We start from the raw sequence: 72,089 nt of genomic DNA on the forward strand, positions 1-72,089 counted from the left end.
ATGGCCACTCTAGTCCAGTTTGCACTACTGCATACTCTCCTAGCTGGCCTCCCTGCTTTGCTCTGGACCCACAGCCATGCTCCATACAGTGGCAGAGTAAGCTGACCCGGGATAGCACCTTCTGCTTGACACCCTCCAATGCACTTGAACCCACAGACAGCCCTCAGTACATCCTCTCAAGGCCTTGTATGATGGGCTGTGGCCTCAGTCTCACCTCTCTGGTACAGCACTTCCTCAGTCACCAAACTGGGACCACCACCTCATTATGACAAGTCCCATCACCCCACGCACATCTGCCCTCACTGTCCCCTTTTCCCAGGATGCTGTCCCCAGATCTCCACATGAGGCCTGCTTCTTATCATTCATGTCTTGGTGCAAATGTCACCATCTCAGAAAGGACTCTCCCACCACCCAGATCTATACTGGCCTCCCCCCAAAATTGTCACGCTTTATCCCATAACTCTGTTATATTCTCCTTATGTATGTGTCACTACTAAAGCAATTGTATGTGTTTTTGTTTATTTATTGCCTTTCACCTCCTCTCTGCTCCCCCCAAGACGAAACTCCTTGATAGCAGGAACTTTCTTTCCCTCATTCTCCCCAACATGTAGAACAGTGCCTGGCACACAGTCGGTGCTTAATAAATGAGTGGAAGCAGGGCCTCCCTTCACAGGTTTCAAATCTGCAGAGGGAATAGTTTCCATCCTCCAGGAGCTTTGAGTATTTAAGGGCTGGAGGACACAGCAGCAGAAGGAGGACATGTGATTAAGTATTATCTGAGTCGTTCAAAGGAAAAGAGGGTCGCCGAGTAGGCTGAGTCCTAAAGGAAAATGGGATTTCCAGAGGCAAAGTTAAGGACACTCCAAGGGCATTCCCACATGTGGAAGATGGAGGTGGGAACAGCTGCACACAGGAGTCTGCCCTTGGCTTGACTTTCAGAGTTTGCATAAAGTCACCAAATGCCTGGGTGATTAAATCTCTACTGGAGTAGCAGGGAGCCACAGAAAGCTCTAGAGCAATGTACCTGAGAGCTATTTTGGAGAAAGTCACTCGGGATGGCAGGGAGAAGCATCGGTCTGATGCAATACTGATGCTCCTGTGAGGACTGGGAGAAAGGAAAACGCAGGGAACACTCAGAGGGAAGAATCGCTAGGGTTTTGGGGGCAGTTTGGATCTTTGTGGCAAAGGGGAAATAAATAGCCAACTAATTACATAATTCTATTGATTCGCAATAGAATCAATTGGAATTGATCAATAGATCAGGCAGCTGCAGAAATCAATAGGCTAGGGAAAGCTAATAGAGAGATCAATAGAATTAGGTAAATGGTTGGAGTTTTTGGTAAAGAAGAGGGCCCATGAAAGGTGACAGCATCTGGGTTGCAGAGTAGAGAGGGATCTCTGTGGGAGGGACTGGTTTGGGAGGGTCTCTGATAAAATGGTTTTGCAGACTGTTGCATATGGGGTGCTGGTGGGGTGTCCAGGTGATGCTCCAGGGCAGCCTTAGGATCCATAGGGCTGGGAAAAGAGATGTACAAGTCACTCCTTCCACAGGGAGAGATTCTTAAACTTTTGGGGTCAAAGACCCTGTGGATATGAGAAAAGATGGGACCCAGTCCCTAGAAAAATGCACAGATCCATATACTCTGGAAAAACTTGCATTCAAGTTCAACTCAGTTGTCAAATGAGTGTTTTTTGTTTGTTTATCTTTTGTGTGCCCTAGAGACTGGCTTTTGTGTATGGAAAGGATTATTCTGAAAAGATTTCAGTCTTTATTTTTATTTTATTTATTTATTTTAAATAAATTTATTTATTTATTTTTGGCTGCATTGAGTCTTCTTTGCTGCACACGGGCTTTCTCTACTTGCGGCGAGCGGGGGCTACTCTTCGTTGTGGTGCACGGGCTTCTCACTCTGGTGGCTTCTCTTGTTGTGGAGCACAGGCTCTAGGGCGTGTGGGCTTCAGTAGTTGTGGCACACGGGCTCAGTAGTTGTGGCTCTCAGGCTCTAGAGTGCAGGTTCAATAGTTGTGGTGCACGGGCTTAGTTGCTCCGTGGCATGTGGTATCTTGCCGGACCGGGGATCGAACCCGTGTCCCCTGCATTGGCAGGCGGATTCTCAACCACTTCGTCACCAGGGAAGCCCGATTTTTGTTTTTAAAATCTCATTTTAAATTTGTTCAAGTTTCAAATTTTGAAAACCCTTCTTTTTGCTCATCTTAAATTCAGTTTATAAATATCTTTTTACTATTTATAAATCTACCAAAGTTTAAACAACTAATTTTAAAATCACTTTATTTATATTTTAAGCTTCATTTATACTTGCAATATGTTTGGTTTCTTTAAGTTATTGCAATTGTCAAATATAACAAACCTTCCAAGATATTTACGTCATTTTTATAAATGTAACAAATTAAACCTTAAAATGATAGATTTTAAGTACTCTTAAGTGTTCCAATATGATTTACGAACTGAATAAAATTTCAGTTTTAGGGACTTCCCTGGTGGCACAGTGGATGAACTCTGCACTCCCAATGCAAGGAGCCCGGGTTTGATCCCTGGTCAGGGAACTAGATCCCACATGCCTACCGCAACTAAGAGTTTGAATGCCACAACTAAGGAGCCCACGTGCTGCAACTAAGGAGCCCACCTGCTGGAACTGAGACAAGGTGCAACCAAAATAAGTAAATAAATGTTATTTAAAAAATTATTTTTAAAAAAATTCAATTTAAACTCACAAGTCTAAATCAATTATGCAATTACCTACTTTAAATTAAAATCTCTGGGTTAACCTATTGAAAATACTAATATGCTAAATTGTATGTAACACTTCAAGATATTAAAAGAACAGATAGGTACAGATTATTTCTAAATTTATCACAGAAATGTTGCTATTCTAGGTTTGATTTACTTTGCAGCTCTTCTTAATTCTGAACCTCCCCCAGGGTTAATTTTGTTTACCCATCAAGGGAAAAAAATCCATGTCATTCCAGTCCTGAGCTTTTTTTCATAGTCATTATCTTACGGGCTCCAACAATCTAGAAGGAGTAATCCCAGGAATCTGTATCTCCACCCACATTGCTACATTTTAAGATTACATTCTTTAAAAAATCAGATTTGATTTCCTGAACTTCAGTTTTTGTGTTCTCAGGATACTTAAATACCTTTTCTGTTTAACCGCAAAGAAGACCTTGAACTTGATGGAATTCTTTCTTCTTTCACGTGGTCCACTCTGGTGGCACCCCACAGCTCACAGGTAGTACCAGAATGTCGGATGGGATCCCTCAAGGCTCTGCCGAGTCCACAACAACCTTGGGCCACGCCCGTGACAGCAGCAAGGCTGTAAGAGGCCCGCGCACCCCAACTTATGACCCCCAAGTGGGGTTGACATTGAATTTAGAGAAAGAAGAGAGGAGAACTTGTTCAAAGGGGATGAATGAGTCGTGGGGGGCAGGGGTCAACCAGCACAAATTGAGCCAGAACAGTGCAATGTCATAGAAGCCACAGTCTCAAGAAGGGAGCATTTATCAGAAATGTCAATACAACTAGAAAGGTTGAGATGGATGAGGACTTAAGAACAGAAATCGCTTGGATTATCAGAGCTTGGTTTCCAAAACTGACCATTAGCTGAAGTTTCTCTGGTCCCAGGCACAAAGGTCAGCAGCCTTGCAGGAGGATGTTTGGATATATTAGAATGCTTAGGTCCCACATACTATATTATAGTCCAAGAGGCAGCCTGAATGTTTCCACACAGGCTCCATATTGTCATATCAGGCATTTCAAATTTCTTTCAAACTCCCTTCATCTGTTACCCTGGGTTCTGGAAGAAGAAATTGATCGTTTGACCTTCCTTCAGGTCACTTTCCTATGTCTCTCTTCTTTTAAAAAATAAATGTATTTATTTATTTACTTATTTTTGGCTGCATTGGGTCTTCGTTGCTGCGCGTGGGCTTTCTCTAGTTGCGGCGAGCGGGGGCTACTCTTCATTGTGGTGTGCGGGCTTCTCATTGTGGTGGCTTCTCTTGTTGTGGAGCGCGGGCTCTAGGCACGCGGGCTTCAGTAGTTGCAGCACGCGAGCTCAGCAGTTGTGACTCGCGGGCTCTCGAGTGCAAGCTCAGTAGTTGTGGCGCACGGGCTTTGTTGCTCCGTGGCATGTGGGATCTTCCTGGACCAGGGATGGAACCCATGTCCCCTGCATTGGCAGGCAGATTCTTAACCACTGCACCACCAGGGAAGTCCCTCCTATGTCTCTTGAAGTGAGCAATTAATTAATCTTTACACTATGAGCCTCCTAAACAGGAGTAGAGACCAGTGCCACATAGTAGATGGAAGAGAGAATTAGGGAATAAACTGCAGAGTGGCAGTCTCCATTCATTTTGAAGAAAACAGATACACTCTAGCTTGGGATTTCTCAACCTTGGCACTAATCACATTTGTGGCTGGATCATTCTTCGTGGGGGGCTGTGCAGTGCAAGCTGTTTAGCAGCAAACCTAGACTCTACCCACTCCGTGCCAGTAGCATCCCCTCTTCCAGCTGTGTTTAGCGGGGGAGCTGGCATGAGCGGGGCTGTTGAACGCTGAGGTGGGAGCCGGGTAGAGTAGATTTAGAGAGGCTGAAGGCTAGGCTACATCTTGGCTTACCCTGTGTAATGCCTAATATCTTCCTCGTTCTCAGGTGGCAGCAGTTTCCAGCTCTTTCCAATTGCATCCTTCCCTTTACGAAGACAGCTGTGGTTTCCTTAAGTCCTGGGTGAACAGAGCTGGTCTCAGGGTCGGTGGAGGAGGTTGGGGTGTCAGGGGACCCCATGCTTGGTGGATAGTGATGAAGGAGGTCACAGTGATCCATCAAGCAGGAAGTAGAGCAAAGGGGAGAGTCCCTGTGCCTAGAATAACAGTGGTGTTCTTGTCTGTCACTGAGCTCCTCACTGGGGGACACCTGTTCAAGAGCTTGTGTCCCATTGGAGCAGTAGTTAATCTGGGTCTGAATTCTGATTGGACCGGAAACTAACTTTGTAACTTTGGGCCAACTATGGAAGCCTCTCTGAGCCCAAGCTCTTCATCTGTAAGATGGAGATTAAATGACTGAACTGCTTAGGTTATGAAAATTAAATGATGAGGCTTGTGGTTTGTCACAAAGTTTAGAGATGAAAAGCAATAGGTTTTGGTATCCTGGGTTCCAGTGCTTTGCCATTACTAGCTGTGTGATTTTAGGTACTCTGCAAAATGTGGATGGGATCAAGTTTATAAGTCGATGATGAAGATTAAATGAGATAAATCCAAACCCTGGGCCATCACATGTTACTCCACTCTTGGCAAATATGGTGATTTCAGGAGCCTCGGGGATATTCTATTTACTCAGCAGATGCTCATTCCCCACCTCCCCCAGGCAATGTGTGGGAAGGGCCTTGCCTGAGTTGGAGTCTTGGGGATGCCCCTGGCATTGCCTCCAGAATTACATGACCTCCTTTCCCCACCCCATCCTAAAGCTTTTGGAGATTTAGGATAGGAGGGGAGGGTAGTCCTCCTTAGGGTGTTCAAGGCCACCTCATCCTTAGGGAAGCACTCACAAGACCCTATTAACGCAGGAGAGAACCACCTAGCTCCCCATACACAGCTCTCTTTTTGCAAGATGCAGGGCAGTCTGGAGAGGGAGGGGGAGCTCTCAGCAAGATTGGGAAGAGGCATATGCAAGTTGTGGCCTGAATAACTTCAAAGAAAATTTAATGACAAAGAAAAATGCTCACAACATAATAAAGGGAAAAATAAGAAAATCAAAGCTTCTGTAGAGCGTGATAACTGTTCTACTAACATCTCCAAAGCATCTCATTTCCACGCCAGTGGTGCCCAAGTAACCTTTGTTTGCAAGGTCCCCTAATCCAGTGCCATGTTTAAGTTACATATCAGCTCAGATTCTCCCAGTAGGCAGAGGGCAGCTTGAGAATAGGAAGCCTCACTGAATCTGAAGTTCTGAAATTGTCTTGCCTTCAAGTACATAAATCTCAGTAAAAGCTGGCTTTGGTTCAAAGTAGAGGATTTATACTAATATACCATCTGGTGCAGGGTGGGATGGGTAAGCCAAGGGCCATCACCTTGCCCCTCCTTCCTGACTGAAGTTTCCTCCAGATCTGCTCTTCTCCACAGTTGCCAAGCGCTTTTCTGTGTTTCAACAATTCAATCCACGTAGCCTCTACAGGGCCTCATAAAGAATTCCTGTTTCAGGTAGGAAGATGACCCCTGTGCTAGGTTCAGAAAATCCTTGACCTTCCCTGGCTTGGCCCCAAATTGCAGTTACCCTGGACAAGTCACTAAAGTTTTGAACATCAGGTTGCCACAACATAATAAAGGGAAAAATAAGAAAATCAAAGCTTCTGTAGAGCGAGGTAACTGTTCTACTAACATCACTGTAGGCCATCTCATTTCCATGCCAATGGGGCCCAAGTAACCACATTTACATTTGTTTAATGAGGAAGGTCTCAAAGATCTTAAAGATCACAACTCTAACGTTCTCTGAGTTTTAAAATTTAGCCCCCACCCCTCCCTTGGTAGCCTGTTGAAGGATTCTGGTTTTGTCATCACAGTGGCATTTTTTGTTAGATTAGCTTTGATTGCATGTAAGCTTCTCTTTGCATGAATATTTTAGGGCAGGGCAAGCTCTAGCCATTTCGCCTGTAGCCCTACTACTCCCTTTCATCCTCCAGTGGCCACTCCTACATTGACCTGCTTGGAATGGAGCCATTTGAATATCATTTGTTTCGATAAAATTCATCAGATTCCTATTGGGTATCAGGAATTTACTAGACCCAGTGAACAAGATAAACCCTCCCTCATGGAACTTATGGTCTATAGACAATGGAGAAAGTAAAAAATATACAACAATGTTATGTGGTGATGAGCATGAAAAAAGGAAAACAAGACAAAATAATGGGTTAAATAGCCCCCAAGTGGTCAGGGAAGCTTTCTCCGAGGAGATAATATTTGAGCAGAGATCTGAGTGAAGCAAGGAAGCAAGTTGTACAATACCCGCGCCACGCAGGAAGAGGGATCAGCAAGGTCAGTGGCCCTGGGATAGGAACATATCCAAGTTTATAGAACAGCAGGAGGGCTGATGTGGCTGGAGTGAAGGAAATGAGGTTAGACCAGCCACATGTGGAAGGCCTGGGAAGACTTTTTTATTTATTTTTTAACATCTTTATTGGAGTATAATTGCTTTACAATGGTGTGTCAGTTTCTGCTTTATAACAAAGTGAATCAGTTATACATATACATATGTCCTGGTATCTCTTCCCTCTTGCATCTCCCTCCCTCCCACCCTCCCTATCCCACCCCTCCAGGCGGTCACAAAGCATGAAGCTGATCTCCCTATGCTATGCGGCTGCTTCCATCTAGCTATCGATTTTACATTTGGTAGTGTATATATGTCCATGCCACTCTCTCACTTTGTCACAGCTTACCCTTCCCCTTCCTTGTATCCTCAAGTCCATTCTCTAGTAGGTCTGCATCTTAATTCCGGTCTTGCCCCTAGGTTCTTTTGACCATTTTTTTTTTTTTTTTTAGATTCCATATATATATGTGTTAGCATACAGTATTTGTTTTTCTCTTTCTGACTTACTTCACTCTGTATGACAGACTCTAGGTCCATCCACCTCACTACAAATAACTGAGTTTCTTTCCTTTTTATGGCTGAGTAATATTCCATTGCATATATGTGCCACATCTTCTTCATCCATTCATCCGATGATGGACACTTAGGTTGCTTCCATGTCCTGGCTATTGTAAATAGAGCTGCAATGAACATTTTGGTACATGACTCCTTTTGAATTATGGTTTTCTCAGGGTATATGCCCAGTAGTGGGATTGCTGGGTCATATGGTAGTTCTATTTTTAGTTTTTTAAGGAACCTCCATACTGTTCTCCAGAGTGGCTGTATCAATTTACATTCCCACCAACAGTGCAAAAGGGTTCCCTTTTCTCCACACCCTCTCCAACATTTATTGTTTGTAGATTTTTTTCATGATGGCCATTCTGACCAGTGTGAGATGATATCTCATTGTAGTTTTGATTTGCATTTCTCTAATGATTAATGATGTTGAGCATTATTTCATGTGTTTGTTGGCAATCTGTATATCTTCTTTGGAGAAATGTCTATTTACGTCTTCTGCCCATTTTTGGATTGGGTTTTTTGTTTTTTTGATATTCAGCTACATGAACCGCTTATAAATTTTGGAAATTAATCCTTTGTCAGTTGCTTCATTTGCAAGTATTTTCTCCCATTCTGAGGGTTGTCTTTTCCTCTTGTTTATGGTTTCCTTTGCTGTGCGAAAGCTTTGAAGTTTCATTAGGTCACATTTGTTTATTTTTGTTTTTATTTCCATTTCTCTAGGAGGTGGGTCAAAAGGATCTTGCTGTGATTTATATCATAGAGTGTTCTGCCTATGTTATCCTCTAAGAGTTATATAGTGTCTGGCCTTACATTTAGGTCTTTAATCCGTTTTGAGTTTATTTTTGTGTATGGTGTTAGGGAGTGTTCTAATTTCATTCTTTCACATGTAGCTGTCCAGTATTCCCAACACAACTTATTGAAGAGGCTGTCTTTTCTCCACTGTGTATTCTCGCCTTCTTCATCAAAGATAAGGTGACCATATGTGTGTGGGTTTATCTCTGGGCTTTCTATCCTGTTCCATTGATCTATATTTCTGTTTTTGTGCCAGTACCATACTGTCTTGATTACTGTAGCTTTGTAGTATAGTATGAAGTCAGGGAGCCTGATTCCTCCAGCTCCATTTTTCTTTCTCAAGATTGCCTTGGCTATTCAGGGTGTTTTGTGTTTCCATACAAATTGTGAAATTTTTTGTTCTAGTTCTGTGAAAAGTGCCAGTGGTAGTTTGATAGGGATTGCATTGAATCTGTAGATTGCTTTGGCTAATAGAGTCATTTTCACAGTGTTGATTCTTCCAATCCAAGAATATGGTATATCTCTCCATCTATTTGTATCATCTTTCATTTCTTTCATCAGTGTCTTATAATTTTCTGCATACAGGTCTTTTGTCTCCTTAGGTAGGTTTATTCCTAGGTATTTTATTCTTTTCTTGCAATGGTAAAATGGGAGTGTTTCCTTAATTTCTCTTTCAGATTTTTCATCATTAGTGTATAGGAATGCAAGAGATTTCTGTGCATTAATTTTGTATCCTGCTACTTTACCAAATTCATTGATTAGCTCTAGTAGTTTTCTGGTAGCATCTTTAGGATTCTCTATGTATAGTATCATGTCATCTGCAAACAGTGACAGTTTTACTTCTTCTTTTCCAATTTGGATTCCTTTTTCATCTCTGATTGCTGTGGCTAAAACTTCCAAAACTATGTTGAATAATAGTGGTGAGAGTGGTTAACCTTGTCTTGTTCCTGACCTTAGTGGAAATGGTTTCAGTTTTTCACCGTTGAGGACGATGTTGGCTGTGGGTTTGTCATATATGGCCTTTATTATGTTGAGGTAAGTTCCCTCTATGCCTACTTTCTGGAGAGTTTTTATCATAAATGGGTGTTGAATTTTGTCAAAAGCTTCCTCTGCATGTATTGAGACGATCATATAGTTTTTCTCCTTCAATTTGTTAATATGGTGTATCACATTGATTGATTTGCATATAATGAAGAGATTTGCATATAATGAAGATTGATTTGCATATAATGAATTTGATTGATTTGCATATAATGAAGAATCCTTACATTCCTGTGGTAAACCCCACTTGATCATAATGTATGATCCATTTAATGTGCTGTTGGATTCTGTTTGCTAGTATTTTGTTGAGGATTTTTGCATCTATATTCAACAGTGATATTGGCCTGTAGTTTTCTTTCTTTCTGGGAAGACTTTAGATTTTGTTGTAAGTGGGACGGGGAGACATGGGAAGGCTCAAGTAGGAAAGGACACGATATAGTTCATGTCAAAGATTTCTTTGGCCGCTGTATTGGAGAATAGACTGTAGAGGGATTGGAGCAGACCCATAAAGCCCATTAAGACACTAGAAATAATCCAGTGAGAGAAGAAGATGGGCAGGCTAGCATGGTAACAGAGGGGTGAGAAGTGATTGCCTTGGAGGTTTTTTGTTTGTTTGTTTGTTTTTTAATTTATTGATCTGTATGAGTTCTTTACATATTTTGGATATTATCCCCCTTATTGGACATGTCATTTGCAAATATCTTCTCCCATTCAGTGGATTGCCTTTTCATTTTATTGATGGTTTCCTTGCTGTGCAAAAAGCTTTTTAGTTTGATGTAGTCCAATTTGTTTATTTTTGCTTTTGTTGCCCTTGCCTGAGGAGACAGATCCAAAAAGATACAGCTAAGACCAGTGTCAAAGAGCTTACTGCCTATGTTGTCTTCTAAAGTTCTTATGGTTTCAGGTTTTGATATTTAAGTCTTTAATCCATTTTGAGTTTCTTTTTATATATGGTGTAAGAAGGTGGTCTAATTTCATTCTTTACATGTGGCTGTCTAGTTTTCCCAGCATCATTTATTGAAGAGACTGTTTTTTTCCCCATTGTATATTCTTGGCTCCTTTGTCATAGATTAATTGACCATATAAGTGTAGGTTTATTTCTGGGCTCTCTATTCTGGTCTATTGATCTATGTGTCTAATTTTGTGCCAGTACTATGCTGTTTTGATTACTGTATCTTTGTAGTATAGTTTGGAATCAGGGAGTGTAATGGTCCCAGCTTTGTTATTCTTTTTCAAGATTGCTTTTGCTATTTGGGGTCTTTTGTGTTTACATACAAATTTTAGAATTATTTGATCTAGTTTTCTGGAAAATGCCATGGGTATTTTTACAGAGATTACTTTGAATCTGTAGATTATTTTGGGTAGTATAAACATTTTAACATGAGTATGGAATATCTTTCCATCTATTTGTGTTGTCTTCAATTTCTTTCATCAGTGTCTTACAGTTTTAAGAGTACAGGCCTTTTACTCTTTGGTTAAATTTATTCCTAGGTATTTTATTTTTTTAATGCAATTGTAACTGCTATTGTTTTATTAATTTCTCTTTCTGATAGTTTATTATCTGTGTATAGAAATGCAACGTATTTCTGTATATTAATTTTTATTTTATTTTAGAGTATAGTTGATTAACAATGTTGTGTTAGTTTCAGATGTACAGCAAGGTGTGTATATTAATTTTGTATCCTACAACTTTACTGAATTCACTTATTAGGTCTAATAGTTTTTTGGTGGAGTCTTTAGGGTTTTCTATATATAGTATCATATCATCTGCCAATAGTGATAGTTTTGCTTCTTCCCTTCCAATTTGAATGCCTTTTATTTATTTTTCTTGTTTGATTGCTGTAGCTAGGACTTCCAATACTATGTTGCATAAAAGTGGTGAGCTGGGCATCCTTGTATTGTTCCTGATCTCAGAGGAAAAGCTTCCAGCTTTTCACCATTGAGTATGATGTTACCTGTGGGTTTGTCATAAATGGCCTTTATTATGTTGAGGTGTGTTCCCTCTATACTCACTTTATTGAAAGTTTTTATCATCAGTGGATGCTGAACTTTGTCAAATGCTTTTTCTGCATATATTGAGATGATATGATTTTTATCCTTTGTTTTGTTAATGTGATGCATCATGTTGATTTGTGAATATTGAATCATCCTTACACCCCTGGAATAAATCCCATGTGTTCATGGTGTATAATCCTTTTAATGTGTTGTTGAATTCAGTTTGCTAGCATTTTGTTGAGGATTTTTGCATCTATTTTTATCAGGGATATTGGTATGCAATTTTCTTTCTTTTTTTTTTTTGTGGTGTCTTTGTCTAATTTTGGTATCAGGGTAATGCTGGCCTCATAGAATGAGTTTGGAAACATTCCTTCCTCTTCAGTTTTTAAAAATAATTTGGGAAGGATAGGTATTATGTCTTTTTAAATTTTATGGTGTAAAGTTTTTGATCTGAGCAATTGAGTGACCCATTACTGAGATGAGTAAGACTGGAGGAGTCAGGAGTGCAGCTTAGGTCAGGTCAAGTTCGAAAGCCTGGCGAGATATGCCTATAATGGGAACTGTTGAGAGTCAGTTGGAAATTCATGTCTGAAGGTCAGGTAGGTCCAGCGGGGAGATAATGTATTTGGGAGTTGTCAGTATAGAGATGGTATTTAAAGGCATTTAATGACAAGGGCATGACCTGTGACCTAACGGTGGTCCTGACCAGCATTTTTAAAAAAAGAAAATAGATAATAAAAAATTTCAGTTTGTTGTACATAGTAAGGTTGGTCATTGTTTTGTGAAATATTTTATTTCAGTTGTGTTTGCGTACATGCACAAACTGGGTCAGGATATAAAATGTATTTCTTACTGTGAGTCATGGTCAAAAGTTTGAAGGTTATTGATCTAAGGGCTGAGTGGAAGAGAACTGAGGACTGATCCCTGGGACACTTTGACATGTAAAGGTCAGGAAAGGACTCCAACAAGCGACTCATGAGAAGGAATGACTGGTCATGATGTAGGAGGAACATTAAGAAAGAAGCTAAGCAATCAAACATTCGAGTCAGAGACAGGGTTCATGTGCCTCAAAAATGCTATCATAAGGTTAAGATGACCAAGCACTGAACATGGGATTAACATGGGATTAACAACATGGAAGGTGATGGTGATCTTGATAAAGCTCTTTTAGTGGCATACCGGGGGCCAAAGCCTCGCTAGAATGGGTTCAAGAGAGAATGGGTTGGAGGAAAGAAGTAAAGACAGAATGTGGATGACTCAAGGAATTTTGCTAAAAGAGGAGCAAGAGAAATGATATGGTAGCTAAGAGGGGGTTGTGAGGTCAAGGAGGAGGATGGTTTCAAAAGATGGCAGAAAACCCAGCAAGTTGTATGCCAATGGGAAAGATTCCCACGTGTGTGCCAATGGGAAAAATCCCCGCTGAGGAAAGAACTAAATGAGGCAGGTGGGGCTCGGGGCACTTTCAGGAAAGTTGTCCTGGAGCAGGTGACAGGGGAGAGGATCTAGTAAAGGGTTGTCTGGGATAGGAGCCAGGAGAGCTCAGCCATGGACAAAGAAGGAATGCAGAATATATGGGTACAAAATTCAGGGACATGCGTTCATTTGATGCAGGCATGGGAAGGTCTGTTCTGAGGGCCTCCATTTTCTCATCAAGATTAAAAACATGGGCTTCCCTGGTGGTGCAGTGGTTGAGAGTCCGCCTGCCGATGCAGGGGACGCGGGTTCGTGCCCCGGTCCGGGAGGATCCCACGTGCCGCGGAGCGGCTGGGGCCGTGAGCCATGGCCGCTGGGCCTGTGCGTCCGGACCCTGTGCTCCTCAGAAGAGGCCACAACGGTGAGAGGCCCGCGTACGGCAAGAAAAAAAAAAAAAAAAAAGATTAAAAACAGTATCATCAGCTGAGGGTGAGGTAGGGTATTAGGGATCCCTGCTCCCTTGCTCAGCAGAAAATGAGAAAGCCCTCCGGTGGTCTGCAGCCTGTCCCTGGAACGCTGCCCACCTTCCTCCCCCGACCTGTGGCTGAATGCTTGGATGTCCATGTGGTGGCTTTAGCTCTGGTCTCACTTGGGGCTTAGTATCTGCTTTCCTATCAAAATCTCTCCCTAAGGCCCTGAATCTGCCGCTTATGCTCATCCGTGGTAAATAGTGAGGTCACCAAAAAGGGTGATTGTGGTTACAAACAGAATGAAGCCAGATCTGTGGAATGAGCCTGGCATGCAGGAGGTTTGTGGACCTCCAACACAGGCCCTAGTCCTGCCTCACTTTTTCGTATGAATTGGGAAAAGGTGCCCTCAATCTGGTGGCACACAGCCCCAGGCAAAAAACAAAAACAAACAAACAAAACCCCTCTGTGTGTAGGAAAATAAAAAAACTGGAAGGAAATGTACCCAAACTGTCATAGTGACTATTCATTGATAGTAACGTCCCTCCTTTTTTTGAAATTTCACAATTTTCACGCAACCGTAGATTCCTTTTGTAATAGAAATCTTCAATAAATGTGTGTGTGTTTTTTCTTCTTTTTTTCTGAATATGAGGAGTGATTCAGGTTTTCAAACTGCAACTTGGAAATCCCAGGCGTTTCACAGAGCTCCCTCCCAAATGCTCCCCTGTCTCCCCTACCCCCCAGGTTATTAGGGCTGAAGGGAGATTGGGAGGAGGAAAGAGCATGGGAGGCTGGGGGATCAGATCATTGCAATTCTGCTTTTATCTCTTTTATCTATTTGCACAGAAAAAAAAAATCACTGGAATGGATGATTTCTAAGGTTTGTTCCAAATTAAACATTCTGTGCTTCTGTGTTAGCTGTAAATTGTGGAGGTGATTGCAGTACTGCAATTTTATCTGAACAAAGGTTTCCATGAAGTTATACACAGGATGGTGCCTTAAATTCCTGGGAGAGAGGAAAGTGCTTTGACAGGTTCCCTGTGAGAGGACTGAGTAGGTACCACAGTGCATGGATCAGAAGGGGTTACTTTGGAAGTTTCTGGAAAGAATTGAAATTTGGCCGGATTACCATTAAGGGCTGGGACTACGTGACTTGTGCAGTGACCCCAAATTAGAAGAGGCTCACTTCCTGAAACAAGATGAGACTAGATTTTGTTTGCTCCACTGTGGCTGCCCACAGCTTTTTTCTGAGTTACATTCAAGGGTCCCACCTCCAGCAGATCAGAAAGGATGAAATAACAGCCAACGGTAGCAGTTAAAAATGGCAAACCTCCTTGCCCTTTCTCAGGGGTTATAAAGCCTCTAGCAAGGGAGGGAAAAGATCTCAATTTTACTGAGTTCCTATAAGGACAAAGAGGCCTTATTGTTCCTGGTAACTAGCGGCTGTTCCCAGGATAAAATCCTCTGGGATCGCCCAGTGCAAACATGGACACATCACAGGGGCAAGGAGCCCCTCCTCACCTTCTGCATTCTGTGATGGGAGAGAGCCAGGGGCAACCACATCGTCATTAGTAGTGGGAAGGCACTGGTGTTTTGGAGAGTCGGGGCAGGACTGTGATGTCTGTGATCAGGTGGGCACTTGGGGGCCTTCCTTCCTGAGATGAGCCAGGTTCTGATAAAAGGGGAACTGGCACAGAGACAGGCCATGACATTGATGGCATAGGACTGTCCTCTCATTTATTCATTCCACAAATGTCAATTTAGTTCTACTCTGAGCCAGGCACCCCTCCAGGTTTGGGGGACACAGCAATGAGTAAGAGAAAAATATCTGCCCTCATGCAGTGTATATTCTATTGTCATTAAGAACTAAGTTCTAGAAAGAGCTTAACAGTGAGAGGTAGTGAGAGGTACCTCAGGCAGAGGTAGTGAGCTAGCCAGCAGCTAGTTTGCTGCATTTGGCCTGAGATGTATTTTGTTTGGCTCCTCCAGTTGAGTTTTTGGAGGGTTTTGCTTTTTTTAAAATTTGAACCAACCTCAAAAATTCTAAAATTTTAGCTAAAGGTCTTAATTTCTGGTTTCTGAGACGTGAGAGACATAGCAACACTGGTCCTCACTCCCAACAGCAACAGTCAGCTGAAGCTGAGTAGTGGCTGCTGCTTTTAGGAGGAAAGAAGTGGGTCAGTTCATTATTCTGAGACCTTCTGTTACATCTGAGCTTTTTCACCGAAGACTCACCTGGCCGTGGCATTGGCTATCGGCCAGAGTTTGGGTTCGGGGAGTTGTTGCACTTCTATGGAAACTATACCCTGAGCCCCACTTTCTCATGTCTGCTTTGATTTTATTATTCAACAAATATTCACTGAGAGCCAGATCCTATTCTAGGCACCAGGGACACAAAGACTAGTAAGGCACAGTGTTTGCCCGTCCCTGGGAGAGCTTTCCGGAGGAGGTGACAAGGGGAGAGAAGAGATGAGGCTGGAGGTGTAGGCAGAGCCATGGATGTTCTGCTACAGCCGACTTTGGGCTCTATCTTACAAGCTAGCCGTTCTCCAAATTATGTGCATACCAGAATCACCTGTATGACTGTTGAGCCACATCTCCTGACTTTCCCATGAGAAAATCTGGGGTGGGGCTGAGAAGCTGCATTGCCGAAAAGGTCCCAGTGCTGTGGATGCTGCTAGTCTGGGAACCACACTTTAGGAACTACTGTTTAAATGGCGAGGAGCTATTGTGAGTTCCCTGGTCTCTCCTGCCAGCTGGCCTGACTCTTGCTTTAACACCTTGGAAATTATGAAACGTCCTTGGCTGTTGGAGCTGTGTCTGGTCCTGCTGTTAGACTGCTGCCCTGTGATTTAAATTCAGGTTAGCCCAGTGCATGGAGCAGCCTTTCTCTTTAGAAACCACTGGCTCAGAGATTTGTGCTGCCAGAAAACCAGGTACGGATAGGCCTCCTTGCTATAGTTTTGGAGCCGGACAGAGGCCAACACTGAGCTGGGTTGAGGCAAAGAAAAAAAAAGAAAAGAAGAGAAAAGGAAGAAGGAGAAGGGGAAGGAGAAGGAGAAGGAGGAGGAGAAGGAGAGGAAGAAGGGAAAGAGAAAGAAAGAAAGGAAGGAAGGAAGAAAGGGAGGGAGGGAGGAAGGAAAGAAGGAAGGAAGAAGGAAAGTAAGTCTAGGGGTAGAGAAAGAACATGTTAATTTCACAGAAAGCCTCCAAGCTAGAATCTTACCAGGTGGAAGACGATGCAGGTATCAGTAAACTTTTGGGGTCCTGGAGAGAATGGAAATGTCTGCACTTGAACATGAGCGTGAGTGCCTCCTCGAGTTTTGTACTTTAACTGCTTCATGCTTCCCCCTGTGCCAGGCCCTGGACAGAAGCATAAGCTTTGGAGTTAGGCAAACTGGATTTTTCTTCTCTAGTGCATAAACAATTAATAATTGAGGCACTGTGAGTATGAAATGAGATAATACATGAGGACTAGATTTGGGGCTTGGAAGAAAGAGGCTCCCCACCCAGAACTAAAGATAAGAGGCACAATGGAGTCCTATTGTGTGCCAAGCTTTGTATTTGGCACTGTACATGCATCATTTAAGTTAGTCTTCATGACAATCCACTGCTGTAAGCTCTATGAGCGCAGGGATTAGGCCTTCATATAGAGCCTGACACATAGTAGGTGCTCCATAAAGGCTTCTTGACTGACTGCTGTGGGAAGGTCCCAGTCTCTCTGTTGGCCAGAGAGGAGTGTCAGAGGAGACCTCAAATTCCAGAGGAAAATAAAATTCAGAATAATTTGTCCCCCTAGGAGAGGTGGGAGGAGAAATTGGTTATGATAAATTAAATAACAGTGAAACAAAAGAGGGTAGCAGGGAATTTTAAGGGAACATTTACAACTTAAAAAATGGATTCAAGGCAAAAAAAAAAAAAAAGGAAAGAAAGCTCAAGGTACTGAGGCCTGACTCACTAAATTGATAATTATATATTGTACCTACTATGTGTTCAGAATGTGTGTATAGTGTGGTAAGAAGGGTTTGAGAGCAAGAGAGGCCAGGGTTTGAGATCTGGACTTTGCTTCTATTTGTAACAGACTTTTAACAAGAAATAAATGGACTAATAGCTTTTCCCTGAGTCCCTACTATGTATTGGGCACTATGATAATACTTGATATTCATTAATTTACTAAACAACTTATAAAATATGCAAAGTTCTGCAAACTTAGGACCTGTTAGTTATTACTCAAGCAAAGCATCCAAATCTCTTAGAAGTATTAATACTAACAATCATTACTGTGGTTGATATCCTGTGTGTCAGACATGCAAGGCACTTTACATTCACCAGTTTCATAAGGTGTGAGTCTGTTACATCTGTGACTATAACTCTCTAGGGCTTATTTGTTACTAGGCACCAGCACAGTATCTGACTATTGCAAGCACTTAATAAGTGGTGCAATTACCAATTCTGCAAGGCTTCTTGATTAATTTCACATCTTATTTGAATCTTATTGAACATCATTTTATTCGAATACTCAAAACCACCTTTGGAGTGGGTTGAGTAGACATTATCTTCTTGTTGAGAGATGGAGTGACATTGCCCCAAATCTGAGAACTCAGGGATGGAGGCCTCAGGTCCAGCACCAATTTCTTTAAAAAGCATTTACTTTAAAAATCTCTGGTTACAAAAGGAAAATACGGTCTTGGAAACTATAGAAGGAAAGTCTTGTGCATCTAGTTTGCTTTTACCTGATGAATGCCATAGGTTTTTTTGTTTGTTTGTTTGTTTATTTATTTATTTATTTTTGGCTGCATTGGGCCCTCATTGCTGCGTGCAGGCTTTCTCTAGTTGTGGCGAGCAGGGGCTACTCTTCGTTGCAGTGCGCAGGCTTCTCATTGTGGTGGCTTCTCTTGTTGCGGAGCATGGACTCAAGGCACATGGGCTTCAGTAGTTGTGGCACGCAGGCTCAGTAGTTGTGGCACGAAGGCTCGGTACTTGTTGTTTCTGGGCTCTAGAGCACAGGCTCAGTAGTTGTGGTGTACGGGTTTAGTTGCTCCGTGGCATGTGGGATCTTCCCAGACCAGGGCTCAAACCCGTGTCCCCTGCATTGGCAGGAGGATTCTTACCCACTGTGCCACCAGGGAAGTCCCGCCATAGGTTTTTAACTAGTGTTCTTTTCCCCTTCTAGTTGGTGGCTAGGAAACTAAGAGCCAAAGTTGCCTTCGCTCCAGCGAGTATAGATCTGCATTTTGTGTTAAGTTGAAGCCCATGAGATTGGGGAAGATCTTTGATTTACAAAAATGGCAATTTCATATGGTTCCACTTAATACATAGCACCTGCCTTTTTCCTGCCTCAATCTTACTTCCCCACATTTCTCTTTGCGCCTTCTTTCCCCCTTATTTCTGAATCAATTTTCTGTTATCTATTTGTAGGTTTCCTTAAATCCTTTTTGGAGCAGTATACAAAGAGATAGAAAATAAACTCACTTATTCCCACTATCAGAGATAGCTACTCTGAACATTTTTATGCATTGCTTTCCAGAATTTTTCTCTGCATATTTATACACATATTTAAGCAAAGTTGAGAACAGCCTACAGTTATGTCAGTCTGTCTTCTGTGCCTTTAACCATTCCCCATTTAAACCTGATTCTTTGAAGTCTAATGCTTTCTCACAACTATGTAGACATTTCCTGAATTCTGGCTGCATCGGAGGGGTTAGATACCCTGCCAGTGGGCCTGGCTGAACAATTCTAAAATTATCAACACTGTCACAGGCCCTGAAGAAGCTCCTAATGGATACAGAAGTTCTAAGTGGTTTTGTTCAGGTGTTATTTTTGGAGCCACTTTTTCAGGCTTTTATGGTACAATCCACTTTAGACCTTTTTCTCGCAACGGCTGCGGCCAGGACAGCGCCAAGCTGCTTGTGCACTGCCCTCTGGGGTTGGTGCCCGAGCAGACAGGCTCAGAATGCAGCTGCCATCTCTCCAGGCCCAGTTTGGACAGCTGCGAGTCAAACAGGCATATTTGCCACCCCCTTCTTTTCTTGTTTCAGTCACTGGCAGCTTCCTAATGTTGGGGAATTTGGGATGAACAGGGCACGGCCAGGGGTTAGTTCTCCTATCAGTCTAAGTGCCTTGGTTTTCCCAGGCCTGGTGACTCAGAGGGCAGGGCACTGAGCCAAGGAAGAGAAATGAGAGTCTGGCTCCTGGGTACCCATCTCTCGTGGCACAGCTGTCTCCCGGGCAAGAGTGTCACTGTCGTCTCTCAGGAGCCTCTTTCTGCCACTTTCAAGAAAACCAGCCCCACTGAGTGGATTAGGAAACCAGCAGGAAGAAGCACCTGGAGGCCCAGAAGACAAGCCATATACATGACTGTTGGAAAGGGCACTGGGCCAAGGTCTGAACACCTGAGAACACATTCTGGCATCAGGATGAAAAGTGAATTGGCAGTCCATAAGCCTGCTTTGTTTGACCTGCCCAATTTTGTTATTATTATCTTTTTTATTTTTAGTGGTAAATTTCACATGAAAAACTGGCCTCTCCAGGAAAGTCCAGAGATCTGGCAGTACCAGTGCCAGTGTCTCATGCAGCATCTGGAGCCGAGCCCCAGCCTGGGCGTTCCCTGTCCAGACTAGCACAGAACACACCTGTCTTATCCCTGCCTGGGGCCTGCCCCTGAGGGAGTGACTCCTGTCCCACTGTGTGCTCAGGCACTTTATCTGTGTCCTTAACAACTAAGCAGCGGGACTGATGATGACCTCTAAAAACAGCAGTACCGTTTAAAGATAAGATATCTTACCCCTGGTGTGTCTTCCTCCTCCAAAGGCAGGGACATTGGGGTGGGAGGGGTTTGCTGGAAAGCAGGGACATTTGGGGAGGCTGCTGGATTTCTAGGAAATAAATCTTTCAAGAAGGAAACAGTGGGAGAGGACACTACTTATGGGTAAAAGAGTCTGAAAGCCTTTCTCTGTTAGCTGGTAAAGTGTGAGGTAGGTAACAGGGTGGGTGAAAGCAGGATGCATTTCAGAAGGAAGAGATAGGACAGCATCATTTCGGCACAGGCCAGGCTTCCCCTTAACATAACCTCAGGTTGGGTTGTTATATGCACGAGAATAGGTGCCCAAAGGGCTAGAGTTTGTGTTATTATATTTTTTTATGCATTTCAGCAGCTTTTCAGGTAAAGCCAAGGGCATGTAACTGATAGAAATGTTCCAAATGCACTTCCAATCCTTGTCAATGCACAAGTACACGTTTGGTAGAGATTATTGGGGATGTAGAGGGACGCCCCTGTTTTCTACCTATTGAACATAACAATATTTGTGTACGTGTATATGAGGTTGAAACAGTCCAACTATCATACATTTGTGTAACTCTTTACAGTTACAAAGCCCTTTCCTTATGTTATCTTACTAAATTTTCATCATCTATGAGGTAGGTAAGGCAGGTCTAAATGTTGCCCCCATTTAACAGGTAAGAAAGCAGAGGTTCAGATTAGATGACTTGTCCATGTCAATGAGTGACAGAATAAATGGATGGATGATGGATAAAAATGAAACTTTTATTTCTAATTTCAAAATTAGTATATATGGATATATATATCCATAAGAATAAATTATTAAATCCTCAGATGATCTCTACTAAAGCTGGTATATGTCTTCCAATCTTTTTCTCTCCGTAGCTATTCTCTGCTTTTTCAGTAGTACCCCAATGGCTCACAGTTGGCTGGATATAAGGATTTCGTTATGTATGTAAATACAGCGTCTAGACTATATTATAGCATTATAATAGATGTCGATGTGAAAAAGGTTGTGAAGTTTGAAATCATTATACATTCATTTAAATGGTTTCCAATTATTTGTCACCATAAGCATTGTCTTTAGGAACATCTAAATACATAATGCTTTGGGGAAAGGTCATGAGGCCTAGGAGCTAAAGCAGAGTAGGAGACCATTTTTTTTTAATTAATTAATTTATTTATTTATTTATTTATTTTTGGCCGTGCCACACAGCTTGCGGGTCCAGGGATTGAACCCATGCTCCCTGCAGTGGAAGTATGGAGTCCTAACCACTGGACCACCAAGGGATACCTAGAAGATCATTTTTAAAATTTTATTTATTTATTTATTTATTTATTTATTTATTTATTTTTGGCTGTGTTGGGTCTTCGTTGCTGTGCACAGGCTTTCTCTAGTTGCGGCAAGCAGGGGCTATTTTTACGGTGCGCAGCCTTCTCATTGCGGTGGCTTCTCTTGTTGCGGAGCACAGGCTCTAGATGCACGGGCTTCAGTAGTTGTGGCACATGGGCTCAGTAGTTGTGGCTCGTGGGCTCTAGAGTACAGGCTCAGTAGTTGTGGTGCACGGGCTTAGTTGCTCCGCAGCATGCGGGATCTTCCCAGAGCAGGGCTCAAACCCATGTCCCCTGCATTGGTAGGCAGATTCTTAACCACTGCGCCATCAGGGAAGTCCCGAAGACCATTTTTAAGCCCTACTGTCACCCTGTCAGCATTGTCTCCTAAGATAATACATATGCTCCCCTTTTTTTTTCCATAGCTCCACCCACATTGGGTTCTATACCTTTCATTTTCTGAAGGGTGTAGTTACACATGATGGGAATATGAGATGCCCTAAAGGCCTGTTAGGAGATCTTTCTGTGTGTGTGGGTGAGGTGCTGGGGAATCACTCACATCTCTTCCTTTGGCATCTCCAGCCAGGCCTCTTGGTCCCAGAATCAACGGAGAATAGAAGAGAGATGAAAGCCTCCTGGATGGCGTTCAGGCTAAAGTTCAAATGTGATCAAAAATTATATATTCTAAACTCTTTTTTTTGGCCATGCCACGTGGCTTGTGGGATATTAGTTCCCCAACCAGGGATTGAGCCCGGGCACTGGCATTGAAAGCATGGAGTCCTAACTACTGGACCAGGGAATTCCCTATTCTAAACTTTAAATCCTCTTCGTTAAAAAATGTTTAAGTCAAAAGTGAAATATTTAGGGAGAAATTTGGACCCCAATTATAATCCCTCAGCCCAGGAAAAAGCTATCTCTTTGGAGGTCTACTGTTGAAAAAAGAAGCCATACAATAATCTGTGAAGGAAATAAAAATAGGGTGACAATGGTTGTGTTCCAAGGAAATGCTCATAGAAACAGAGAAGGTCTCTGAGACCTGAATGATAAGGTGGAGTGTCCTTGTGAAAATCTGGAAGTGTTCCCAGCAAAGGGGATGGCAAGAGCAAAGGCCCTGGGGTAGGAATGAGTGATGGAAGCAGAAAGAAAGCCAGAATGTCAGGAAAGCCACCTCTTTCTCCATCTCCACACTGGTCTCCTGGCCACCACTCAGGCTGTGAGGCTAAGAGTGTGTGTGTGTGTGTGTGTGTGTGTGTGTGTGTGTGTATACACATACATACTTGTCCAGATTGGCACCAACTTGTTAGACTTATTCCTGATATGGTATGTCCTTTGAAAATGAGAGTTTAGTCCCCAGAGTTAGCAGAAGGAAATAAATCATAAAGATCAGATCAGAAATAAATGAAAAAGAAATGAAGAAAACGATAGCAAAGATCAATAAAACTAAAAGCTGGTTCTTTGAGAAGATAAACAAAATTGATAAACCATTAGCCAGACTCATCAAGAAAAAAAGGGAGAAGACTCAAATCAATAGGATTGGAAATGAAAATGGAGAAGTAACAACTGACACTGCAGAAATACAAAGGATCATGAGAGATTACTACAAGCAACTCTATGCCAATAAAATGGACAACCTGGAAGAAATGGACAAATTCTTAGAAATGCACAACCTTCTGAGACTGAACCAGGAAGAAATAGAAAATATGAGCAGACCAATCACAAGCACTGAAATCTTCCAACAAACAAAAGCCCAAGACCAGATGGCTTCACCGGCGAATTCTATCAAACATTTAGAGAAGAGCTAACACCTATCCTTCTCAAACTCTTCCAAAATATAGCAGAGGGAGGAACACTCCCAAACTCATTCTACGAGGCCACCATCACCCTGATACCAAAACCAGACAAAGATGTCACAAGAAAGGAAAACTACAGGCCAATATCACTGATGAACATAGATGCAAAAATCCTAAACAACCTACTAGCAAACAGATCCAACAGCACATTAAAAGGATCATACACCATGATCAAGTGGGGTGTATCCCAGGAATGCAAGGATTCTTCAATATACGCAAATCAATCAATGTGATACACCATATTAACAAATTGAAGGAGAAAAAACATATGATCATCTCAATAGATGCAGAGAAAGCTTTCGACAAAATTCAACACCCATTTATGATAAAAACTCTCCAGAAAGTAGGCATAGAGGGAACTTTCCTCAACATAATAAAGGCCATATATGACAAACCCACAGCCAACATCGTCCTTAATGGTGAAAAACTGAAACCATTTCCACTAAGGTCAGGAACAAGACAAAGTTACCCACTCTCACCACTATTATTCAACATAGTTTTGGAAGTTTTAGCCACAGCAATCAGAGATGAAAAAGGAATCCAAATTGGAAAAGAAGAAGTAAAACTGTCACTGTTTGCAGATGACATGATACTATACATAGAGAATCCTAAAGATGCTACCAGAAAACTACTAGAGCTAATCAATGAATTTGGTAAAGTAGCAGGTTACAAAATTAATGCACAGAAATCTCTTGCATTCATATACATTAATGATGAAAAATCTGAAAGAGAAATTAAGGAAACACTCCCATTTTACCATTGCAAGAAAAGAATAAAATACCTAGGAATAAACCTACCTAAGGAGACAAAAGACCTGTATGCAGAAAATTATAAGACACTGATGAAAGAAATGAAAGATGATAAAATAGATGGAGAGATATACCATGTTCTTGGATTGGAAGAATCAACATTGTGAAAATGACTCTACTAGCCAAAGCAATCTACAGATTCAATGCAATCCCTATCAAACTACCAATGGCACTTTTCGCAGAACTAGAACAAAATATTTCACAAGTGGTATGGAAACACAAAACACCCCGAATAGCCAAAGCGATCTTGAGAAAGAAAAATGGAGCTGGAGGAATCAGGCTCCCTGACTTCATACTATACTACAAAGCTACAGTAATCAAGACAGTATGGTACTGGCACAACAGAAATATAGATCAATGGAACAGGATAGAAAGCCCAGAGATAAACCCACACACATATGGCCATCTTATCTTTGATAAAGAAGGCAAGAATATACAATGGAGAAAAGACACCCTCTTCAATAAGTGGTGTTGGGAATACTGGACAGCTACATGTGAAAGAATGAAATTAGAACACTCCCTAACACCATACACAAAAATAAACTCAAAATGGATTAAAGACCTAAATGTAAGGCCAGACACTATATAACTCTTAGAGGAAAACATAGGCATAATACTCTGACATAAATCACAGCAAGATCCTTTTTGACCCACCTCCTAAAGAAATGGAAATAAAAACAAAAATAAACAAATGGGACCTAATGAAACATCAAAGCTTTTGCACAGCAAAGGAAACCATAAACAAGACGAAAAGACAACCCTCAGAATGGGAGAAAATATTTGCAAATGAAGCAACTGACAAAGGATTAATCTCCAAAATTTATACGGGGCTCATGCAGCTGAATATCAAAAAGCAAACAACCCAATCCAAAAATGGGCAGAAGACGTAAATAGACATTTCTCCAAAGAAGATATACAGATTGCCAACAAACACATGAAATAATGCTCAACATCATTAATCATTAGAGAAATGCAAATCAAAACTACAATGAGGTATCACCTCACATCAGTCAGAATGGCCATCATCAAAAAATCTACAAACAATAAATGCTGGAGAGGGTGTGGAGAAAAGGGAACCCTCTTGCACTGTTGGTGGGAATGTAAATTGATACAGCCACTGTGGAGAACAGTATGGAGGTTCCTCAAAAAACTAAAAATAGAACTACCATATGACCCAGCAATCCCACTACTGGGCATACACCCTGAGAAAACCATAATTAAGAAAGAGTCATGTACGACAATATTCATTGCAGCTCTATTTACAATAGCCAGGACATGGAAGCAACCTAAGTGTCCATCGACAGATGAATGCATAAAGAAGATGTGGCACATATATACAATGGAATATTACTCAGCCATAAAAAGGAACAAAACTGAGTTATTTGTAATGAGGTGGATGGACCTAGAGTCTGTCATACAGAGTGAAGTAAGTCAGAAAGCGAAAAACAAATAGCGTATGCTAACACATATATATGGAATCTAAAAAAAAAAAAAAAAAGGTCATGAAGAACCTAGGGGCAAGACAGGAATAAAGACACAGACCTACTAGAGAATGGCCTTGAGGACACAGGGAGGGGGAAGGGTAAATTGGGACAAAATGAGAGAGTGGCATGGACATATATACAGTACCAAATGTAAAATAGATAGCTAGTGGGAAGCAGCCGCATAGCACAGGGAGATCAGCTTGGTGCTTTGTGACCACCTTGATGGGTGGGATAAGGAGGGTGGGAGGGAGGGAGATGCAAGAGGGAAGAGATATGGGGATATATGTATATGTATAACTGATTCACTTTGTTATAAAGCAGGAACTAACACACCATTGTAAAGCAATTACATTCTAATAAAGATGTTAAAAAATAAATAAAATAAAATAAAATGGGAGTTTAGTGCCAGTGGCCTCAACTATTTATTTATTTTTTGGCCTCTGCTATTTAGAACCCAGCCCAGTAAGTATCAATATGTAAGGGAAAGTTTTCTGATTATCCTAAGTAAATGTTGTTAAGTCTAGGTAGCAAAAGATGAATATGAATAGAACTTTCAGGCTTACTCACTCTTGCTTGACACACGGTTTCACTGACTGTTAGTGGAACAGATAAATAGATGTGGTGACCCGTTTTCTTATTCCACAACAGGTTAGAAATAGCAATGTAATAATGTTGGATGACGATGATGATAAAGTAGCGAGGTTACTGCTACATGTAGTTATAGTGCTAACTCAGAAAGTGCCTGTGAATGGCCTAATTGCCAACACCATGCTGCAAAGGAAGAAGCAGAAAAACTACCAAAAAAGTATATATAGGGACTTCCCTGGTGGCAGGCACAGTGTTTACGAATCCACCTGCCAATGCAGGGGACATGGGTTCGAGCCCTGGTTCGGGAAGATCCCACATGCCGCGGAGCAACTAAGCCCGTGCGCCACATCTACTCAGCCTATGCTCTAGAGCCTGCAAGCCACAACTACTGAACCCATGTGCCACAACTAAGGAAGCCCACGTGCCTAGAGCCTGTGCTCCTCAACAAGAGAAGCTGCCGCAACTAGAGAAAGCCCATGCACAGCAAGGAAGACCAAACGCAGCCAAAAATAAAAAGATAAGTAAATAAATAAATTTATAAAAAAAATTTTAAAAAGTATATATATGTGTGCGTATATATATATATACACATACATACAGATATATACACACAGATACACATATGCACACAGGAAAAATTTTAAAGCGCAGTAGCAGTCTGGACCTATTTAGGATATAAAAACAGCTCTGAAGTGCTTAAGGAGTTATGGAATTGTCATTGGATTCCGTAAAATGATCATAAGTCAATAAGCCATGAGGAGGTTGTTATATTCAGTTTGCTCCCGGCAGGAAAGTCTGTGTGTTCTGTTTTAAAAGTTTATCACATAATTGGTGTTAGAGGAGGTAATAGAGAGGATGTGACCGCCATTTGACCCACGAGCTGGACCCAGGCAATTGGAGGCTCCTCACTCCCTCCCCTGTCCTTGGAATGTACATTCTGCCAACTGTTCCCACGGTGGGAACTGTTCCAAGGACACAGCCTTGGGAGAGTAAAGTGTTGTTGAGACCATCTGGGTGGTATATGGGATGAGTCCATTTAAGGCATCCATATAAACTTTTAAGATTCTGGAAGGTGGCTGCAGAAATCTACTTGTCCTGCAGCTGCCCAAGACAAGCCTCATATGTGAGTTCCCTAGCTTATTAAACCTGCCACCTATCAATCTGAAGGTGGCTGCCTCTTTGGTCTCTCCCTGCTCTCTGTGTATGGGGCTAATTGACGAACCAACAATTGGTTAAGCATCCTGGACAGAGCAAGCCACATAAAAGTCCTAGCTCTGCTGATGACTAAACATTTATGTGACATAGCCAGTAAGTGGCTCAAACTTACTGGTTTTAAAAGGATTGGGCTTCCCTGGTGGCGCAGTGGTTGGGAGTCCGCCTGCCGATGCAGGGTGTGCGGGTTCGTGCCCCAGTCCGGGAGGATCCCACATGCCGCGGAGCGGCTGGGTCCATGAGCCATGGCTGCTGGGCCTGCGCGTCCGGAGCCTGTGCTCCGCGATGGGAGAGGCCACAGCGGTGAGAGGCCCAGGTACCGCAAAAAAAAAAAAAAAAAAAAAAAGGATTCAACTCAGTGACATAACTCAGAATGTACCCTCTTCCCTGCTTTCCTCCCTAACACCAATGAAATTTTTAATTGTGACATATTCATAGAAAAAGATACACAGGATTAGTATAACTCAAGACTTTATCACAAAACAAACAGCTACAACCAAGAAGATTGTCAACACCTCAGAAATCCCCTAATGTTCCTTCCTTCTTACTTCCTCCTTCCCACCAAAGTGAACTTTACCTGACTTCTTTTTTTGGCAGTGCTGCGCAGCTTGTGGGATCTTAGTTCCCTGACCAGGGATCAAACCCATGCCCCCTGCAGTGGAAGGACCAAGTCCTAACCACTGGACCGCCAGGGAATTCCCAGTCTTTGCTTCTTTTCTTCAGAGTTTTACCACTTAACGCATGCATTACTGAACACTAAGATTTAGTATTGGCTGGTTTGGGACTTTTCTATAAGTAGAATCAAACAGTATGAACCTTTAGTTCTTTTTTTTTTTTTTTTTAATTATTTATTTATTTATTTATGGCTGCGTTGGGTCTTCGTTGCGGCGCGCAGGCTTTCTCTAGTTGCAGTAAGCGGGGGCTACTCTTCGTTGTGGTGCGCGGGCTTCTCATTGCAGTGGCTTCTCTTGTTGTGGGGCACGGGCTCTAGGCATGCAAGCTTCAGTAGTTGTGGCACGTGGGCTCAGTAGTTGTGGCTCGCGGGCTCTAGAGCTCAGGCTCAGTAGTTGTGGCACATGAGCTTAGTTGCTCCGCGGCATGTGGGATCTTCCCGGACCAGGGCTCGAACCCGTGTCCCCTGCATTCTTAACCAGTGCGCCACCAGGGAAGTCCCAAACCTTTAGTTCTTTAACTGAACATTATGTTTGTGAGATGAGACTTATCCGTTTAGTTCCATGGAACAATAAATAAATTGTTCATTTTCATTGAGGCATATTATTTGACAACAAAAAATGTCAATTTCCTAATAGTATTTCGTTGTAGGAGTGTTTCACAGTTAATATTCCATTCTATGAATGGAAATGGACATCCAAGCCATTTTGTGGGCTATTTTGTGTATGCATTTCGGTGAACATAGGTGCACCTTTCTCTTGGGCAGAGGCCTGGGAGTGGACATATATACACTGGGTTTAAATCTCACCGTGGTTCAATTTGCATTCCCCTCAATTGTGATAAATAAACCTTTAATGTGTTTATTAACTATCTTCATTTGTGAAGTCCCTGTTGTAGTCTTGACCATTTTTCTCTTTTTTTTTTGGCTGCGCCACGCGGCCTACAGGATCTTAGTTCCCTGACCAGGGAGCGAACCTGCGCCCCCTGCAGTGGACGCATGGAGTCCTAACCACTGGGATGCCAGGGAATTCCTGATCATTTTTCAATTGGATTCTTTTTTCTTGATATACAGGCATTCTTTACATATTTTGGAATAAGCTTTTAGTCAGTTATATGTGTTCCAAATCTTTCCCTTGATTCTGGTTGGCCTTTTCACTCTCTCAAATTATCTTTTTCTTTATGGTTAACGCATCCTGTATTCTACTGAAGACGTCTTTTCCTACCTTGAGTTCATGACTGCCTATTTTGTCTTCTAGAAGTCCTATTGTTTTGCCTTTTACCTCTAGATAAATTCCTGTGTGGCGGAGGCAGGGTGTGGGTGTATAGGTGGAGAGTATTTCACTTGTTCCCATTTGGATATCCATTTATTGCAGATTTCCTTTACCCTACTGCTCTGCAATGATATTGTTGTAAGGCAAGTATCCATATGTGTTTCTGGGTTCTCTGTCTTCTTTCATCCCTTTCATCACACAAGTCCTCTGGGCAACCAAATATCCGTATAGTATAAGGAAAATGAGGTAAGAAAGTAGCAAAAAACTTTGCTGATTCTGTGATTGAAATTGGTTAACTGGGTTAAGATCTTAATTCTGCCACCTACTAGTCCTGTAACATTAGGGTAAGTTGTTTGACTTCTCTGGGGCCCCGTTTCCCGGCCTTTATATCTAGCTCGTCATATTATAAGGATTAATGACTTTGTATATGTAAAATGTTTACAACAGTAATTGCACACAGTAAGCACTCAATAAAGGACCTTAAAAGTCCTCATCATAAGAAAAAAATCTTGTAACTATGTATGGGGATGGATGTTAGCCAGACTTACTGTAGTGATCATTTCACTTTTTATGCAAATAGTGAATCATTGTGTTGCACACCTGAGACTAATATAATGTTATATGTCAGTTATACCTCAATTTAAAAAGTAAAAAAGCTACTAATACACACCACATTAGGCTGAATGAGTCAAGTCTTTCACAAGAGAGCACATAGTCTACAACTCCCTTTTTTTGGAGTTTGAGAACAGGAAAAACTAATCTCTGGTGGAAAACAGTTGTAAGTGTCATGTCTTTTGGGGAGGGAGAGTTTAGATTTATTGATTGGGAAGAGGTATGAGGAGATTTCTTAGGATGGTAGAAATACTCTATATCTTGATAGGAGTTTGAGTTTCACAAGCATACGTATTTGTCAAAATGTACAATTCACATTCATTTACGTAAATTTTACCGAGAAAATAAACCAGAAAGAAATACTGAACTCTGGTTAATAATATGCATGCTGAAGAATTTATCGCTGAAGTAAACTGATGAAAAATTAAGCCAGAATAGTGAACTAATAGAAGAATTGATAGATGGACAGATATGTAATGAAAGCAAGTAGTATAGTAAAATATTTATTACTAAATCTAGGTAGTATGTATATAGGTGTTCAGTGTAAAAATATTTCCACTTTTCTGCAGTTTAAAAATGCTTATGGGGAATTTCCTCTTGGTCCAGTAGTTAGGACTCTATGTTTCCCCTGCAGGGGACATGGGTTTGATCCCTGGTCGGGGAACTGAGATCCTACAAACCGTGTGGTGCAACCAAAAATATAAAAAATTAAAAAAAAATTAAAATGTTTATAATAAAAGCATAGGTAAATGGAACACATGTATAGGTAATGTAAATTACCCTACATATGTAAAATATTATAAATAAATGTAAAATACTTGGCTGTGGCCAAAAAAAAAAAAAAAGTCATGATCTCTAATCTGCAGTTTAAAAACCCATTTAATGCCCTAACCTGATGTATAAAATCAAATTTATTCCACTTACTACCAATATTTATACATTTTTACAGTAAAAATATCAACAAGTTTGATTACAGGATGCTGCCCAGGTCCCATTAGAGTATCTGCATCTTTCTAAAAATGTAAATTCCTAAATTCTGAAATACATCTGGCCCCAGAGACTCAGTAAGGGATGTGGACACATATTAGCTCAGAGTGTTGTAGCTTTGGGCAAGACACTATGTGATCTCTAGGTGGGCCTCAGATCCACCTTCATAATATCGTGGCATTCAGTCAATTCTACTTTATAGGACAACAGCAGGCAAACAAGGTTATGCTGAAGGAAAGTAGTTTATAAGCTTACGGGTAAACATGGGCTGTACTTTAAAATGCTAAATGGTGATAGTATCAGATTTGGAACGAAGATAGGAAAATATGTTCCGCTAAAGGGACAGATTCTAGAGTTATATGCACATACGCCACCCACCCTTTCTCTTCACTGTACAAAGTAATACGAAACCCGACAATCCCAAACTAGAATCAAACAGATATCATCCCTGATCTATAAATGAAATCCCTTCCCATTAAAAAAAAAAAAAAAAAGCCTCCTGATTGAAACAGCATTTTGCCTTTTCAACTGGAACATAAAAGGGAGACCTGAGACCTTCTCCAAGTTTTTGAAATTCCCGTCTGTCAGCTCCTTGTTGGGAGTGATATGAAGGCAATGTGAACACAGTTAGATCCATACCCCATATAAAGCCCACAGTTACTGGGGGAGGCTCAGCAGGATGAATGTCCAATTAAGGCCTGCCCTAATTGGGAAGGGAATTAAGCCCCGCCCCACGCCTGCCCCAGATGAATCTGCAGCCTGCCTAGGGCTGGAGGCGGAGCTGAGCCCAGTGAGCACCTGCCAGCGCCTATCACTGATGGACTCTGCTTCAGAAGTCACTCCCTGGAAAGGTGCTGCTCGCTCACTTGTCTCCAAGGGCCGGCTTTTAAGACCAGCGCCCACTGGCAAAATCATTATCCCTCTAATAAGAACAGGCTGACCTGATTTGATTTCTAGTGCCCACTCTCCAAGCAATATGTCTCAGCCCTTGGACTGATGTGACCAGCATTTGAGTCTGTGGAGAATGACCTCAGAGTCCCAAGGTTCCAGATAAGTCTAATCAAAGCTTCCCGCTCATCTCCCAACACGAGAGGTTCCCAGTGAAACTTTTAACAGTTAACGTGTACTGAGGACTCTTCCTGTGCCAAGTACTGTTCTATGTGCTAGAAATATTTTAGCTCATTTTCACAGAGAGGGTTCATTATTTCCATTTTACAGACAAGCAAATGAAGGCAGGGAAAAAGCAAGGGGCAGAACAGGAAACTGGTCTCAGGCAGTTTGACCCCAGAGTTAGTATGTGTAACCACTGACTTCTCAGCCTCAGGGAGAGCCTTGCTCTGTGGATTCCTGGAAGCAGCACTCCTGACTTTTTTCCCCTTATGGTGGGGAGAGCTCTTGGTTTTGGAATGAAACCAACCTAGTTCCAATGGGGCACTTCCACTATTTGTTGTGAGCTACTGGGCAACTCATAAACTTGCTAAGCCTCCCTTTCCTCGGATGTAAAATCAAGACCAGTTGGCAGCGGGAGAGTGCCTGGGTATTGGAATAAAACCCAAGTTTGATCCCGGCTCAGCAAATCCTGAGTAATCCTATGTCATGCTCACTACCCACTCTAACCTCAGCTGGAAAGGGAACCACTCTTACCCCAAGGAAGGCATCGTGTGGGCCCTGGAGGAAGTGTTTGCTCCACAGATAAATGAGCTGCTGCTTTGATAAGTGTCATGATGGGCTCTCCCTGGGACAGGTCTTCTCAAAGCCAGTATGGAGAAACATGTGTGGTCACACAGGGAATACAGGGCACAGCGGAAGGTGAAATAAGGGCCACGGTTTGCCAAAGCCGGGACAGGCAGGCAGGACGTTCTGGCGGTGAGATCAGCCCTCCTCGCCTTTCTCAGCCTGGCTAAGCCAGCACCGACCTGTCGCAGACCCAGGGCTCCAGCTGGCCAAGTGTCTGACTACTGACTCCAAGCTACTAGGGCAGAAAGCATCCCGGAGCCTGATAAGGCGAACAATCCTGGCTTTGTTTGGAAAGATTTGTCCCTGAGTTTCCAGTTGGCTTCTATCTATGTCTCAACGTCTCTGACCTCTTCAGCCTTAGAGGAGCTAAACTAGAAGGTTCAGGTTCTTGGGGAGGAGGAAGCCGGGGACAGGGAGACCCCCTAAACCGCCTTGGCTGGGATCTCGAGCGGCCTGCGACGGGGCGGGGCGGGCGTGCAGCAGCCGGGGGCTCTGGGCGCGGGGACATTGGCCGCCTTTCGGGAGCGGGGGGGCCGTCTGAGCTTTCTCCCCGCAGCCCGGCCGCCTCTTTCCTCGTTGCAGCGGGCGAGGTCACGATGGGCTCATTAAGCCGGAGGGTAAGTAGTGCCGCGGCGGCGGCCGCAGGCGGTCCTGGAATGTGCGAGGGGCGTGATGACTGCAGCTGCCGCCGGCCTTTTTGCGCAACACCTTCCTGATATATATCAGCGCGCCGCGCTCCACCTGGGTGCCTGCTCGGGTCCATTACCTGCGCAGAGTGCCGGTGAGTACCGCCGCTGGGGTCAGGGCGCTTCCTCCTCCCTTCTGGCTCTTGAAAGAACCTTAATTCACTTTTAATTTACTTAATTCTTTTAGATCTCCCTCTATCCTGACCTCAAGGAACTTCGCTGGCTTTGGGCTTGGAAGAGAAAAACATAACCTCCCCCAAATTTTCAGATTTTTCTTTTTCTTCTGTTTCTACTTACTGTTGCCGCTGTTGTTATTATTTCAGCTCCTATGACTACACTCTTAGTAGTGGCATACTTGGGGATTCCTACCCCGTAGAATCAGGACTAGTGGGCTCTCTTTTTGGTCATTAACTAGCTGTGTGATCTGAGGGAGGTCCCTGGACCTCAGTTTCTCCCTCTTTACAAGAAGGGGAACAGAATGGTCTGTCTTTTCTGCTGTCTTTCCTTCGCTGAAAATTCCAGGTTTGGGTGGCTGTCCAGTGATGCCGTGCCTCCCCCAGTGTGACTTCCACGTGCTACTGTTCTAGTTTGCAGGGTTATTTATCTAAAGTGACTTGCAAGATACAGTCCTGGTTTGCTGGTCCCATCGGGGCAGGCAGCATCAGACAACCTTCTGCTTGTATGGAAAACAGAGCCCACAATTTTTCAGTGTTTTCGGAGTCAAGGTACCAGGCTGGCGGGCTGGGGAGATGTGTGTAAGGTGTGGTTGTGTGGGGGGAGCTCAAGCATCTCCAGGTCAGAAAGGGAGGCATGTGGAGTGGAGTTAATTCAGTCTTCAGATGCCCTGGGTAGCTGGTGCTGAGGTGAGGAGAGTCTCTCCTTTTTCCTTAATGAGAAGGCAACTTTCTCAAACTTGTTGGTTTCACGGAGGTGGCTTGTGGATTTCATCACTTCAACTTTCTCAAACTTGCTGGTTTCACGGAGGTGGCTTGTGGATTTCATCACTTAGAATCCCCTCTTCCTGCCTGTTTAGGTTCACCAAGAGATTTGTGTTAGCTCTGCTTGCTCCAGCCCTGTTTGACTTTTTCCCTTCCTGGCTCCTGTGCTGGAATTCTTTAACCTGTTGTCAGTTGAGTGTTCTTGAAAAAGTTGTGCCTCATGGCAGTAACCATTGTTTCAGATTGTTAAGTGTCTTTGAATCTCTCGCCCCTGCCAGGCCAACTAGCTGATAATGATCTCTTTCTCTATTTTTGTAACTTTGGGAACTGCATGCTTTGTAAAGGTTTGGGTGTTAAACTGCCCCCTCCAAAATCCACCCTAAGTCACTCAACTGTTTCACTGAAACAAGTCCCCAGTGGCAGGAGGATGGATGTCTGGGTTATTGCTGTTAGACTGGAGTCAGACATAATTGTAGCCTGAATTCACTTTAATGAAGAAAACATCTTCTCAGGATCAGTGATTTAGAATAAAATTTTAATTTTTAGCTACCTTCCACCCCGCCTTCCCCGCAACTCCACCCTGGGGACAGAAAGGCAGTATCAGCTGGGAGTAGTCGGCATCCCAGAGAAGTAATTCATCCCAGTGAATTTAAAAATGCAAAACAGTACAGAAAGAAGGCTGCAAAAAGATTGCAAGATGTTTATAGATGCTTATCTTTTATAAATTAGCCCTTTTAAACCGCTGCCCCCCCCCAAATTACAAAATAATTGATATGGTTATAAGTTAATTGCAGGATTTATTTTAAAATATCATAAATACAGATTGGAAGCACACTATGAAGGGGGGTGTGGTTTGGTAAGAGGGCCTTAGTTTAAAGCAGTAGCGTAAACATCTTTTTAAAATCCTATTAGTGCATGTCTTCAAAAGTCTAAAGCCTTTCATCAAGGTAAAACTGATCCAATTGATTCTCTGTCTCACATGCCTCCCTCCTCCACCACTGTGTTCTCTGGGGATTATTTTGCTTTGTGATGGCTAGAGGAAGCTGAAGGAAAGTAACCACTGCCCTCTTGGGAATTTTTGAAGTCTTGGTCATTCTTTCAAAGTATAAGGTAATATTTCTTGAGCACATTGAGAACATTGGAGTCAGAATACCCAAGCTTGAGTTGTCTCTGAAGGCTTAGTGTGATTTGAAGCAATTCATTTCTTTGTGCCTCGGTTTCCTTTTCTGTAGAATGGGGATAACATTGGTACTAAGGTATAAATACTTCAAGCAAATTGACAGGAATACATCAAGTGCTTGTGAGATTCAACAGGTTAATTTGTGAACAGGGCTTACTGCAGTGCCTGACACAAATCACTCAGTAAGTATTTGGCTGGCAGACACTGTCTACACTGCCCTGCGTGCTGGGAGCTCAAGGTCATTCTCCCTGTGCTTGTGGAGGCCACAGCCCGGTGGGAAAATGCCTGCGTATTGAGGTCTCTCAGCAGGAGGATGCCCCGGGCCTCCTTCCTCCTCTCCCCACTTCTTCAGATGGCCTTGAGCTGCTGCTGTTCTGATCGCAGGTGGCCCCAGAACAGGTCCTGGTTGGAGAGGCTCAAACAATGCAGAGCATAGGGGTTGGGTGACTTCCAGGTGCCCTACATTGCCCTGCTGCCCAGGTCTGAGAAGGCTGAGCAGTTTATTTTCCTTGGCCTACAAGAGTCCCTCTTGGCATTGGGTACACATGTGGATGCAGGAAATTGAGCCCAAAGAGTTACCAATACAGCCAGCTCAATTATAGGGAGGAGCTTGGGGCGGGGGCAAGGGAGCAGATGTGCAGTCATAGTCACTGATCTTGTGCCTGGGTATTAGTACCAAACTGCCAAAAGGGATGACTTTACCCTTCTCTCCTTTTGGCAGGTAGCAGGAGAGTGCTAGAGTACAACCTTGGGGGAAGGCGGGGAGAGGGAACAGCTGAATCGGAGGAATAGGGATGGGAGAAAACCTTTGGAGAGGAACACAGGCTCCAAGGACCCCTCGGGCCCCCAAACCCCTTCCCAAGGGAATCGGGTTCCAGACAGGCTAGTGTCTGCCACACCCCTGGGAGTAGTGGCCTCAGATTCAGGCTACATCTTCTGTCTGGCCAGTGCCTACTAAAAGTCTTGGCATATGCCGAATCCAGGCCTCTGCTATGCCTGAGCCTTTTGTAGGGAATCAGCAGCCTGTCGTTAGAGCATCTTAGCTGGCATTTCCAGCTGTCTGAATGACTAGGCAAGAGTGACCCCTGCAGAGGTGTTGAGCCCAGCCAGCTATCTCAGACACCTTCAGAGCCCCCATTGAGCCTGGACCTGAGGCGCCTTGCTGCTTTGATGCAGCCCAGAGCATAACTGCTCCTTCCTGTCTTGGCACCTGGCTGAGAGTTCTATCGAAAGCCTCTCCGGCTTTGGAACCAGCAGTCCTGGGTTGAAATCCTGACTAACCCTAGGTAACTGTGGACTTTTTTTTTTTTTCGGCCGCACCATGGGGCATGTGAGTCCTTAGTTCCCTCAGCAGGGATCGAACCTGCACCCCCTTCATTGGGAGCGTGGAGTCTTAACCACTGGACCACCAGGGAAGTCTCACTGTGGGACTTTTAAAATTTTTCTGTGCCTCAGTTTCTTTGTAAACCGGAAAGAAGACTTCCTTATTATAAGATTTAATGAGGTCACAGATCACATAGGACACTCCCCATGGCAAAACAAACATTAGATCCTTTTTTCTTAGGTGCTTTGGATTCATTTGTCAGCACAAATATTTACCGAGGTCCACTCAGCTGTGCACTGAGATGAAGAGCTTATGCTCTGGGGCAAAGTGGAGTTGAGGCTGTTCATTGTTTGTGATGCAATTCATTTCACAAAGTTCTGAGTGATCACTCTGCCAGGCACTGCGCTCGGGACCTCACCTACACTCATTAATCAATTAGTCTCACAACAGCTCAGTGAGTATTCTCCCCATTTTTGAGATGATGAAACCGAGGTTCAGGGTCACACACAGTGAGTGGCAGGGCTCTGCAAGGCCCTCACCTACTGCATGGTTCTCTCTCTCCCGGTGCTATGTGACAAGCAGTGCTATGTGACAAGCGCTAGGGTATCAGCGTACTGAACAGCTGCCTAGTCTCGGGACTAATCATGGACCGTTTGCTCCAATCCCTCCTTTACTCCAAATCTGTGGGGTGAGCCTACTTGGAGCGCTGGGTCTTTGCTGGCTGGGGAGTCCGGGAGAATGGGGCTCCACAGCCACGCTGCCTAATGCAATGGTTGGGTGCCAGGTGGCCTGCATTTCCCCACTTTCCAGGTCCTGAGAAGAGCAACTTGAGCTGGGGCGTGGGGGGGAGGGGAGCGTGGTGGTGCGGAGGTGCGGGGTGGGGGAGGGCTGGGAGCCGGCAAGCGGGGGGCAGCTGTCTCAGAATGTCCTGGGCTGGGTTAGATGACTCCTCGTTGCCTGCCCCTCTGGGGGACAGTGCTTCGGTGTGTGGACCTGCACCTCCTCTCCTTACCTGCAGGCGGCTAGCACGGTGAATGCCCAGTGAGTGATGATGGAGTAGATGAATGTACCAGGAAATGAAGAACAGTGGTCCCTCGGTGTCTGCGGGAATTGATTCCAGGACTTTCCCAGCGTCCCGTGTATAAAATGGTGTGATATTCGCACATAACCAATACGATCCTCCCATATACTTTAACTCATCTCTAGACAGATTATTTATAATACCTAATACAGTGTAAATGCTATGTAAATAGTTGTAAATACAACGTAAACACTATGGAAATAGTTGCTTGTGTGCTGGAAATTCAGCTCTTGCTTTTTGGAACTTTCTGGAATATGTTTTTTCCCCTGAATGTTTTCCATCTGTGGTTGGTTGAATCCGTAGATGCAGAAGCCAAGGATAAGGAGGGCCTACTGAACTGGATGAGGAGAAATGATTGCTTCATCAGGGAAAATGTGTAAAGGGGATTTGGGCTTCTGACAAATGGCTGAACTTGGAGTAGGGGAAGCAAGATTTCCAGGAAGGAAGAGTAGAGAATTTCATTAGCAAGTTGCCTTTGCTTCTTGGTGAGGCTGATTAATAGTAAATGAGGACCCAGGACCTGGAGGGGAAGGAAGCCAGCACAGACCTCGCACGGAGGAAGCATTCAAGGTACCCTAGCCTGTGGGATCCCTTACAGCCATATTCTACTCCTTTCTGTCCAGTTCAGTGGAAATGGGTGTCTGCCCATTTTGTTGCTGGTATTATGGTGAATTACCTGGATGTCAGACCATAGACGTGTCTATTTCTGAGTTCGCTAGACGCTTTGTTCACTTCTTGAAAGAAAATGATTCTGATCAGTCAGAAATCCAGTCACCGGAAACAGTTTAAATAATAGCACCTTACTGCTGATGAGAATTTCCCAGGTGGCACTGCTGTGACATCCTGGTTGCAGCTTCTTGATACAGTTGCTCCATCCAGCAGATCTTGGCCAACCCAACTTGCATATGGTAATGAGGAACAGCGCTCATCAGTAAGATTCAGGCTTGATTTGTTTCCTGGTCATGATCAATGTGGGTCTAGGACACAGCAGACCTTCTAGGGTTTCCCTCAGCAAACCCTATATGTTGACTCCTCCATTCACAAATGTACAGTACCTACTATGTGTAGTCTACTGAATGCTGGGAGGAAAATCCTAACAGGGTTTCTGCCCTCTAAAACTTAAATTCTAGTTGAGAAGGCAGTATAAGTGTGCATAAATGATAGGAGAACAACTCTAGGGTGAATTAAGATTATAAGAGAGAGAAAGATGGTAGAAGGTGGCAATTTCCAAATTTTTCCTTCAGAATGCCCCCAAGAGCAGAGAGACAGATATTTAAATCCTTGGAGGTCTGTGAGTAAGCCCAGAACAGCCAGTTGCAAGCTCAAAGCAGTTTTCCGTGTTCTGTTTTCTTTCCTTTAATTTTTAATTATACATCTTGCATTTTGTACTATAATATGTCCATGCTCATTTTAGTATGATCCTTAATAATCACACAAAGTTTACAATATGTCAGTCACTGTTCTGAGAGTTTTTAAAACATGACACACTTGATCATCACAATAACCCTTCATAGGATTAGTCAAATGTAAATCATCCACTGGTCACATTATTTAACATGCCCTTTGCCCCAATTGTGTGGGTTAAAGCAGTGCTCCAGGAAGATATGTCTGTCACAGCCAAAGATATTGGGGATATGGCCCATAGCCTCACTGACAGGTGGAGCCGTGTTTAAAAACTGGCTCTGTCACTCACCTACTGGGTGACTTTGAACAAGTTGCTTAAACGTCTTGGAGCTCCAGTTTTTTCCCATTTGTAAATGGTGATGCTCACGACCCCTTTCTTGCCTGAAGACTAAATGACATAATATATGTCAAGCACCAGCACAGCCCCTGGCACCTCTTTGGTACTCATTAAAGTGATAGTTGTTGTTATCAGAAATCAATTGAAAGGTATTGCAGTAATGTGTGATGGAGTGCCAGATGAGTCACACCAGTAGGACACATGCTTGAGTGGCTGCAGGAGACTCTGGATTCAAACTGACCTGTGTCCAAGGCTCTACCATGTGGGACCTTGGGCAAGTTATAAGTCTCCTTGTGCTTGAGTTTCTTCATCTGTATAATGGGAGAATAAAAACACCTCCCCGCATGGGTGGCAGTGAGGTGGGGCACAGCCTGGCTCAATAAGTATTGGCTTTTGCTGGCGAGGCAGGTCCCAGCATACTGCTCAGAAAGTGCACGAGGCCTGTTGTGTGTCAGGCCCTGTGCTGGGTGCTTCTTAAGCTGAAAGGAAAGACCTGGCCTATGCCTTCCTGGAAGCCAATGACTGCGGGATGTTCCCTGTGATCGCAGAAGTGTGTGCCATGCGCTGCAACTGCATGGGGGAAGTCGAAAAGTTCCCTGGGCCAAACAAATTCATGAAATCCTCTCATGATGGGGACTCACAGAATCAGCTTCTTTTAACTTCTAGCTTTGTCAGTATGAGTGACAGTAACAATACAGGTGTCCTGAACCATTTTACCTTTGTGGGTTTGGGGGTTGGGCTGCATCTCTTAAAAGAATATGGAAAGTTCAGATAGAAGAAAATAATCACAGACAATCCTATCACCCACTCTGAACCCCATGGAACTTTGCTGGTTCCTTACTGAGATCATACTGTGAATGGGACATAAATATGCCTTTTATTCACAATTCATCTAAAACATTTTCCTGGGTTTTTTTTGTTTTTTGGTTTGTTTTGCTGGTTCTTTATAACATTTTTAATGGCATGCTATTATGCTGTATGGATGTACCATAGTTAATACAATAGTTTCCTGTTTTTATTTTTCACCCTGTAAGTTATAGTGCATTTTGGCCTGTATCACATTCATTCATCAACCAATATTTATTGGGCACTGTCAATGTCCCAGGCAGAGCTGTAGACGCTGAGGATGCAGTTATGAGTAAGACAAAGCCCCCTCTCTTGGAAGGGCTTACATTCTGGTAGGCAGGAAATAGATCTATTGGAAAAAAATAGGAAAGGAAACGAATAGACAAAGGTTCTGGGAAACCCTCTCCAAAGAGGTGATCAGAGCAAAGCAGGTCGTTTTGATTTTCCGAGGAAAAAAAAATGTTCCTAGAATCTTTTTTTTTTTTATTTTATTTTTTTATACAGCAGGTTCTTATTAGTTATCCATTTTTCCTAGATTCTTAATTCCTGGAAGTGAAATTATCGAGTCAGAGATGTTTGAAAAATGTAGGGCATTTGAGGCATTTCGCCAGCTGCTTTCCAGAGCTTCAGCTGTGCTTATTTCACTGCATCTCCTCCAGAGTGACATATTATACTTGAATTTTTATTTATTTTTTGCTAATCTGATAGTTGAAAGTTATCTCACTGTTTTGGTTTGCATATCTTGGGTCCCGATGAGGCTGAACGCCTATTCTGTAATAAGTATTTTAGCCGCTTGTACTTCCTTTCTTGTGAATTGTTCGTTCCAGTCCTTTGGGCAGCATTGTCTGGTGTGTCAGGACAAGGACTGCGAGTAGTGGACGTCCCGGCTTGTCGGGAGCCAGGCTTCCTCTCCATGTAACTGAGAAAGGCTTTGTTGAGAAAATGGGTTATGAGGAAGTCTCTATCAAAGGCTGGGAAGAATGTAGTTCTGACGAAGGGTTGTTAATCCAAGCAGCATGGCATAGTAATCATTGCTACTATTTACCGGGCACTTTCTAGGCATCGCTATTAATCTCATAACCCTGCAAAGCGTGAAGAATTGTCCCCATTTTATAGATGGCTCAGAGGCATAAAGGGACTTGCCTAAACACACACCCACTAAGAAGTGGCTCCTGTGGGTTTTGAACCAGATGTAATGTGTCATGCTTCTCATAGAAGACCCAGTAGCAGGTAAAGCAGGTAGAATGTGTATCAGTGTATACATAGACATTAAGTCCACTGGATGAGGTTTGGCGCAGATCTGCAGTTGAACTTGTCCCTTAATGAGCAGCAGGTGGGGAGCCCATTGGAGGGTTGTGAGGACTTGGTGGTACCACAAGTTGATGAAGATGAATGGGTTCGTGTTCCCTTTCAGACTAAGGGAGAGAGTCAAGACAGAGGCCAAGACAGATGTTAGAGCAATCAAAGGAAGATAACTGATGTATATAGATTTGTGGCTTTGGAAAAATTGGAAACAGTGGTTTGACTTAGTGACAGCCTGGGTGAGCGATTGAGGGAGGCCTACAGAGGTGTGAAATATGATGCTTAAGGGTCCATACTTAGAAGGTATAAGGACGAAATCCCTTAACTCCTCCAAATCTTTGCAACCACTGGCCCTTCTCGTCACAGAAACTGAGTGTGCCTCCTTTCAGTGGCTACTTCTGTAAGCTGTTTTCCCATCCACAGACCATGGCTCCTTGGCCTGAGTTGGAAAATGCCCAGCCTAACTCGGATAAATACATCGAAGGGGTCGCCGGTCAGCAGTCCACCACACCCGCAAAAGGCAAGGAGACCGGCAAAAGTAAGTGCCACCCCTCCAGCCCTGGGCTGGCCCCCTGGGAGGACACCAGGAGACCCAGGCTTGGTGTCTCATTCCTCATCGTCTTCCCTGCTTGTTTGGGCAGATGACACCGACACCCCTGTCACCAAGATTGAACTTCTGCCATCTTATTCTACCATGGCACTGATAGAGGAGCCCACAGTGGTGGAAGACCCCTGGAACCTGCCCGAGCTTCAGGACACGGGGATCAAGTGGTCAGGTAAACGAGGCCAGCCGGGGCAGGCGGGAGGGGACTGCCCGTCGGCAAGGGATTGAGGTTACCAGCTTCACAGCGTCACCTCCTTCGTGTCGGCCTCTCCCTTCCATTGTTTGAGCAAAGGTCCTGGCTAGGGGATGCCACCCAGCTTAAGAGCCAAGCATCCTGTGGTGACCGGGGGATGTTTTTGTTCTTTCATTCATTCATTCAACAAACGCGGGCCGGCACCAGGGTTATAACCAGGCCAGACCCTGCGCTGATCTTTATAATCCGTTCTGTGCTGAACCAGGTCCCAGGTACTGTTCAGTGCTGTAGATGCAGCAGTAAATAGATGAGGCCCTGCCTCTGAGAGCCCCGGGGGCCGGGGGAGAGGAGTCCCCTCACCTAAATGTGGGCAGCAGGGAAGGCTTGCAGAAGACAGACTCTACAGACAGAACAGCTGGGGTGCAAGCAAATGCTGTACTTCTTTTCCAGGCAGGGTGTGAGGTCTGTGCAGATCAGACAGCTGGGAGGGTAAAGGAGCTGGGAGCAAGTGAGAACCACTTTAAAAGTGAGGGTCGAAAACAGCCACCAAGGAGGTAGCCTTCCAGGATGTATGAGGGCCCAAGCCGTCCCAGATGGAGTCTGTGATGGCTGCCTTGCAGCCACTTTGTAGAAAGTATTCTGTGCGGTTCTGAAGGTGCTTAGGACAGCCATTATCTCTGACCCCACCCTTAGCAAGGGGCAAGTGCTCTTAACGGCTCATCAGTGACCCGGGTTCAGCCCGGCACAAGCATGTACCCGGCTTGGCCTGTGTGTGCCCCAGGGCCCACTGGCCCCTCCTCCCAGAGCCAAATGCTTTAGAGACATTTCACCCCAGGTTTCAATTAAATGGAGTACAGTGGTAATTGCTTTGAAAACTGTAGCCCTGGACACATCCCATCTCTAGGTCTTGTGATCCATAAGATTACAGCTGCCTGGCTGGGAGGGGAGGTGGGGGAGTTCCGAGCTCATTGTCAAACTTCTCAGTGTTTCGGACACTAAAAGCCTCCATGCCTTTTCCCCTCCCCCAGAGAGAGACACCAAAGGGAAGATTCTCTGTGTCTTCCAAGGGATTGGGAAATTTATTTTACTTCTGGCATTTCTCTACTTCTTCGTGTGCTCCTTGGATGTCCTCAGCAGTGCCTTCCAGCTGGTTGGAGGTATGGATGGAAGAGGTCAAAGGTCTGGGTTGGGGGCGGTGTTCTCACTGAATTTGGTTTGGAAAGTCACAGCTCAGCAGGCCCCCTCCAGCTGCAGCCTCCTGGAGTATTTTAGGACTGGAAGCCACCTCAGATCATCTCGTGAAGTCATGCCCCCATTTTACAGAAAGGAAAACTGAGGCCCATGAAAGAGCTATGACTGGCTGGCTGAAGTGGCTTAGGCCAGAGCCAGGGCTAGAGCCGAGGCCAAGCGATCAGCTCCATGTGTTTGTCTATGAACACTGGACAGGGAGCTGTTTGACCTAAAGATTTATCTGAGGGATCCCTGCTGTCTTTGGGCTTCCCCACCTGAGGGGATTATTGAATAAGAGTGTTCTTAGGCTAAAGCCACTGCTAAAAATCAAAGCTGGCCCTTTGCTGGAGAAGGATAGGGGTCCTGTGCTAGGGGACCTGCATTCAGAGCAGTTGCCTAAACACCTCCCACCACTGAGTGTGGCTCTGGAGGGTGAGGGGACCTGGAAGTGTAATCACCATACACTTGGTCACCTGTGCATCCCTGATGGGTGACAACAGTAAGAGCCAACACTTTGAATGCCTACTGAGGTAGGCACTTCCAGGGGCATTGTCTTAAACATTCCATCCCAAAAGTCCTTCCCACTTACAGAGGAATAGGCCAAGGCTCAAGAAGGTCACCGCCCCGCACTGAGTTTCACAGCCATAATTGGCACAGTGGGATTTAAACTCAGATCCGGTGACATGGAAGACCGTAGGTTTCTGCACCCCTTTCTTGAGAACTCATCTTTGTGACCTGGGAAAGTGTGAGGAGCAGACGGACTTGCTGGATGCCACTCTGGTCCCCCTGGTCCAAGGCAGCATCAGTAAGGGGCCTTGCACTCTATCTCAGACAAGTCATTCCACTTTCCATTCTCTGGGCCTCAGTCTTTTTTAACCAATGTATTGGAGGGTGGATTGATGGTCTCAGAGGCACATTCTCAAAAATGACACTCCTAGAATTCAATTATAGGCTGGGGCTAGGGGCTGGGGTCTAAGGGGGTAGATAGAAAAGAATGAGAAGATCCACTTGGGTAAATCTTCTGAATTGGGAATATATCCCAGAGACAAGAATGAGGGCATCAGGAGATGCACTGGCACTCATCGGGCCAAGTACCGAGTTGAGGCCAGGTTCATGAAAAGAGAAGACTAGAGGGGGACTTGCTGATGAAAGTGGTTGAAGGATGGGAGGGTGTAGGGTGAAGGGACAAGAGGAACAGGGGTGGATGGGGAACTAGGTCACAGAGGCAGAGTCAGGGCAGCAGAGAAGCACTGGGGAGAAGCCCGAGGAAGCAAGATGCCCAAGATAAAAGTCTGGAGGCTGGTACCTATGGCCAGCTGGTCTTGACCGGAGACTTCTGTTACTCAGCACCCACCTAACCCCCATCACGTGGCCATGGGTTTGTTTTTCAGGGAAGGTGGCCGGGCAGTTCTTCAGCAACAACTCCATCATGTCCAACCCTGTGGCGGGGCTGGTGATCGGGGTGCTAGTGACTGTCCTGGTTCAGAGTTCCAGTACCTCCTCGTCCATTGTCGTCAGCATGGTGGCCTCCTCATGTGAGTCCAAGAACCCATGAGCCCAGATAACATTTCAGGCATTTCCCTGTTCAGCTGGGGAGGCTGGGATTTACTCTGAATGTATCCGGGCTTATCACCATTACCATATTATCTTGTCTAACTGTGATGTGTTCGGCTTAGATCATAGGCAGTCTCCTGTTTCCCTTCCCATGGCTGAGTCTGAAAATTGGCCCCAAAGCTTGAAGACTCAATTCTGAATTCTCTAGAACTGTGTTATCCTGTCCAGCAGCCACTAGCTACATGTGGCTATTTCATTTCATTTCATTTCATTTATTTATTTATTTTTTGCGGTACGCGGGCCTTTCACTGTTGTGGCCTCTCCCGTTGCGGAGCACAGGCTCCGGACGCGCAGGCTCAGCGGCCATGGCTCACGGGCCTAGCCGCTCTGCGGCATGTGGGATCCTCCCGGACCGGGGCACGAACCCGCGTCCCCTGCATCGGCAGGCGGACTCTCAACCACTGCGCCACCAGGGAAGCCCCCTATTTCATTTTATTTAACCTTAAATTCAGCTGCTCAGCTGCAAGAGCTGTATTTGAAGGGATCGGTAGTCATATGTGGCTAGCGACTGCCATATTGGACCACATAGATTTAGAACATTTCCATCACCGCTGTCAGGGCTAAGAATAAAACCGTGTAATCACATCACACACTGGCTTTGGGGCAACTGAGCTTGGGGAGCTGACGTTCCAAACTTGAGCCTGTTCAACATTTGCCCTGGCTAAGTTGAGACAGACCCTCTGGGGTGGACAGTTTGAACTGGTTAATTTTCAGCCCAAACCAGCATTTTAGCTAAAATTAACTAGAACTTTTGGAGGCCAAATTAGAAAAAGTTATTCATTACTTCTTCAAAATACTTTCATATGTTAGAACATGTGGCAGTATATTAATTTTGTTAGAAAAAGAAATCATACTGCCATAAATTTGCCATAATAAATACACAAGTCCTTACACATTGTTTGTTGGTCTCTTTTAAGCTACCCTTGCATCTGTAATAGGGAGGACAGAGGAATTTAGAAAGAAACTTTTAAACTGGGGTCCACAAAAGGGCTTTATGGAGACTCTGAATTCCCTGTAATTAAGTGCTGAAATTTTTTTTTATTTCACACTGTTTGATTTTATTTTTAATCCATAGGAATTAGAAATTGAAACTGAACAATATTTTACAGAAAGTAAAATTTTTTACTTATTTTTTTATTTTTTATTTTTTGGTACATGTGCATTTTTCTATAGTGAGCTGTCCAAGCTTTTGTCAGATTCATAGCGAGGTACAGACCCTAAAGAGGTTAAGAACTGGTGCTTTAGGGGATTGCCAGCCTGAATGTGATCGGCTTGCCTTGGGCCACACCAGGAACATGGCCACGCTGCCTTCCTCAACTTACTAACTTGATAACTTACTGTTTTCCACCCTCCAGTGCTGAATGTGCAGGCTGCCATCCCCATTATCATGGGGGCCAACATTGGGACCTCCATCACCAACACCATTGTGGCGCTCATGCAGGCAGGAGACCGGAGTGAGTTCAGAAGGTAGGAGGCTCAGCATCAGCCTTTGCCACCACCCGTTGGGGTTGACCAGGTTGTCCTAACTACCGTTAACATTAGAGCATGTTTCTTATCCCTAGACCTCTTTAGAAATAGACACAGTGGAGTATGGCTGGGGTTGGGATCACATACTTATCAGTTGATTAAACTCAGCTCCCTGATATGCAGGGCTGGGATAATAGTATCTATCACTGCCGTGTTGTCTAAAGGAGTTAACACAATCATACAGGTAAATGCTCATCAAGGTGCCTGGCACACAGTCAGGGCTGCCTGAATACAAGTCCTCGCTAGAAGCTTGACCTGTGGTGTAAAACAAGGCCAGTTAGAATAGGATTTACTGTCTCACTTAGAAATAATTATTACCTCCTAAAGCTTCCATTTTTGGCCAGCTCAACCCATGCCACTTTTTCTTCTTCACTCACATGCCAATAAAAGGCAACATAGAGCCTCTGTGAATGTGTAAGATCTAAAAATGGGGCAGGATAAATACAGGCAAAGGAAACCCTTTTCTTCCAAAAGTTTCATGTGAAAATTAAGCACATTTCCCAGCCTCTCTTCTAACTGGTGATGGGCTTTTTCCACAGCTTGTTAAAATAGGGAAGCAGTCCCCATCCAAAAAAACCAGACACTCTAAATTGAAAAAATACGTGCCCCCAAATGGTCATATCATCATTATTTACCAAGATATGGAAGCAACCTAAGTGTCCATCAAGAGATGAATGGAGGAGTGATGTGCACACGCGTGCGCGTGCGCGCACGCACACACACACACACACACACACAATGGAATACTACTCAGCCAGAAAAAAAGAAAGGTTTTGTCATTTGCAGCAACATGATGGACTTGGAGGGCATTTTGCTAAGTGAAATAAGTCAGACAAAGAAAGACAAATACTATATGATATCACTTATATGCGAAATCTAAAAAATACAACAAACTAGTGAATATAACAAAAAAGAAGCAGATTCACAGATATGAGAACAAACTAGTGGTTACCAGTGGGGAAAGGGAAGGGGGAGGGGCAAGATAGGAGTAGGGGCGTAAGAGGTACAAACTATTAGATATAAAAGAACCTGCAAGGACGTATTGTGGGGAATGTAGCCAATATTTTATAAGAGCTATAAATGGAGTATAGCCTTTAAATATTGTGAGTCACTGCATTGAACACCCGTAGCTAATATAATACTGTACACCTTCAACTGTGGCATCAGACATCTGTGGCATCAGACAAATGACTGGCTGGCTGGGGGTCAGCTAACACCATCCCTCATCCATGGGTGGCAGTGGATGTCCTCAGAGACATTCATTTTCCCTCAACCATGGCTAAAGTCTGGACCCTGAAGAAATGTTCTGAGGTCTAAATAATAATACACATTACCCAGGGTGTTTGCTAATTCGATCTTCTCAAGAAGCTAAGCAGACTTTTCTCTGCCCCATTTTATTAATATAGGAACACAAAGAGGTTAAGTAACTTCACTGAGGGGCATAGCTGGGACTCGATCCAGGTTTTCTTATTGGAAATTTTGGGTTCTTTTCACTGTTACGCTAATTTTTACCTCTGGATGTATAAATATACGATCTATGGAAGTGCCTGCGCATAGGAATATAATTGGCCTGTTTGGGATATTTAAATAGATTGCTTTCAGTAACATCTTTGGAAATGTGTATTATTCTTTCCTGGATAGATTACTATATCAAACACACCTGTAAGCCTCTTTAAACATTTTGCCAAACTACAAAGAAATATTTGTATCACTTTGCATCAGCAGTGTATGAAAATGTCTTAAATCACCCTCTCCAGGAAGAGTAAGCTAACTTTATTGTAAAATATTAGTTAAAGTGGTATGTGAAAATCTGTACGTGCAAATAAATAAATTGCAAATTTCTTTTATTACTGGTGAAGTTAAGCATTTCCCCCTACGTGTTTAATAGCTTCTGTCCCTTCATGTCCCATCTTCTATTTGTTTTGGGTATTTCTTGACATGCAGAGTTTTTTTAAAGGAACATTTTTTCATTGAGGGAAAAAAACTATAGAGTTTTTTTAAAATCTGGAGATAGGTAAGATGGAATTCAGGGGGAATCAGTGAACCTTCTCCGGTAGATGCAAATTGTAGTATATATTAGCTTTGTTTTCTGTAGAGACTGTTCAAATATTTGATCAAAGTCTCAAGATCTTACAGTTAAGAATTCAGTTGTGTAGACGGCTCTGATGGTAACCTTCATACTGGCCCCTGCCTTTCCAAAATGAAGATCGTCTTCCATATGCATGATTTGAAACTGGTCTTGATGAAGTTTTCTCAAACAGTGCTCCATGAACTAATAATTGCAGCCAAAACACATCTAGTTCCCTTTTCCCCAAGCAGAGCAAACTGTGTACTGTCTGATCTGGTGGGAAAGGTTCTGCCGGACAGTGGGAGACAAGGGTCCTGGACCCAGTGCTTCTGCAGTGGTCTTCAATTCCTGCGTGCTCCCTGGCCTTCGGTTTCCTCATCTGTTGAATGGGGATCTTCATACCACTCACTTTGGGGATTGCTGTGAGAACAAAAGTGAGAGTGTACACCTCTATGCACTCAGGTGGCACCTGGCCGGTGATACAAGTGATGACCTGCCTAGATGGTGCCCAGTCGCTTGTTGACTAATCTGGCTCGGGATGGGGTTCGCCTCCTGCAGGGCCTTTGCAGGGGCCACCGTCCATGACTTCTTCAACTGGCTCTCTGTGTTGGTGCTTCTGCCTCTGGAGGCTGCCACCCATTACCTGGAGCGCCTGACCAACCTGGTAGTGGAATCCTTCAACTTCAAGAATGGAGAGGATGCCCCAGAGCTTCTGAAAGTTATCACAGATCCCTTCACGAAGCTCATTATCCAGGTAACTCGCCTTCCTGCAGAGAGGGAAAGGCCCCAACACCCTCCCCTGCTCCCCCCTCACCGGGCTGGGATGGAAGAGATGGATGAGGGTCTGTAAAAACTGCCCTTTGGCTGCCTGTGAAAAAAGCCAAGGGAGGCAGAACTTCAGGGACACCCGATGAGATGGAGTAATTGGCCTTTATTATCTCCTTGATTTCAACAAGTGTATCATCTTTATTAGGATGGGGGCAGGTGGTGGGGGTGAGCGCTTCTCTAGACACAAGGACTCTCTACTGGACACCTGGGCGCTTTGTTCCCACTACTGGCCTCAGCACCCGTGGGCTCACTGATTCAAGTAGCACCCTGCTCCCAGCCAAAGAGGAAGAGTTTACTGCCTTTCCTTCCATTTCACCCCTCTGCTCACTAGGGTCCGTCCATATTATTAAAATAAATGAAAGAAGTCTTTGTGGATGTTGCCTTGGGGAGAAGGGGCCAGTTTGGACCTTGCCCTTTCACTCTTACCTTCTGTTTTTCTTCTGTCATTCAGTCATCTGATGAATATCTACTGCATGCTTCTTAGATACGGGTTCATTGTTCATACAATCATTCATTTATTGAGCACCCACTGACATCTGGGTGCTGTGCTCTGCCCTGAGAGTGCAGACAGAGTGAGTCCCAGCTCACGCCTTCAGTGCAGTTCACACCCTCACAGTCCGGTTCACAACCTCAGCCCCTTTTAACAGCTTAACATCTGTCCCACATCAGTTCTGAGAACGTGCTGACTCTCTTCTGTCCATTGCCTTCCTCAGCTGGATAAAAAAGTTATCAACCAAATTGCAATGAATGATGAAACAGCCAAAAACAAGAGTATGATCAAGATTTGGTGTAAAACTTTTACCAGCATGGTAAGTTTCTGAGAATATTGCTGGGTGGGTGAACGCTTGTGTCTATACTTGATAAAGCAAGATCTTGCATTTAGATTGGGCATATAAAAGGTAAGGGGAAAGAAAAATCAGGGATTCCTGAAAAATCAAAACTAGCCAGTGAGAATCCTTAAGTCCTTGAATGCTAGATGGGATGGACAGACATTATACAGTAGGACAGACAGAACCAGCCCACATCATGGACCCATTATTCCTGGCTTGTTATTTTCATGTCTCCTGGCTTACCTCTGGCTGCCTCCTTGCTTGCATTTATGGAGGGACCCATGGAAGCAATTCATCATACTTACGGTGCACGAATTGTTATGGGTCTCCCCTGACGCCTCGCATTTCCTGCCATTCCCCACCAGAAATGAGTGTTATGGACTATACATAGCATTTCTCATGTTTGCCACCCAGACTGAGAGGAATGTCACCGTCCCCTCGCCTGACAACTGCACCTCTCCTTCCCTCTGTTGGACGGATGGTTTGCACACCTGGACCATCAAGAACGTGACCCACCAGGAGAACCTTGCCAAGTGTGAGTGAAACTCACAGAGCGTCAGCTGCCAGGACAGGCTGTCTGGGGTGATGATAGGTGTTTCCTATCTGTGTGGAGCCCCAGTAAGTGAAGGAAAGAAGGGCAGTGAGATTCACTGAACACCAGTCCTACACTGGCCAATGAGCTGTGAGCTTTCACAGCAGAGGAAACTAAGGCTTAGGGACAGGGGACAGGCCCAAGGTCCCCCCGTAAGGGGCAGAACTAGGACTTGGTATTCAGTTCCTCTGGCAGTTCCAGACGGATTCAGAACTCCTCAACAGATACCAGAGTGGTCCTTCTATGTGCTTCAGTATCCCTTTGGCAGCACCTCTAGGGAGATGACAGCCTGATTTGAAGGAGATGTGGGGCACACACACAACACATTCACCCTCAAGTCATGAGTCCCTACGGTACAGCAGGCCCTATATAGCAGAGCTATAGCACTGAACAAAGCAGTGCACTTGCATGATGCTCCAGTTCCTTAAGAAGCTATACTGTTGCCTCTGGACTCTTTTATGGCCCTGACGTTAGTTCTTCTTATTTATTCCTTATATACCCATTTGCATATCTCTGCTTCTCCTCCTCTCCGTGCACCCCACATTAATTCTGAGCCATATACCTTAATACTCCAGGTGTGCTTTACCTCACAGAATCAAGTGAACGTATCACCTCTTGTGTTCTAGGTTCTATACATCCATTGATATAAGCATGTTTTTCTGGAATCATCATGGGGACACACAGGGATTTTTAAAAAACACAAAGAGTTTGATAATTAACAATAGCTCCCACTCTGACTTGCCCATCCTACCCCACCTTGCTCCTCAAATACTTTGTTGTAGGCATCCTCATTATCATGAGTAAAACACAACATGGGATTTAGAGGCAGAAGAATGGGGCTGGAAACCTGGGTCTGCCCCTGGATTTCACTACATCTTCACCCTCATGAGATCCCATCGGCCAGAACATAGCCTCAGGGCTACACTTAGCTGCAAGGGAGGCTGGAAAGTGTGGTCTTTATTCTGGGCTGCCTTGCTGTGTGTCAAGCTGACAACCAGGATTCTGTTACTCTGAGACGGAAGGATGCTGGGGAATAAGCAGCAATCTGTGGCTGTCAAGGGTTCCATGCCCTCCTAATGAGGGCATTCTGTGGTCTCTCCAGGCCAGCACATCTTCGTGAATTTCAACCTCCCGGATGTTGTCGTGGGCACCATTCTGCTGGTAGTCTCCCTGCTGGTCCTCTGTAGCTGCCTGGTCCTAATTGTCAAGCTCTTGGGCTCTGTGCTCAGGGGGCAGGTAGCTGTTGTCATCAAGAAGACCATCAACACTGGTAAGCACACTGCCCCCCATTCTGGACCTTCTAGGGTATAGTGTGTCACTGTGGTCCCTCCAGGGGCGCTCCTTTTGGTTCTCCTCTAGCAGTGGCCTCTGCATGGAGTTTCTCTCTGGGCTCTGCTAAGTTGCGGAAGTTAAGATGCCACTCACTCTTGAATCTTCCTTAGTGTCTTGGGTGGAGCCTGGGAAGAAGGCACAAGCTTCCATCAGATGTTTGCAAGGTCCTGAGAGAGAGCCAGCTCAAATCCAGAGAGCTGTGAGATAGGCCTTCCTTCCTGGCAGTTTCCCTGTTTGCCCAGGACTTTACTGGGTCTGTCAGGATACCTTAGGAAAAGGTTAACAGAAGTCCACCATGGTCCCTACTTCGCTTCGACTCTTGGGAAGAATATGTGGTGCTGGATAAATACGTCAGCATTTTGAGGCAGGCAGTCAGTCTCCATTGCTGAGAATGGCATCCTGGCCAATGAAAATATACCCTGTAAACTCTCCCTGTGAAATGGGGCCGAGGATATCTACCTCTCAGGGTTGTCATAAGGGTGAGCTGAGTACCCGTGCCCTGGATGCTTGCCGGCTGTGCGGGGCCTGATCCTGTGCTGGTGGTGCCGAGGGTGGGGTCTATAGGGCTTCCAAGCTGCTTCATATCCTCACTGCTCTTTTAGGTGGAAACAAAGGTGGAGGGCATGCAGCGTTGGGAGACCAGGACAGGAGAAAAGATAGAGGTTTGAATGCTCCAAGTGCTTTGTCGTTATTCAGCTGCTGTAGCAAATTCTTGTAGGCTGGGTGGCTTAAACACCAGAAATTTAGTTTTTCACAGTCCTGGAGACTGGGAGGTCCATGGTCAGGGTGCCAGCACAGTTGGGTTCTGGTGAGGACCCACTTCCTGGTTTACAGATGGCCGCCTTCTCACTGTGTCCTCACATGGAAGAGAGAGTGGACAGGAAGCAAGCTCAGCCTTCTATAAGGGTACTAATCCACTCATGAGGACTCCAACCTCATGACCTAATCACCTCCCAAAGGCCTCACTTCCTAATACAATCACATTAGGGGGTCAGGGTTTCAACATATGAATTGCGGGACGGGGGAATGACACAAACATTCTGTCCATAACAGATGGGTTCAGCATTTAGAACTCCAGTGAAATGTATTTTTGTCTTCATAACACGTACCCACATCCTTGGTTCTACCATCTGAATATGCAAGGTGAAAGGATGCTGAAAATCCAATCTGCAATTTCAGACTTGGTATGGGGTGGGGAGGATTTTACACAACCTGGTATGGGGTGGGGAGGATTTTACACAACCTCAACCTCTGGCCAAGCCGTGCCCCCTGGGTCCTGTGGAGATGCCAGCTGGGCCTCCAACCCATGCCTTCCCCAGAAGGATTGTGACGCATCTCTTATCCTCTGCATTCCAGATTTCCCTTTCCCCTTTGCCTGGGTGACTGGCTACCTGGCCATCCTTGTGGGGGCGGGAATGACCTTCATCGTTCAGAGCAGCTCTGTGTTCACGTCTGCTATGACCCCTCTGATCGGTGAGTTTCTCCCTGGGTCTCCATCTGGCCGACATTACCATCTTCTGTCATCCTCTGGGGCTAATGCTGTGGGCTTTGTATTTTCACCCCCCCCCTCCAGGTATCGGTGTGATATCCATTGAGAGGGCGTATCCACTCACGCTGGGCGCCAACATCGGTACCACCACCACCGCCATTTTGGCCGCCTTAGCTAGCCCAGGCAGTACTTTGAAGAGCTCGCTCCAGGTCAGGAAATGCTGCATGGGGCAGGGGCTCTGTGGGTGGGATCCAACCCTATCCATGGTCTTGTAAGCAGATGGTGTTTAACCAAGAAACCAAGCCAGGCTTTTCTCTGTTATGTCCAAAACTGTGATGTGGAGAAGCCACGGAGAGACAGATTTGAGAACAAAGCCATCTGCTCTTTAGAGTGGTAGTCAGACTCCCATCACCAGTGGTTGTTTAGACAAAGGTGGGGTGGCCATTTTACTAGAGGTGGAATGGGTATTCAGGAAGCATAGATACCACTTCCCGTCTCCTTGCCCTCCTCTTGGTGGACTCTGACTGGGTGCTGGGAGATCACCTGTGTCTTGAGCCTGGCATTGAGAAGAATCAGGGGGACCTGCCTAGCCTGGATCAACTAGGTGCCCTTGGGCAAGATGACCTTTGGTGTTTGAATCACTGTGCCACCATTTACACATGAAGTGCCCTTAGGTGACCTAACCTTTGAGCATCAATTCCCTCGTCTGAAAAATGGGAACGATAACCCCTGTCTCATTAGGATTATTATAAGGATCTGATGAGGCACTATCTAAAGCCATGCTGTTGATAGAAATATAGAGTGAGTATAGAATATGTGAGCCACCCACGAAATCTGAAATTTTTTAGTAGCCACAGTTTCGAAAGGTAAAAAAGGAACAGGGAGATTAATTTTAATAATGTGTTTGATTGAACCCATTATCATTTCAACATGTAATTGATCTAAAAATATGGTGATATCTTACATTCCTTTTTTGGACGAAGTCTTTGAAATCCAGTGTGTATTTTATGCTTATGCCACATCTCAATGGATCGTGGCTAATGTATCCGACAGGGCTGGTCCAAAGCCCTTAGCATCATGCTTGGTACCTGGTGGGCACACCTAGCAAAGCGCAAAGTGCATGGCCTCTGGAGACAGGCTACCTGGGTTTGAATCTCATCTCCCACCTGTGTGACTCTAGGAAAATAGCTTGACCTCTTGGTGCCTCAGTTTCCTCCTACAGGAAATGGAGATAATGTTGCCAACTCAGGGTATGAAGTGCTTGGAATTGTCACCTCCCCCGTAGTAAGCGCTCGACACTGCCGCCTTTATCTTTATCAACTGCAGCCACCTTTCCTTGTGTCCCCTGCCTGAAGCAGGGCCGCTGAGCCAGGAAAGCCAGCTACCCTGCACACCTTTCCCTCTGCCCCACCAGCCCTCAACTGCTCAGCTGGAAGCAGCAGTGTCAAGGCACTGGGTGGCAGCAGGCACATTCATGGAGTTCATTGTTAGATTTGGCCTAAAGGACTTCAGGCCCTGAAAACTGAGCTGTGATTCAGCCTGTCACCTCCCTTACCCCCCCCCAAGACACATAGTAGGAACTCAGGTAATATGGGTCCCACTCTGGGCTGAGCTATGAAGACGAGGAAGACTCAGGCCTCCGCTGCTAAGACGACGCCCTCTTCTCCCCGACCCCACTGTGCAGCAGACCCGTTCACCTGTCCAACCTCTTGCGTTTCAGATTGCCCTGTGCCACTTTTTCTTCAACATCTCAGGCATCTTGCTGTGGTACCCAATCCCGTTCACCCGCCTGCCTATCCGCCTGGCCAAGTGGCTGGGCGGCATCTCAGCTAAGTACTGCTGGTTTGCCGTCTTCTACCTGGTCACCTTCTTCTTCCTGATCCCTCTGGCAGTGTTTGGCCTCTCGCTGGTCGGCTGGCCAGTGCTGGTGGGTGTGGGAGCGCCCATCATCTTTGTGGTCTTTCTGGTGGTGGCGGTCGGGCTCCTGCAGTCCCGCTTCCCGCGCGTCCTGCCCCACAAGCTCCATAACTGGAACTTCCTGCCGCTGTGGATGCACTCGCTGAAGCCCTGGGACAAGCTCATCTCCATGTTGACCGGCTCCTGCCAGAGCCTCTGCTGCCGTATCTGCTGTCTGCTGTGTGGCTGCCCCCACTGCTGCCATTGCAGGAAGTGCTGCTGCTGCCCCCACTGCTGCCGTTGCAGCAAGTGCTGTGAAGACCTGCAGGAGGTGCAGGACGTCCCCATTAAGTCCCCCGAGGCTTTTGCTAACATGGCCATGGACAAAGAGGCCCAGGACGGGGTCTCCAAGTCCGAGGTGGATGCCTCGGGCACCAAAACCATTTCCAGCATCACAGCCTTGTAGGTAGGAGCTGCCTGGAGGCCGGAGGAGGACCCCACCTCCACCTCTTCCTCCACCTCGGGAGGATTTGTTCCCCGTTGAGAAATGACATCCGTCCCGACTCTCATTCCCTGGCCCAGCGTATCAGCCCGCACAGTAGTTTCACCTCAGCCCCATGCTCCCTGGGTCTTCCAGGCCTGGAAAGGCACAGAACAACACTGAAGAGAATTAGATAGTGAAACCTGGCCAGAGAGGTGATCACACCCGCTGCCACACACAGCTGGGTTGGTCAGTAGGACTTTTTTTCAGACCATCCCCTTGCAAAGGAAAAGCCCCAAGGGAGGAATTTATGGCAGCTTCTTTGTCAAAGGTGCATATGCACGAACACTTTTCTTTATTATGATCCAGCTCAGACTTCTCTGTTTTACCAAAGACCAGCTTCAACCAAGAGCAGTTGCCCCCATGTGTCCCAGAGCAGCCCGATTCAGGGGAAATGGTGTAATTGTTGGGGACCATAGATGTGGGCCTTTCCCCCTTCTCAGTGCTCCCCACGTCCCCTGTCAGGGTTTTCTCACCCGGGCAGGGAGGGTTAGTCCCAGTAGTTTACCTGCTGTGCCCTCAAGTCTCCAGGATGGGAACCACATCTGAGCTACAGAGAGGGTCTCAGAGAGCTTTGGCTCACCCGGCGCTCCAGTCATAAGAAGAGAGTGGTCCTATCCCTGAGCTGGCAGATGGAGGATGAGAGCTGGGAAATGGGGAACATTTGGGGGAGATGTTTCATCTGCCACAAAGGCCTTGGGTGCTTCTTAACCTGGCTAATTTAGAAACCAAATTGGCAGACATTCTGGCTAAAGCTTAGTGCTGATAAAAATCATCCCTGCTGAGCCTTTCGGAATAAGATATGCAGGTTCTGAGTCCCCTCCACTGTGCCCCCTTGAATCATAGGAAGCACCTGAGCATGGAACAGCTCTGTGCCTCTCTGTCCTGTGCAAGATGACTGTCTGGGTCAGCTTTCGGTGGTCAACTTCTGTCCATACATCCACCCACCTGTCCACCCATCTAAGCCAGGACCTCTTTCCCAGCATTCTCTCATACTCCCATAGATAGAAGAACTTTAATTTTCTGCCCGCTCTCCATGCCTGCGAAGCTCAAAACTGAGGTCAGAAACCAGGGCACGTCATCAAGTGGCAGTGGGGTCCTTGTGTGTCTGTGGGACCAAGAAGTGTGCTCCTTCTGGTCCCAGATGCCCTCTCTGTGCCTTCAAGAGCCCCCTGTGGTATGTACACCTCCTCTTTCCCTTGCTTCTCATCCTCAACAACCCCAGGTCTCCCCAGAGACTCAGTGAGCTTCAACCGAGTCTGGGAAAAGGGGTCAGTGCAGACGTGCTCCCAGATCCTAGCTTCTCCATCACTCTCATAGGTTGAAGTACCAAACTGAACCTTCCCCTGACCGTCCCTGTGTAGATACGGATTCCCAAACAGAGCCATTGATACTCTATATTTATACTCATGCAATGTGCAGCATTTTTCATAAGTTATATAGTAAATAGTTCTGTGATTTGTGTCATGAAGCGCTCTCATTTGGAAACAAGGCTGGCTTCTACTAAGAAAGACCAACTTTGTATATTTCGTAATCCTGCCTTTTAAACTGCTTCTGCAGCCACACCCGTGTCACACAGCCTGTAAATATGTAAGTTAAACCCGGGCAGGGCTGTGGCCTTCTTTTTACTCTGATGATTTTTAAAAATTGGATCCTTGTACCTGCGCTGATTTTTTTTTTTTTTTTTTTTTACTGGTTGTGGGAAATGAAAAATAAAAAATGATAATCAAACCCAAAGTGAGCAGGTTGCTTTCAATTACAGGGAAATGAGAGCCTCCTGGATCTATTTCCTAAAAATTTGAGGTCTTTCTCATTTAATATCACTACTGACCAACAGCAGCAGCTATATAATTTGTGGAGCCCCTCGTTCAAAAAGTGGGAAAAGTGCCGTCATAAGTACTAAAAATATCAAGCTTTCCTTTCTTCCACGGTTTCTCTCTTGATTTGTCTTTTTAAAAAATTGCTATTTAATGCTATTCTAAGTTGAAATTTAGAAATTATTAGCATGAATTTTTTTTCTTTAAGATCTTTATTGGAGTATAATTGCTTTAGAATGTTGTGTTAGTTTCTGCTGTATAACAAAGTGAATCAGGTATATGTATACATATATCCCCATATCCCCTCCCTCTTGCATCTCCCTCCCTCCCTCCCTACTCCACCCCTCTAGGTGGTCACAAAGCACCCAGCTGACCTCCCTGTGCTATGCGGCTGCTTCCCACTAGCTATCTATTTTATATTTGGTAGTGTAGATATGTCCATGCCACTCCCTCACGTCGTCCCAGCTTTCCCTTCCCCCTCCGTGTCCTCAAGTCCATTCTCTACATCTGTGTCTAGGTTGATCAGAACCATTTTTTCTTTTTTTTTTTTAGATTCCATATATATGTATTAGCATACGGTATTTGTTTTTCTCTTTCTGACTTATTTCATTCTGTATGACAGACTCTAAGTCCATACGCCTCACTACAAATAACTCAATTTCGTTCCTTTTCATAGCTGAGTAATATTCCATTGTATATATATATGCCACATCTTCTTTATCCATTCATCTGTCGATGGACACTTAGGTTGCTTCCATGTCCTGGCTATGGTAAATAGAGCTGCAATGAACATTGTGGTACATGACTCTTTCTGAATTATGGTTTTCTCAGGGTATATGCCCAGTACTGGGATTGCTGGGTCATATGGTAGTTCTATTTTTAGTTTATTAAGGAATCTCCATACTGTTCTCTATAGTGGCTGTATCAATTTACATTCCCACCAAGAGTGCAAGAGGGTTCCCTTTTCTCCACACCCCCTCCAGCATTTATTGTTTGTAGATATTTTGATGATGGCCATTCTGACTGGTGTGAAGTAATACCTCATTGTAGTTTTGTTTGTTTGTTTTGGTTTTGTTTTGTTTTGTTTTTTTTGCGGTACGTGGGCCTCTCACTGTTGTGGCCTCTCCCTTTGCGGAGCACAGGCTCCGGATGCGCAGGCTCAGCGGCCATGGCTCACGGGCCCAGCTGCTCCGCGGCATGCGGGATCTTCCGGTACCGGGGCATGAACCTGTGTCCCCTGCATCGGCAGGCGGAGTCTTAATCACTGCGCCACCAGGGAAGCCCCTCATTGTAGTTTTGATTTGCATTTCTCTAATGATGATGTTGAGCATTCTTTCATGTGTTTGTTGGCAATCTGTATATCTTCTTTGGAGAAATGTCTATTTAGATCTTCCGCCCATTTTTGGATTGGGTTGTTTGTGTTTTTGATATTGAGCTGCATGAGATTCTTTTATATTTTGGAGATTAATCCTTTGTCAGTTGCTTCATGCAAATATTTTCTTCCATTCTGAGGGTTGTGTTTTCATCATGTTTATGGTATCCTTTGCTGTGCAAAAGCTTTGAAGTTTCATTAGGTCCCATTTGTTTATTTTTATTTCCATTTCTCTAGGTGGTGGGTCAAAAAGGGTCTTACTGTGATTTATGTCATAGAGTGTTCTGCCTATGTTATCCTCTAAGAGTTGTATAGTGTCTGGCCTTACATTTAGGTCTTTAATCCACTTTGAGTTTATTTTTGTGTATGGTGTTAGGAAGTGTTCTAATTTCATTCTTTTACATGTAGCTGTCCAGTTTTCCCAGCACCACTTATTGAAGAGGCTGTCTTTTCTCCATTGTATATTCTTGCCTCCTTTATCAAAGATAAGGTGACCTTATGTGCGTGGGTTTATCGCTGGGCCTTCTATCCTGTTCCATTTATCTATATTTCTATTTCTGTTTTTGTGCCGGTACCATACTGTCTTGATTACTGTAGCTTTGTAGTATGGTATGAAGTCAGGGAACCTGATTCCTCCAGCTCCGTTTTTCTTTCTCAAGATTGCTTTGGCTATTCGGGGTCTTTTGTGTTTCCATACCACTTGTGAAATTTTTTGTTCTAGCTCTGTGAAAAATGCCATCGGTAGTTTGATAGGGATTGCGTTGAATCTGTAGATTGCTTTGTGTACTATAGTCATTTTCACAATGTTGATTCTTCCAATCCAAGAACATGATATATCTCTCCATCTGTTTGTATCATCTTTCATTTCTTTCATCAGTGTCTTATAGTTTTCTGCATACAGGTCTTTTGTCTCCTTAGGTAGGTTTATTCCTAGGTATTTTATTCTTTTTGTTGCAATGGTAAATGGGAGTGTTTCCTTAATTTCACTTTCAGATTTTTCATCATTAGTGTTTAGGAATACAAGAGATTTCTATGCATTAATTATGTATCCTGCTACTTTACCAGATTCATTGATTAGCTCTAGTAGTTTTCTGGTAGCATCTTTAGGATTCTCTCTATGTAGTATCATGTCATTTGCAAACAGTGACAGCTTTACTTCTTGTTTTCCGATTTGGATTCCTCTTATTTCTTTTTCTTCTCTAACTGCTGTGGCTAAAACTTCTGAAGCTGTGTTGAATAATAGTGGTGAGAGTGGGGATCCTTGTCTTGTTCCTGATTTTAGAGAAAATGATTTCAGTTTTTCACCCTTGAGAACGATGTTGGCTGTGGGTTTGTCATATATGGCCTTTATTATGTTGAGGAAAGTTACCTCTATGCCTACTTTCTGGAGAGTTTTTTTCATAAATGAGTGTTGAATTTTGTAGAAAGCTTTTTCTGCATCTATGGGGATTATCATGGTTTTTATCCTTCATTTGTTAATATGGTGTGTCACATTGATTGATTTGTGTATATTGAAGAATCCTTGCATTCCTTGGATAAACCCCACTTGATCATGGTGTATGATCTTTCTAATGTGCTCTTGGCTTCTGTTTGCTAGTATTTTGATGAGGATTTTTGCATCTATGTTCATCAGTGATATTGGTCTGTACATTTCTTTTTTTGTGACATCTTTGTCTGGTTTTGGTATCAGGGTGATGGTGGCCTCATAGAACGAATTTGGGAGTGTTCCTCCCTCTGCTATATTTTGGAAGAGTTTGTGAAGAATAGGTGTTAGCTCTTCTCTAAATGTTTGATAGAATTTGCCTGTGAAGCCATCTGGTCCTGGGCTCTTGTTTGTTGGAAGATTTTTAATCACAGTTTCAATTTCAGTGCTTGTGACTGGTCTGTTCATATTTTCTGTTTCTTCCTGGTTCAGTCTCAAAGATTGTGCTTTTCTAAGAATTTGTCCATTTCTTCCAGATTGTCCATTTTCTTGGCATATAGTTGCTTGTAGTAATCCCTCATGATTCTTTGTAATTCTGTAGTGTCAGTTGTTACTTCTCTTTTTCATTTCTAATTCTACTGATTTGAGTCTTCTCCCTTTTTTTCTTGATGAGTCAGGCTAATGGTTTATCAATTTTGTTTATCTTCTCAAAGAACCAGCTTTTAGTTTTATTGATCTCTGCTATTGTTTCCTTTATTTCTTTTTCCTTTATTTCTGATCGTAGCATGAATTTTTATGTTCCTCTTTATATTGTGTGGTGCCAGATTTAAATACAAGCAAGAACTTTTTAACTCGAATGCAGTATTGCTGGAAGTACACAACTCATATGTTGTGGCTCATTCACATATTTTGCTCCCACCAGCAGGGACACTGCACAAAACTCACTCAATTTTTTAAATTTCTTTTCTTGTTTGTGCATATTCTACTGACATTCCTTACCTTAGTGATGAGAAAGGAAGCAATGCAAGGGAGAAGAACTCCTGGATGTCCTTTCCTTCTGCATCAGCATTTTCAACCTTGAGTGGATTGCTAATGCAGGAGAGTAACACGAGTGAGGAAGGATGTGATAGGGCTTCTTAGTTATTTCTTTTGTTGTATTTGGACAAAATTCTGGTTTGAATGGAAAGCATGATCTCTTGGGGGCCCCTGCTTGATCAGTTGTAGATGTAACACACCTGTAGTTTGAGTCTTACCGTACTCCCACTTGTTGTGGGTCTACTGGAGTTCTGTACTCATGAGGCTTTGCAAATGCTCTATGCAAATGAGTGGGGTGGCAAAGAACTGTGGGCACACACCATGCCCATTTGCCTCTGCTCACACGCATGTTCCATTGCCCTATTGGACTTAACTTGCAAAACTAACTTAAAAGATAAAATTGTCAAGAATTTCAGGACCCCAACAGCAGAGCATTTCAGCCAGGAATGAGCCCCTGCTGTGTGACTGCATGCTCAAGAAGCTGGCCCTGCCCACCACCGCATGCCAATCAAAGTGTTAAGGAAAAGTTGACTTAAATTAAGGAATGTGAGCGAGAAGACTATAAATTGGTAGGAACTCTCTAGGGCAGCTGAAGCATGTGCAGAGGGCTGGGTCAGCACCACAGAGTGATGCTGAATTGGAGGTTGGGATCATTTGAAGAGTTGTGTTCCATCTCTGGTTGTGTCATTTACTAGTAAACCTACTAGCCTTTCTCAATGTCAGTTTCTTCTTCTGGAATATGGGACAGAAACCCTTGGTTTCCTATGGTTATTAAAATGAGGCAATGTATATAAACTTTTAGCCCTGGGGTTGGTTTACTCCAAGTGCTTGGCATATAGTTATGCCTCGAAAGTGTACTGGACTAACACGCATGGCAGTAGTACAAGACACACTTCCCACACTTGTTTGCATTTTTCTTGAGTATTTCCAAAGTGTCATACCAAGTTAAGAAAGTTACTATCAAACCCAAGCCACAGATGCCGAAACTGGCCTTGGATTCATTATTAGGATGAGCTAGACTAGTGTCATGCGATGAGTCTCCAAATGGACCTGGGTCAGTTGAGGGACAGGGCTGCAAGCAGGTGGGGGGAGGGGGGAGACAGGATGCAAAGAACACTTAGCCTTTAGGAAATTGTTGTATTGTCCTCTGACTGACTCACTTTCTAGTACCAATCAAGGACATGGTAGTGGGCATTGTTTTACAAGGATTTTTACATTATTTTTGTTAAAAATCCAATAGTTGGAGAGAGTTTATAACTGTCGACATTGTCATTTGCCCCATCCCTCCACATATTCCTGTTTGGTTCCCCAGAGGCTACCCTTTCCAATTCTTATAGTGCTTTCTTCTGGAATATTGCTCCATAACCATCATATGATTATAATGGCTTTTTCTTAATGCATCTAGTCCTGTTTTTTGGTCTATGAGATTTAGCTTTCACACCATCCCTTCACTGCTGCTCATTTTCCAAACCAATAATCAATATTTATATTATTGTGATGATATGATTATGATAAATTATAGAACTAAATAGTGAACTAACATTATTTTCTTTCTTGAATTTAGAATAATTCAATAACACATCAGTGCTGTCTTATCTGTAAATATTTTTTCTTTATTGTTCCAAAGTTTCTGATTACATTTTGGTTTCTTTTCTTTTCTTTTTTAAAAACTCTTATCCTCTTGACTCAGTCTGGAATAGTGATTGTGTCTGCCTTTCAAACAGCTGTCACCTTGGGCTTTGCCACTCTCCTTAAGTCCAGTGCTTTTCCTGAACTTCATTTTCAAGCATCCCTTCTTACTATGTCTGTTTTGGTTTAATCCCTTCAGAGAATGTCTCCTATGTCCGGCCTGGAGTGGTAGGGCAGACCTACAGTTCCACCAATTGTGCATTATTTACTCATTCGCTTCAGCTCAGTGTTATCGCTGTGTCATATTAGAATAAATCATCCTCCTCAGGTACAGGCTAACTTATTGGCTCTGAATAGAGGATAAATTATGCTGCCATGATATAAAATTATGCTTCCCCAGGAAACTCCCTGGTGGTCCAGTGGTTAGGACTCAGTGCTGGGGCCCAGGTTCGATCCCTGGTCAGGGAGCTAAGATCCTGCAGGCCACTTGGCACAGCCAAAAAAAATAAATAAAATAAAATTATGCTTCCTTATTGGGTCCAAGTTCATTACATAGGATCCAAAGGGGTTCTGAGATCTGCCTGTTAGTGCTGAGGTTTTAGTTTTACATTCTTCACTGGAGTCTTAGGAGTCAGTAAATAATGTCCCTTTTGTCCCTTACAGAATTTGAAATCAATTGAAAAATAAGACAGAAGATAGAATTATGGAGATGAAAATATCCATTTTATTACTAAGGAAGCTGCTTGTAAGACATGACTTTTAGCTCTGCAAAGGGGGAAAAATCTGGCTAACATTCCACTCTGGAATTAAACCAATTTATTAACCCAGCTACAGGCAGATATAAATGCCACAGGTGTCCCCCATGGGGCGTTATCAAACCCCCAAGGCCAGCTCCCTAGTCCTCACAGGTGCCCTGGTCCTCAAGTGAAGTATCTGTGGGACACATCATGAGTCAAGGCAGCAAGTCGCTCCCCAAACACCCAGGGCTGAGGTGAAAAGGAAAGCGTGTTTCTTCCCCCTGGAGTTTTAGTCCCAATTAACCAAGAGGGAAGCTTTGCTCAGGGAATGTGTACATTCCTTGCCTTGATCCTACCCCTGGCTCTCCTCATTCTGTCTGAAAACAGTAAAGGAATCTTATTCCTTCTTTGTTCTTATGACTCTCATTTTTGCTCCTCAAGATAACTTCCTTGAGGAAGGAAGGTATTAAGAATCTAGGTGTGGTAGAGGGAAAATATTATCAGGGGACTTTTTTTAGATAGAGCAGGAAGTTACAGTAGAAGCAGGTCTAGTAGTTGGTGGCCCAGGTGGAAGCTGAGGAGTGTTGGCTGTGACCATTAACTCCTGCTCTCCACCCCCCTCACATGCTTCTGTCTGAACGCTGGTCCAGACTGGCTTGCTTCCTCTCTCACTCAGGTCTGTGAGGTGGCTTCGATGGAACCCTCAGAGAGCGAGCAAGGAGTCTCCCGCAGTTGGGGACGCGTCTTATGTCAGAAAAAGTAGCTGGTGGCAGCAGAGAAAAAGGCTGCGTCTGAGAAATAACTGCAGTCCCCTCTGACAGACAGTTGAATGATGTCCAAGATGGTTCACTCACATAGCTGCTGGCTGCCAGTCTAGCTGGGACTGTCAACCAGAGTGCCATAGTTCTCTTTCATGTGACCTCTCCATGTGGCTTGGGCTTCGCAAAACATGATGACTGGTTCAAAAGGGGAATGTGCCAAGACTGGGGAAGAAGAAGCTCTGGATCTCTTACATAGGGCCTTGCTTCAGAGGTTATATAGCATCACTTCTGCCACATTCTATTGCTCAAAGCAATGCCAGTCCCAATTCAAGGGGAGAGGAATAGACTCCACCATTCCATAGGAAGAATTGCAAAGAATTTGTAGCCATCTTTAATCCACCATGTTAGTTTTGTGACTTAAGTGATCCTAAGACTTTTTTATTTGTTTATTTATTCTAATTTTATTTTGTATTTTATTTCTAGTTATGCAAACATTTTCATTGTAGCGTTTATCCAAATCTGGCAACCTTTATTCATTTGTTCATTCTTTGAATGTCTACGGCACTGAAAGTGGGCACTGCGCAGAAAGATTGTTTTTTGTCTCATTGCATTCTCTAGTTTTTTATGCGTATTTAGACTTTTCGTCTCCATGATAAACCCCTAGAGACCAAGGACAATATTCAAGGCACTGCTTTGGGTTCCTCCTGGGACTGAGAGGAATGCTAACTAGTGGATCGGTTACATGATGAAATTGCACTAATAGGGGATCTTTTGATTGGACGTTTCTAATCTCAATATTCAGAACACTTCAAGCAAATTTTTAGGTATAGTTTAGGCAGCAGTGAAGTTCACCTTTGTTTGAAAGTCCCTCCTTCTTAATACAGGTTAATCATTTCAACAACATCACAGGGAAGAACGTTCAGTACCTGAGGACAAAGCAAGTGAGCTCAAGAACTTCACAGGTTCTCATTTGTTTCATGGTTGACAGGTCACCACGGCTCACTTAAAAGGGGAGGAAAAGACCCATAGTTTTTTCTAACAAAAATTTTTGGAACACTTTGAGGCCTTCCTCTTTTGAGTGCTTTTGATAAGAAATATCTTATTGAATTTTCCATTTATCTACAAAAGCAATATAGAGTCAGTGCCCCCAAGCAAACAACACAGAGACATTAAAGGAAAAACCGAAGAAAATAACTCATTCCTGCCCCTTCCTAGATAACTGGTGCCAACATTTTGAAGTATACTTTTTTTTTTTGATGCTCAAACATATCAAAACTTGTTTATTCACATATAGTTTTGCTTTCTGTTTTGTTTTTGTTTTCTTTTTTTATCATTTAATGGTTAATTTATTTTTTTCCCTCTTTTAATTAATTAATTTTTTATATTACTATATATAATACAGTCCTTGTTGGTTATCTATTTTAAATATAGCAGTGTGTACATGTCAATCCCAAACTCCCAGTCTATCCCTCCCCCCCGCCCTTCCCCCCCAGGTAACCATAAGTTCATTCTCTAAGCTAAGACTTTTTTTAAAAAGTTGAAGTACTGTTGATTTACAATGTTGTGTTAGTGTCTGGTGTACAGCAAAGTGATTTCAGTTATATATATTCTTTTTCATATTCTTTTTCATTATGGTTTATCACAAGATATTGAATATAGTTCCCTGTGCTATACTGTAGGACCTTGTTGCTTATCCATTCTATATATAATAGTTTGCATCCGCTAGTCCCAAACTCTCAGTCAATCCCTCCGTGGACCTCCCTCCCACTTGGCAAGCATAAGTCTGTTCTCTATGTCTGTGAGTCTGTTTCTGTTTCATAGATAAAGTAGATAGGTTCATTTGTGCCATATTTTAGATTCCACATGTAAGTGATATCATATGGTATTTGTCTTTCTCTTTCTGACTTACTTCACTTAGTATGGTAATCTCTAGGTCCATCCATGTAGCTGCCAATGGCATTATTTCATTCTTTTATATGGCTGAGTAATATTCCATTGTATATATATACCACATGTTTCTCCATTCATCTCTCAATGGACATTTAGGTTGTTTTCATGTTAAGACTTTTTTATTAACCTAACAAGGACTAGAAAAATTGTGGGGTTTTAGGAGGAAGCAAAGAAAGAACTTTCCATTGAACAAGTTTTAAAGATCAGTGGGAGGAAAAAAGTAAAGTTACATTCTGTATATTACTCATTATATTTAATTTCTCAGTTATGATCATAAAATTAAACAGAAAATAATATAGCACTGAAATACATAAAGCAAAATACAGGAAACTTTTGATAGAAAAAATTCATAAAGGGGAAATATTTAATCCAAATTGTTTTTAAAAATTTATTTTATAATGAAAATTTTCAGTCACTTAAAAAAGTAAACAGAAGGGGCTTCCCTGGTGGCGCAGTGGTTGAGAGTCCGCTTGCCGATGCAAGGGACACGGGTTTGTGCCCCCGTCTGGGAAGATCCCTCATGCCTCGGAGCAGCTGGGCCCGTGAGCCATGGCCACTGAGCCTGCACATCCAGAGCCTGTGCTCCGCACGGGAGAGGCCACAACAGTTAGAGGCCCACGTATCACACACACAAAAATAAGTAAACAGAAAATTATAATGAATTCCAACATGCCTTTCACTATGCTTAAACAATTATCAGCTCAGAGCCAGTATTTTTTCACCTATACCCCAACCCACTTCTTCCCTTCCCACATTGTTTCGAAACCAAGCTCAAAGTTCATATAATTTCATTCATAAACATTTCAACATGCATTTCTAAAAGATAAGAATGCTTAAAAAATATACACAATGATGGATTTTAACTAGACATTGTGGTGATCATTTTGTCATATATACATATAATGAATCATTATGTTGTACATGAAACTAATAGAATGTTATATATCAATTGTATCTCAATAAAAAATTTTTAAAAATACATACCATTAGCACATCTAAAAAAATTAACAAAAATTTCTTAAAAGTAGTTGAACATTTTAATACACCTCTGTTTAATAGATCTAGCAGTCAAAAATAAATAAAATAAAGGATATAGTCCTGCACTGGCCAGTACAGCAAGTAGCAGCCACAAGTATTGGGAATTTGTGCTTACAGTAACTGGGAAACTAATTTTTTAATTTTTATTTAATTTTAATTAATTTACATATAATTTTTAAAATGATACTTGATTCAGTATTGCTGATTTTTAAAGAATGTTTAGCTCAACTTGAATGTGTGAATCTACTTTTTCAACTGTAAATTTTATGGAATCTAAATATAGAGCAATTACTGATGACAGTTTAGCATCTGAATTGAGACATGCTGTAAATGTAAAACACACCTTGGATTTTAAAGACCTAGTATGAAAAAAAAATGTAAAATATCTCAATATATTTTATACTGACTACATGTTAAAATATTTTACATGTAGTAAGCTAAATAAAATATGCTAATTAATATTAATTTATCCTATTTTTCTTAACTTTTTTATCATAGCTACTAGAAAATTTAAATCACATATATTGCTCACAGTATATTTCTGTTGGACAGTGCTGATATAAAAAGTCTGAATGGTATGATCAATAAGATCAATTTAATAGATAAATATTGGACTTCCTTTTTCTGCAAACATTAGCTCTTCTATTATAGATTATTTTGAAATTAATCATATATGTTCAACAAAAAAAATTTTAATAAATTCCCCAAAGCACAAATTATTCAGAGCACTCTCTAACCAATATTAGTAGCACAACTAGAATCAACAGAAAAACCCAACCTTACAAAAATATACGAATTCTCTCCTAAGTAATTCTTTTGTCAAATATGAAACCAAAATGCAACTGTAAGATATTTAGAAACCAGCAGGAATGAGCATAGTATGCAGCAACCCTATAGGACCTGACAAAGCTGTAATTAGAAGCAAATTCAAAGTAGCAAATGCTTTCATTATTAAACAGGCAAGAATGACAGTAACAGAATGAAGCAGTAAATTCAAAAAGTTAGAAAGCAAAGTAGCTTGAAGGAAACCCAGAGAAAGGAAATACAAAAATAAAACAGAAAGAAATTGAATTAGAAAAAAGAAAGGATAAGTAAATAGTCTTAGATTTTAAAAAACAACAATAAAATAGATAACATTTCATATAAGGCTTATTAAAAAGGCCTTATAATAAAGAAAAAAGTGAAAACTCAAATACCCAATATTAGATGCATAAAATAGCCCACATTTACCAACTATTTCCCATGTACCAGGCACTAGCTAAGCACTTTACCTTCTCCAGCTCACCTCCCAGCATCCTTATGAAAGACAGAATACTAATAGCTCTATTTTTAATTTTCTACATTTCAAGAGCCAGGATCAGAGAAGTCAAAGTAATTTATCTAACTAAGCTCATCATAGGAATAAGAAATAGAATGGACACTTAAAGCCAGGACCTCTAAACCTTAGGTCCTGCCATTTTAAATCTCTACATGGTACTGAGTAGTGGATAAAATTTCAGATACAGAAAATTTTATATTCTGGATGCAACTCAGTGCTAATACATTTGAAAATCCTTATGAAGGGTATGATTCCTGAGTAAAATGTAAATTACCAAACTTGACTCAAGAAATAGATTACCTAAACAAAGCAATAACCATGAAAGAAAAGTTGATTGCCTCCACAAAAAAATGCTGGGCTAAATAATTATAAAAGAACATTTTTTTAAAAAAGACATTTGAGGAATAAATAATTCCCGTGATAAAGAAATCGTTCTAGGACAAGGAACAGAGGAAACTATGGGTTGTGTCATAATTCAGTTTTAAAGCAATTCAGACAAAAAGTTAAAAAAAATAGATAATGTGTTCTTATATAGAGACAAAAATTTTAAACAAAACTTCAGTAAATAAGCCAAGCAGTATATAAAATGCCAAATGATGTTATGTCAGAAATGTAAGGAAGGTTTAATATAAAACTTCTCATAAAATTCACATCAATATCTGTCCTCTCGACAGTTATGAAAAAATTTAATAAACTCCAATATCCATTTCTGATTTATTTAAAAATAAAGTTTGATTTCAAAAGCATACTTTCTTTTCATGATATAGAACATCTGTCTCAACATCCAACATCTAACAGGTATAAATAAGAATTAATATCATGCTTAAAAGTTAAACACCAAAAGCATTCCCATTAAAATCAGAAACAAGACAAAGATTCAGGTTACCACTGCAATTATTTACCATGATTCCAAAAGTTTTAGCCATTTCTAAATAAAGTGCAAAGAAATATTCACAATAGCAACAATGCCATTAGCTACCCAGAAATAAGCCTAGAAATATATGTGGAAAAAGGGGGAATCAAAATTATATGCAATGTAACCTTTATTAAAGAAAAAGTACATAGATAACAGGCAACTTTTTTTATTATACCTTCCTAAACTTTCCATTTAGCATAGCATAAACTGTATGGTCATAAAAAGATAAACCGCAACAAGAAAATTTTAAAAACCCTAGAATTGGAGTTGAAAATATGATGAGTTTGCAATGTCAGGAGAGAGAGGCAAGTTGGGAAAGGGATAGAGTGGGAACCAAGGTGCATACCCTCCTCTCCCCAAGACTCTTTAGGAAATACTACTTCCTGGAATATGTCTCTGTTCATCCAGACCTGAGTGTGACATTCAGAGCTGCATGATTGGGGTTCAAATTCCTGTGAGTCAAGCTGAAACTTGCTGGCAATTAGATGGCTGTAAAAGACACCAGAGGGCAAGCAGGCTGTGTGATAAAATTTTTCCACCTGGTTAAAGTTCTCTAATCCCAGATAGTGTGCAGACTGGGCTTCTGGGGCCCTAGGGCTTCTAATGGCCCAACTATTCTCGATGAGTGCCTGGCCCCAGCCTAGGGCAGGAATGAGTCTTTGCTGGCCAACTTTACTTTTCACCTCCTCTTTCCTAGGGCCCACCTGGAGAGAGGGAGAAGTAAGGTGTGTGTGTGTGTGTGTGTGTGCGTGCGTGTGTTTTGGGGGTGTGTGTGTTGACACACAGGTGTCACTATATTCTCCAGACATTTCCTTTAAAATTCACCCTCAGTCCAGAATAACAGGAATTCTGGTTCATTCCTGTTAAGTTCTATGGATCGCCAGCAGTGCTTACATCTTTAGTTGTGACTGGTCACCTTTCCTTCCAAATTGCACCTTCTGTCTCCTGCCCATAGCTCCAGGTCATGCTACTACTTCCTTACTTGCTGTCAACTTTACCCTTTCCTTCCCACTCGCAAAGCACCAAGACTGTTAAAGTCACAGGCTTTCCTAAAACCTTGAAAATGTCACAGTGCACACAACGCAAAAAGGAAAACTTTCATCTCAACTCAGTCTGTGAGCCTCATTTGGTCACCTGTCTGGCTTGTTCCCTGGTGCTCTTCAAGCTCTTTCCTCTCAGATCGCAGCCTCCTTTCAATGTCCCCTCCTCTGTCCAGGCCCAGGGACCTCCAAACTCCCTGCCTCTCAGGTGTCCACAGAGGAAGCCCCAAATCAGTGAGCACCCAGGCAAGCCAAGGCAGGCACAGTGACCCTGGGCTCTGCAGGACGGTGGGGCTCTTTCTTCAAAAATGCAGATGTCCAGGCCAGGCCCTGGCGTGAGCACTGGAGAGGTTCTCCTCCACCTAAAGCAGCCCCTCCATCGTGCCGTCTCCAGGATGACTTCTGTGGGCCACTTGTTCCTGGAGTGCTCGCAACTTCACAGAACCTGTTAAAATGCAGAACCCCAGGCCCCATCCGAGACACTGCAGCTCAGGAGATGGAGGGCCAGGAGTCTGC

The 72,089-nt window shown here is 43.4% G+C and overlaps 1 protein-coding gene across 1 annotated transcript; it reads left to right on the forward strand.

The window, feature by feature from the left end:
* Window positions 1-33,232: 33,232 nt before the first annotated feature.
* Window positions 33,233-56,462, forward strand: SLC34A2 (solute carrier family 34 member 2). Its single transcript, XM_089911734.1, has 14 exons — window positions 33,233-33,470; window positions 41,658-41,665; window positions 42,217-42,331; window positions 42,435-42,569; window positions 43,619-43,747; window positions 45,212-45,355; window positions 46,790-46,901; window positions 49,588-49,783; window positions 50,571-50,666; window positions 51,102-51,222; window positions 52,382-52,549; window positions 53,968-54,084; window positions 54,185-54,309; window positions 55,821-56,462. The coding sequence occupies exons 1-14, from the start codon at window positions 33,368-33,370 to the stop codon at window positions 56,460-56,462; spliced, it is 2,211 nt and encodes a 736-aa protein (XP_089767860.1). The 5' UTR covers window positions 33,233-33,367.
* Window positions 56,463-72,089: the final 15,627 nt, after the last annotated feature.

This window comes from Delphinapterus leucas, chromosome 5 (genome assembly GCF_059928025.1).
Source record: "Delphinapterus leucas isolate spDelLeu-1000000601 "Yukka" chromosome 5, BTC_Dleu_Yukka2, whole genome shotgun sequence".
Lineage (NCBI taxonomy): Eukaryota > Metazoa > Chordata > Mammalia > Artiodactyla > Monodontidae > Delphinapterus > Delphinapterus leucas.

Coding starts and splice junctions, on each gene's coding strand:
- SLC34A2 (XM_089911734.1), top strand. CDS start 33,368: ATGACTGCAGCTGCCGCCGGCCTTTTTGCGCAACACCTTCCTGATATA. Junction 49,784..50,570: donor TCACGAAGCTCATTATCCAG/GTAACTCGCCTT, acceptor TGCCTTCCTCAG/CTGGATAAAAAAGTTATCAA. Junction 51,223..52,381: donor CCAGGAGAACCTTGCCAAGT/GTGAGTGAAACT, acceptor TGGTCTCTCCAG/GCCAGCACATCTTCGTGAAT.